The 71,757-nt window shown below is 38.8% G+C and overlaps 4 protein-coding genes and 1 long non-coding RNA gene across 9 annotated transcripts; 2 read left to right on the forward strand and 3 right to left on the reverse strand.

Moving 5' to 3' along the window:
• Positions 1-14,734: 14,734 nt before the first annotated feature.
• On the forward strand, positions 14,735-21,315 carry LOC109162950. Of its 3 annotated transcripts, none has more exons than XM_019311655.1 (6): positions 14,735-14,971; positions 15,898-16,068; positions 16,575-17,087; positions 18,062-19,348; positions 19,435-19,505; positions 20,281-21,315. In XM_019311655.1, the coding sequence occupies exons 2-6, from the start codon at positions 15,946-15,948 to the stop codon at positions 20,651-20,653; spliced, it is 2,367 nt and encodes a 788-aa protein (XP_019167200.1). In that variant the 5' UTR covers positions 14,735-14,971; positions 15,898-15,945; the 3' UTR covers positions 20,654-21,315. The 3 variants fall into 3 exon arrangements, with proteins under 3 accessions (XP_019167200.1, XP_019167201.1, XP_019167202.1); XM_019311656.1 differs by having other exon boundaries at positions 15,906-16,068; XM_019311657.1 differs by lacking the exon at positions 14,735-14,971 and having other exon boundaries at positions 16,025-16,094.
• A 3,659-nt stretch (positions 21,316-24,974) lies between these two features.
• LOC109162952 lies at positions 24,975-29,379 on the reverse strand. Its single transcript, XR_002051178.1, has 3 exons — positions 29,312-29,379; positions 25,038-25,040; positions 24,975-24,989 (listed from the first exon to the last, which is right to left on the reverse strand). It is a non-coding gene; the product is annotated as an uncharacterized LOC109162952 (long non-coding RNA).
• A 323-nt stretch (positions 29,380-29,702) lies between these two features.
• LOC109162944 (zinc finger BED domain-containing protein RICESLEEPER 2-like) lies at positions 29,703-31,988 on the reverse strand. The gene is made up of 3 exons (XM_019311650.1): positions 30,573-31,988; positions 29,786-30,478; positions 29,703-29,720 (listed from the first exon to the last, which is right to left on the reverse strand). Exons 1-3 carry the CDS (start codon positions 31,986-31,988, stop codon positions 29,703-29,705), a joined length of 2,127 nt encoding a protein of 708 aa, XP_019167195.1.
• A 16,869-nt stretch (positions 31,989-48,857) lies between these two features.
• LOC109162951 lies at positions 48,858-57,725 on the forward strand. Of its 3 annotated transcripts, XM_019311659.1 has the most exons (8): positions 48,860-49,671; positions 50,069-50,232; positions 50,605-50,819; positions 51,863-51,999; positions 52,087-52,234; positions 57,156-57,224; positions 57,307-57,435; positions 57,477-57,725. In XM_019311659.1, exons 1-7 carry the CDS (start codon positions 49,004-49,006, stop codon positions 57,400-57,402), a joined length of 1,497 nt encoding a protein of 498 aa, XP_019167204.1. In that variant the 5' UTR covers positions 48,860-49,003; the 3' UTR covers positions 57,403-57,435; positions 57,477-57,725. The 3 variants fall into 3 exon arrangements, with proteins under 3 accessions (XP_019167205.1, XP_019167204.1, XP_019167203.1); XM_019311658.1 differs by having other exon boundaries at positions 57,307-57,725; XM_019311660.1 differs by lacking the exons at positions 57,156-57,224; positions 57,307-57,435; positions 57,477-57,725 and adding an exon at positions 52,341-52,445 and having other exon boundaries at positions 48,858-49,671.
• An 8,950-nt stretch (positions 57,726-66,675) lies between these two features.
• Positions 66,676-68,682, reverse strand: LOC109162942 (homeobox-leucine zipper protein ATHB-54-like). Its single transcript, XM_019311648.1, has 3 exons — positions 68,299-68,682; positions 67,738-68,126; positions 66,676-67,248 (listed from the first exon to the last, which is right to left on the reverse strand). The coding sequence occupies exons 1-3, from the start codon at positions 68,405-68,407 to the stop codon at positions 66,862-66,864; spliced, it is 885 nt and encodes a 294-aa protein (XP_019167193.1). The 5' UTR covers positions 68,408-68,682; the 3' UTR covers positions 66,676-66,861.
• Positions 68,683-71,757: the final 3,075 nt, after the last annotated feature.

The following is a 71,757-nucleotide window of genomic DNA, read 5'->3' on the forward strand; positions in this document are numbered from 1 at the left end:
TTATTTTCCAAAGCTCATAAACATGTGTAGAGTCATTATCTTGTTGCATTGAGAATTTGTTGAGAAGTTACGTGCATAAGTAGAGGAGTTGCATGAGATATATATGCTATCTATATAAGTGAGGTTTTGGAGGACCCGTTGGGACTATGTCCTTTCGGAAAGGAAAGGAAAGTAACGGACATTGCGATCCGATGACATGTAACGCGGTGTATTCCCACGTTACGAGGTTGGAAACCTCCTGCCAGGCTTGGAATCCTGGTCAGGGGGTGTGCACGCTGATAGTTCGATACCTGATTCCAGTATTCCACAGAGTTTGAGAATAGAATCAAGAGAGTGGTTCTGTGGACGAGATGAGTATTAGGCCGGCAAGACGCCGTGCCCGGATAGGTCCGTTCACGCTACGGTGAAGTTCCTACCTCGTCCACGAGTAAAGAAAGCGAGTCATTGCGATTCTAAGAAAGTGAGTCATTGCGACTCTAAGAAAGCGAGTCGTAGCGACTCTAAGAAAGAAAGAGCAAGCGAGTCCTTGTGGCTCTAAGAACCTCCACATAAAAGTATTCTATTTACAAACGAGTGTATATGTACATCTATCTATACTTATCCTATAGCATCTTATTGCATTTGAGAATGTTTGCACTAGATTGCATATTGAGAATGATTACCCATGATTGTATATTGAGTATGATTGCCTTAGTTTGCATATTGATGTATGATAATTCTAGATTGCATGATGAGAACTTGAAAGCATGAGATTAATTTCTTATTAATTGATAGCACGAAATTGCTTGATAAGTTTATGTGTTAGCATGAGATTGTTATTGAGATGTTATATAGGATTGAGATTTGGTATGTTAAGTATGTGATAGTGTGAGCGTGTTGATAAGTTAGATATTGGTAAAGTTTGCCTATTTGATATTATAGGTTGTAAGCATATAGAAAGTTATGTGCTTGAGAATGCTTAATTTGGGAATGTGAATCAAATGTTTTTCCAAAGTATATACTTAGGGTTGAGTGGAGTTATACTTAGCTTCGTGCTAACGGGTGTTTTCTATTTGTCTATTTGCAAAACCCCTTTCATGTGGGCCCAGCTCTTGAGAGTGCTCGAGTTAGACTAGTATAGTTAGTTGCTATTTCGTCTAAACTCTTTTGATCTATTACTGTTGTTTTTAAGATTATGGATGTAGACATCTTTCGTTTTGTTGGTGATAGACACCGGGGTACTTTTCCCCAAGTTTACTTTAATGTAGTAAGTTATGAATGGTTAGTTCCTTTTGAGCCTGTGCAGTCACCGTATATGGTGATTGTGGCGGTGACACTCCTTATTCGATGATTAGTAAATTAATGTGAATGCTTAGTTGCTTTATTTAAGTTAAATATTTAATTATAAGGTTTTAGAAATTTGGGGTGTTACAAACAGCCTGTGCGTAAAATAGAATGCTCTGCTTCCAGGAGGCATTTTTCGCACGGCCCTACACGTGCGTGCATGTGTGATGCGTTCTCGAATGCTCTTTTTCCTTGTTAGGCGTCGATCGGGTTAGCTGAGTTCAGTCCTTGCTCGATTCGAGACGTGGCGTTGTGGCTTATCATAGAGGGATGGGGTTAAATGGTTAATGTCCACCTACTTATCACCATGGTTGCAAAAATCGCGCCTAGGTGCTAGGCGATGCCCGGTCGGGTCGAGGAACACCGAAATCAGCCTCATCCGCGGTCAAACGCCTAGGTGGTCAAACTTTTTTTTTTTGTTGCGAATAACCCCGTAAAAAATAAAAATAAAAAATAAAAAAAAATTGGGCGCCTAACGTCTTTTTCAACACTGCTTTATCACCAATTGGTTTTTAGTAGGATTTGGCATCTAGATAGCCAAAGAACTCTATGGTTAAGCGTGTTTGACTTACAACAGTCACATGATGGGTGACCCCATAGGAAGTAAGCATAATGTAGCACTGAGATCCAACAATTGGTATCAGAGCCGAGGTCACGGGTTCAAATTGATGGCGAGGTGAAAGTCGAGTCCATTCCTAGATGGGATGTGAGCGTAGGGTTGGCCAAGTTCAGCCTCTGCTCAATTCGAGACGTAGCGCTGTGGCTTATCATGGTTTTAAGTAAGATATGACAACCAGATAGACAAAAATGTTGTGGTTAAGCGTGTTTGACTTACAGCAATCAAATGATGAGTAACCTCCTATTCCTCAGTTTTATCCCTGCAAAATGCTTTCTTCAAAATTTGAAGATGGTTAACTTCCTCAAAGTGTATCTTTTTCAGAAAATAAGCACAACTCACACTGTAACACCCCGTGTTACGACCTCCGAATCCGGACTAATTATGGAATTAATTCCGTTAATGTATAACTAAAAGGAATTTAATTGGAATAGAATTCCCATTAATTAATTAGTGTGGTCCACAATGGATCATGGACCCTTATCCTTAATCAAGTCTTTAATCCATTAGGAATAGTGAAAGTGAGCCTTTACTATTCAGACTCTAGTTAGGACTCCTGAATCTATATATATGGGATTAGAAAGCATTTAGAAATCTTACCATAGTTAATTCTACCACGCGAGACATTCCCCCGAGGAAACCTAGCAAAGGAATTCCCCACCACTAAACCTAGGAAGATCAATTGGAGGAGGATATTAAAGAAGAACCTTAGTAGCCAAGGATATTGATTAGGGCTAAGAGGTAACCCATGTCTTACAAAACATATTTTCCTTGCTATATCTTGATTATTGGCTCCTTTGATAATTATGCGTGTGATTATGTGATTGAGTCTTGATAGAGCTTTGCCTAGGGTTTGTGTTGTGTTTATTTGATAATCCTGATGTTCTTGATGTTGTGATTGATTATATGTGTGATCTTGTATTTAATTATGTCTAGAGCCTGTCCCTAGGGTTTATATCGTGAATCTCGTGTTGTGATGTTCTTGGTGTTCTTGGGTGGGTTTATGCATGCTCGAGTGTTGATTCCAGTCTAGGACTTGTCTCTAGGGCATTTGATATAGATTTCTTGATGTTCTTGAGGTTCCGAATGCTCCTGAACCGTTATGTGACTGATATCGAGTCTTGGCATGTTTAGTAATCGTGTCAGAACGTAATTGGAATGATTCTTGGTTTAATCTTCGTTAATTGAATCTGTGATGTTGTTGTTACGTGTCAGAATGTGTTTGGACATGGTTTTGGGTTTCACGAACGAATCCCGAACCGGAAATCTACCTTCGTACTAGTGGGGGGTAGGTGGTGAGACGAGTCCCCGCCACCTACCCGCTGCCCGGGATGCCAGTTCCAGCGGGCAGCCGGCGGGCAGTGGTCTGCCCGTCGGGCACCCGCTGGAAACGGGGCTGCCCACCTGCGGGTGGTCCTCCACCCACCGCCCACCAGCTGGAAAATGGTGGTGTGGCGGGATGTTTTCCCCCTTTTGATGTTTCCCCGTGATCCGTTGCACCCCGTTGTACCCCGTTTGATGTTTATGAGTCTGTATGATGTTTTGGGTACCGTTCTAGGAATTTGTGTGTAGTGTGTGTCATTCGTTAATGTGCATTGATTATTATTGTTGATTAAATGTTGATCGATGGAATAATGATGAGTGTTGTGATCATTGCGCAATGATCAATGTTACTGATGAGAATGCGATTGTGATCGGTGGAAATGAATTGTTGGCGAAAAGCACAACGAGTGCTCGATTATCGTGCTAAAGGCACGGACCACCCCTTAGACTTGCTGTCTAAGGCTTGGGTCAGGATATAAGCGACGCGGTGTCATGTTAGAGCTATAAGTGCTGACCCCTTAGTAGTGGTGCTAGAGGCACAAACCATGCGAATGACACTTCGGTGCTACCATGTTAGTGGACTTGTTGGTGGTTACGAAGTGGGGCATGTAGTTGCTCCAGAGGAATAAGGGAGGCGATATAAGGGTGGCCTGGAGGTACATGTTGGAACTGATATAAGGATAGAGAGGAGTAAAAGTTAGAACTTGGTATAAGGTTGGAATATGGTTTGTGTGCTTTGATGTGTACTTGCTAATTGATTGTCATTGGATCCCATTGATTGCCTTTAATTGTTAATCATGTGCTTGCCTGTTTATTATGCCTTGTAATCGATCTTAGTAAGTGGGCATGCTTAGAAAGAAGGATTCTCCAAATCAATCCCACGTATGAAAACCCCCACCACACTGAATTATGAACTTTGCACCTCCAGGAAGGTCAAGGCAGAATTCCATTTACTATTTGTTTGCAGTTTTCCAAAGTCTCAAATTTAGGGCTTGGTTCCGGCCTTCTCGTAGGACGCATGTTAGTGGTATTCGTGATGTCGTTCCGTTATTATTGTAAACACAAAAATTAAACTTTGTATATATTTCACAAAATTTTGTGGTGTAGTCCTCTGATTCTTCACTAACGTTGTCTACTGAAGTGCCTCCGGGATTCAAATAGCGTAGCCTCCGGGATTCAAATGGCGCGTGCCTCCGGGATTCAAACGGCGTAGCTTCCGGGGTTCAAGTGGCGTGACTTCCAACAACGAGCGTCAAGAATTTAGAAATAATCGACCAAGCAATGGATTCAAATTGCCTCCAAAATCAACAAAAAATGCGTTCAAGTCTTCAAGCGTTCTTCAATGCCGTTATCTATTGAAGTGCCTCCAGGATTCAAATAGCGTAGCCTCCAGGATTCAAGTGGCGCGTGCCTCCGGGATTTAAACGGTGTAGCTTCCGGGATTCAAACGGCGTGATCTCCAACAACAAACGTCAAGCTCCGAAGCAATCAACTAAAAAGGCTTCAAGTTGCTTCAAGATCTTTAAAACCTGCAAAAAATGCCTTCAATGCCTTTAATTCTTCAAGATCTTCAAATGCCTTCAAAATAGCTCTCAAATCTTCAAGCCTTCAAGTTGTCAAGCGTTCTTCAATGCCTTCAAGCTCTCAAGTCTTCAAGTTGTTCTCAATGTATTTAAGGTGTGATTTGAAGAATGGAATTGAGGCTCTATTTATAGTGAAGTTTGTAACTAAAATCCCTCAACAAACTCCACTAATATTTATTTAATTAAATTAATTAGTTATCTACTAAAATGAACCTTGTCAAAATCAAGTCTAGGTTCATTATTCTATCATCTAATTCAAATTCAAATTAAATTATAATTATCTAATTCAAATATAATAAAATCATATTATATTTAAATTATAATTATAATTATAATTCAATTATGAAATGAGCTTGGACCAATTAATTAATTAATTCAATAGCCCAAATCAAATTTATTTGGACTAATTAAATTAATTTAATTATCATAGTCCAATTAATTAAATTGGACTAATAATCAACCTTGAAACTGGGATCGATAATGATTTAATCGGTCCACTTGTCGACTTCAAATTTTCTGTGTCTACAAATTGCCCCCTTGAGACTTTCTTGGACATGCTACTTGAGAGTATACACTGCTTGAAAGTATGTAGTGCATGGAAGTCTCGAAACTATAAGGTCATTTCAACTCGTGCCACGGAGCCTTATGGGATATGAGGCAATTTCGACTCGTGCCGGGGAGCCTTGAAGTAATATGAGGCAGTTTTGACTCGTGCCGGGGAGTCTTGAAGTAATATGAGGCCGTTTTTACTCGTGCCGGGGAGTCTTGAAGTAATATGAGCGTTTTCAATTCACATAGAGGAAGCTTGCAGAATATTTCCTCCATCACATATTGTGGTATAATGTGTTGAGGCACATTCTTCTCTAGCATATGTGTTGATTTGAGGAATTTTCATCTTCATTCCTTGGTTAGTTGGAGTAATAGGGAACCACTTCGGCACGTAATCCGCCAATGTGATTGGAACTCGTGCTTTCATATGGTGGCCGCAAGCCCTCCCATCAATAGAGCCCTTTAACATTCTCTTCTTGACCCACCTTTTCATAACTTGCTTAGATGGTCGTGTCGTAGCACAAACGTGATGTTGCTTATCATGCTTAATACCAAGTCGAGTGCCATACTCGGGTTTGGTATCATAAGACTTGATGTTAAGAGGGAATATATACTTGTGTCGTTTCCCTTTCATCTTCACATTGTTCTTCTCAATGAATAGCGAAGTAGATTTACCGCATGAGATGGAAACTTGATTAGCGCTTGTTGTGGCATTTGCAAGTTCAATTCTCCCGTCTCGAGCTAACTCCATTACTTTATCCTTAAAGACAAAGCAATTTTCAATTGGATGTCCGACAAGTCTGTGATACTTACAATAACTCGGATCATCCACCATTGATGCCTCGTGTGGTCGCCTCATTTCTGGCAAATCAACGAGACTGTGTTTCAATAGCTCATCAAACATATGTGGAACATCAGAATCCAAGAATGGATACTGCCTGTTTTGTCTTTCCCTGAAAGAAAGCCTTCTACTACCATGTAATGATCTAGAAGCATCCTTAGACTCACCAGTAACTTCAGAGAATATCCTAGCTGGTTGAATATTCACATGCATAGCGTCCATGCTTTCATATTTCTTAAAGGCCTTGCCGCCATTTTCAACTTCATCCTGACTCTTGCCCCCATTATAAAAGCTTTGAATAGGTATGTTCTGTCCACCATTAGCTGTTATGCTTAACTCCATATCGTGGGCGCGACTAGATAATTCCTCAAAAGTCTTAGGCTTGAGCCCTTGGAGGATGTAGGAGAGCTCGAAGTGCATGCCTTGGATGCACATTTCAATCGCGGAGCTCTGTGATATCTTTTCCTTGCAATTCAAGCATAACTCCCTCCATCTTTCAATGTAAGCTGTCGAGCTTTCACCATTCCTTTGGCGAGTGGTGGTGAGTTCTAAGAAGCTGACGGTTCTTCTTGTGATGTAGAAGCGGGTCAAGAACTCGCGCTCCATGTCATGCCAGCTATCAATGCAACTAGGCTCCAAGTCAGTGTACCAATTGAAGGCAGTGCCCTTCAAAGAGCGGACGAACTACTTAACAAGAAGATCTCCATACGTCCCAGCGTCGTTGCATGTTTCCACGAAGTGGACAATGTGTTGTCTTGGATTGCCTTTCCCATCGAATTGTTGAAATGCTGGAGGTTGATATCTAATGGGCATCTTCAAATCCTCTATCCTTTGGGTGTAAGGCTTGGTGTAAGTGTATGAAGGTTTTCCCCCCTCAATCTTTCCTTTGATAGCTCCCATGATGAACTCGTTAAGCCGATCTACTGGTATCATGCCCCCTGTGACTGGAATGCTCCTGTCCGAACTTGGTTTGTGCGAAGTTGATTCCTCGTGCACTGTAGTTCGCCCAATGAAAGTTGGTAAGTGCGAGGCATCTTCTCCTTGAACCTCAGGTTGTTTCCCAAGAGCCCGGCTAGTTTCACCATTCCTTGAGCTCTCGACCTTTTCAGCTAAGTCGTTGATTCTCTTTTCTTGGTTTTGAAGGAGGGTGGTGATCCCTTCAAGCGCCTTAGTGATGCTTGCAAGCTAGTCCTCTATAGTTGTCGCGCTTGTTGTCATAGCCGGCATGCCTGTATAGATGCGTGACCATTCTGGCACGACCTTCCACATGTTAGACGACGGCAATGTCGGTGACGAGCCTCCGGTGTTAGCGTTTCCTTTTGGGGATGTTGGACTCCTATTATCATCAGCTCCTTTCAAAGATGTTGGATTCCCGCTATCGGCTGCTTTTTTCGGAGATGTTGGACTCTCGCTACCATCTGCTCCTTTTGGGGTAGCCGACTTCTCGCTATTATCCGCTCTTTCTGAGGTAGATGACTTCTCGCTATCAACTACTCCTTCTGAAGAAGTCGGTGTCCCGCTGCGAGCTGCTCTTTTCGAAGATGGTGGACCTGCAACATAGATAGACTTCCACAGGACGGTAGGGGCCATTTCGAGTCTTTGAATCATACGTCGAACAATTGACTCAGGCTCCGGCGGTCGCATTCCTAAGCTCCTTGCACGGCTCCTGGTTAATGGTGTTTCGGTCTCTCGGCTAGCTTCAGAACCAGTTGTTATGAAGACTTGGAACTAGCGGCTTGGGCATAAGACTTCTTGAACATCGAGCTTCTTGACGCCATTCCGATTGCTAGTAGAGTTGCTTGTTGATGTAGATCGATAGTGAAGAGATGAGAGGCAGAGCGGTCCTTTAACCTGTCCCTATATATATTTTTATCCTTCGTGTCCCCATTGTGCCTTTTGTTTGTTTAAATAAGTGCTAAGCACTTATCTCCTCTTCGTGATTTTTCTTTGATTTACCCCATTATTATAACCCTTAGCCCTTGGCAAAATATTTCCCTTCCACCCTTGAGAGAATGAAACTCTTATCTTTATCTTTTCCGTAAGAAGAGTTTTATGGAGTTGTGCTACAAAAAAAAAAAAAAAAAAAAAAAAAAAAAAAAAAAAAGCAGCCAGTGTTACAAATGCTCAAGTGTGGAGGTCATGAAAGTTTGGATTAAAATTATCTTGCTATATCCCCGGCAACGGCGCCAATTTGATGCGTAGTATATTTGCAAACAAATAATTCTCGGAGTACGAGTTATCGATCCACAGGGAAGTGGTTGTATCAAGCACTAGTTACTAACTTATTCATTAGAGCTAATCCTAACAATTACTTAGATGATTGATTGGCATAAAATAAATAAAATAAAACAGAGGTTCAGGATTTTGAAAACAATTAGAGAGAAGTTGAGATTCATGGGATTCAAGTATTTAATCACCTAGTGCCAATTATCGTTTGCAATATTTAGTTTGGAATTAAGATTTGTGTGGGAATGCAAAGTGGAATCGAATTACTCCCGTAATCTCTATTCCTATTGAATTTCCACTCCCATGGCTTAAACACCCAATAAGATCAAAGATCAGCATTCAATTATTCCTAATTACTACCATCTCCCGATTGGCAACAATCTAGAATAAACTTCCCCTAATAAGTTCCCATTTCCCAAGGACCAACCATTAGGTGCAATCGTGTGTGCCCTAATTTATGCCCCAACTCCCATTGGTGACACAAACATGGCTATGAAGCTAGTAACTATGGCCATTAATTACAAGCATCAAACAATATTATCACGATTGCAACACAAGTATTAAACCCAAATAATAATATATTAAAGAAACTGAGAGCTCAGGCACATAGGTTCATAAACACTTTTACCCAAGAATCTCTAAAGAATTTAGCCAAGCATGACTAAATTATACATAGCAAATATAAATAAAGAATTACAAATCATCAAAAGAGTACAAGAATTAACCAGACGATTTTCCCAAATCTCCCAAGTCTTCTTCTTGCTTTCCAAGACAACTTGTGGCTCTTGATTTCTCTCCTTCTTGTCTCCAAGAATCTCTGAATTCTCCCCGGCAACGGCGCCAATTTGATGCGTAGTATATTTGCAAACAAATAATTCTCGGAGTACGAGTTATCGATCCACAGGGAAGTGGTTGTATCAAGCACTAGTTACTAACTTATTCATTAGAGCTAATCCTAACAATTACTTAGATGATTGATTGGCATAAAATAAATAAAATAAAACAGAGGTTCAGGATTTTGAAAACAATTAGAGAGAAGTTGAGATTCATGGGATTCAAGTATTTAATCACCTAGTGCCAATTATCGTTTGCAATATTTAGTTTGGAATTAAGATTTGTGTTGGAATGCAAAGTGGAATCGAATTACTCCCGTAATCTCTATTCCTAGTGAATTTCCACTCCCGTGGCTTAAACACCCAATAAGATCGAAGATCAGCATTCAATTATTCCTAATTACTACCATCTCCCGATTGGCAACAATCTAGAATAAACTTCCCCTAATAAGTTCCCCTTTCCCAAGGTCCAACCATTAGGTGCAATTGTGTGTACCCTAATATATGCCCCAACTCCCATTGGTGACACAAACATGGCTATGAAGCTAGTAACTATGGCCATTAATTACAAGCATCAAACAATATTATCACGATTGCAACACAAGTATTAAACCCAAATAGTAATATATTAAAGAAACTGAGAGCTCAGGCACATAGGTTCATAAACACTTTTACCCAAGAATCTCTAAAGAATTTAGCCAAGCATGACTAAATTATACATAGCAAATATAAATAAAGAATTACAAATCATCAAAAGAGTACAAGAATTAACCAGACGATTTTCCCAAATCTCCCTAGTCTTCTTCTTGCTTTCCAAGACAACTTGTGGCTCTTGATTTCTCTCCTTCTTGTCTCCAAGAATCTCTGAATTCTCTCCGTCTCCTCTATTAGGGTTGAGGAAGGAGGGATTTTATAGTGGGTACAAAGTTGAGATGAAATAGGAATCTTGTACCAAATTGGACTCAAATTCTAATTCCTATATTTAAATAAAGAAATTGTCGTCTTTAATGATATTTAGAATTTGGAAGATTCCTTGAATTGCTAACTTTTAATATGGAGATATGAGCCTTGAAATCCGCGCAATTGATATTAGGAAAAGAGATCTCGCGCTTGTATTGAATTTTGCCCAGCTGCGCCACTTTAAGCGTCTATTTTTATCCCAGAAAAAGACGCATATTCGACGCGTCGAGAATTTTCTCGACGCGTCGAGACTTCCTGTGCGCAAATTAGTTAGCTACTGGAAAATTTCGACGTGTCGAGCCCTTGGCTCGACGCGTCGAGTCCACTGGGCCCCGAACTCATCCAAAATTGCTCCAAACTCATCCTTGAACTCCCCTTGGTCATATCTTTGACCTAAAATGGTTCAAAAACACTAACAAACACCGTAAAATATTCAAAACAAGTGCGAACCATAATTAAATGATAATAGCAAGGAAAACATGTATTAAATAAGCAAAATTAAAGAGCTTAATTACTGTGATGATTCAAAATAACCATAAAAACAAGCACAGATGTGATAACATCAGCGGTCCCACCGGGCGTGCCAAAATCTGTAAACACAAAAAGTAAATTTTGTATATATTTCACAAAATTTTGTGTACAGCTTGTGTATAATTCAATGTGCAGGTACAAAATCTCTGTGTAGTCATCTGATTCTTCACTAACGTTGTCTACTGAAGTGCCTCCGGGATTCAAATAGCGTAGCCTCCGGGATTCAAATGGCGCGTGCCTCCGGGTTTCAAACGGCGTAGCTTCCGGGGTTCAAGTGGCGTGGCTTCCAACAACGAGCGTCAAGAATTTAGAAATAATCGACCATGCAATGGATTCAAATTGCCTGCAAAATCAACAAAAAATGCATTCAAGTCTTCAAGCGTTCTTCAATGCCGTTATCTATTGAAGTGCCTCCAGGATTCAAATAGCGTAGCCTCCGGGATTCAAGTGGCGCGTGCCTCCGGGATTTAAACGGCGTAGCTTCCGGGATTCAAACGGCGTGATCTCCAACAACAAACGTCAAGCTCCGAAGCAATCAACTAAAAAGGCTTCAAGTTGCTTCAAGATCTTTAAAACCTGCAAAAAATGCATTCAATGCCTTTAATTCTTCAAGATCTTCAAATGCCTTCAAAATAGCTCTCAAATCTTCAAGCCTTCAAGTTGTCAAGCGTTCTTCAATGCCTTCAAGCTCTCAAGTCTTCAAGTTGTTCTCAATGTATTTAAGGTGTGATTTGAAGAATGGAATTGAGGCCCTATTTATAGTGAAGTTTGTAACTAAAATCCTTCAACAAACTCCACTAATATTTATTTAATTAAATTAATTAGTTATCTACTAAAATGAACCTTGCCAAAATCAAGTCTAGGTTCATTATTCTATCATCTAATTCAAATTCAAATTAAATTATAATTATCTAATTCAAATATAATAAAATCATATTATATTTAAATTATAATTATAATTATAATTCAATTATGAAATGGGCTTGGACCAATTAATTATTTAATTAATTCAATAGCCCAAATCAAATTTATTTGGACTAATTAAATTAATTTAATTATCATAGCCCAATTAATTAAATTGGACTAATAATCAACCTTGAAATTGGGCTCGATAATGATTTAATCGGTCCACTTGTCGGCTTCAAATTTTCTGTGTCTACAATTATATTCTGAGTCTTGATCTTGATTTGAAAGCTAGTGTTGCTTAAGACTATATATGTATTCTAGTTTCAAAATGATTTCCTATATTTATATTTATTGTACTTAACGCGTGGGAGTGGATTACTCAGCATTATTCGCTGACGGTTGCTATACCATATATTTTACAGGTGATGAGCATTAGCTACGGAGTGCACTAGTCAGACCCGTGCACTTAGCTTAGTTAGTTCTAGCTTTAGTTGATGGCCTGCGTGCCGTGGATTATATTTAAATATTGACTTATGGATTACACATGTTTGGATAGTTTTGCCTGTGCACCTAGGTTCTCAAACCTAGGTGTGGCATAGCACCCCGACTCATATGGATAGTTTATGCTATGTTTGGATTATTATTATTAGCCTGCCTTTATTTTATAAGTCTTTAAATATTTTTAAAAAATTAGGGGTGTTACACACACTCTCTACCAAAGGCCTTGTGGTCAAGCGACATATCTTTAGCCCCTCAGATGAGAGGTCTCAGGTTCGCACTCTAGTGTGGGGCATTGACTCTTTGTGCTTCAGTAGGTTGAGAAAGTATGTATGAAGCTATGGATGATCACTCATTGAATCAAAACTTACACACTATAAAATGCAGAAAAATGTAAGATACCATGGGGTGCTTACAATGAAGCACTAGGTTTAATGTCGATACCTCGACTTTGAATCAAAACTAACACACCATAAAATGCAGAAAAATGTAAGATACCATGGGGTGCTTACAATGAAGCTCTAGGTTTAATGTCGATACCTCGACTTAACCTCAACAGGTGTCGAACTACCTCCTTCACTCTTTCCTACTCAATTTATCACGGGCATTCCTTCAAACAAGAGGATTTACCCCCATTTCACCAAACATGTTAAATTCAATTTTTTTCCTCAGGGAGATCCATAACTAATGCCCTTTTCTTGACATCAATTATGACTCCATTAGTGGTTAAGAATGGACTTCCTAGAATTATGGGGATCGAGGAACCTTCTTCAATATCCAAAACCACGAAATCACAAGGGTGGTATCAAATTTTAAAAAACAACCAACTAAACTACATATTAGAGTCGTAAAAACATACTTATCACAAGGTCTAGCCCACCCCGCCTCGCAAGAAGGGTGGGACGAGCTTTGATTCAAAACCCATATTATAGGCGCGCTTTTTAACACGCCCCGCCTAAAACTGTGGGCTAGGCAGGACACAGCTTTCCTCCTAGGCTCCCAATTCCCACTTCATTAAGTAGATTCTGCCCATTACCTAAACCTAGCTAATTGTCCAATTGCCTTATTGCCTTTACACTTAACCACTACAAATATCTAAAAAGAGGAAATTTCAATTTTGGTCATATGATTATAGGGTTTGTTAATTTCAGTCCTTGACTTTTAAAAGTGTCAATTTAGTACCTTAACTATGTAATTTTTGTTAATTTTGGTCACTCCGGCCAAATTGCCGGCTAATTTCGCTGAAAAATTTTAATAGTTAAAATAATGAGGGTATTTTGGTCATTTCACGTCTATTTTCTTCTTCTCCGGCGAATCCATCTTTTCCTGCAACCACCGGTGACAACACAGCTCCTTCCCTTCTCCCGTTGACGGTGGTGACCTTGGACAACGGAGGACTAGGTAGATCGACGGTGACTCTTCTCGACCTTCCTCCTCTTCGGCGAGGCTGGTCAACGAGAAGCGAAGCAGCAGCTCCTCTGGGCGTACTCCGGCGACCCCTCCCAGCTCAGTAGCAGATCTACACGGGTGTTCCTATGGCGGTGGACTGGTCCTTCTAGGTGAGGTAGCAGGATTGATGGTAGTGGTGGTTGACGGTGACTTCGACAGCTTCAACCCTGGTTCTCGCGGGTGTGCAGTGGATAGTGATGACAGATCTTGGCTGGATTCCGAAGGTGAGGGGTATTATTTTGAATAAGGAAGTTTGTTATTGATGAGCAGACAAGCACTCAAGTGTACACGAGCCCAATTATTTTTCGACGCTTGAAGCACGGGCGAAACGAATAAGGATAAGGATCGTTGGTAGAAGGAGTTATGAAGGTTGAATTTAGAAGGTGCTGGGGGCTAATTTAGTACAACTGAGTACTCAGAGTTCATTGCATTCGCCGAAAAATGGTGGAAAATATGGATTCACCGGAGAAGGAGAAAAGATGTGTGAAATGACTAAATACTCTCATTATTTTAACTATTAAAATTTTTCAGCGAAATTTGACCGGTGTGACCAAAATTGACAAAAATTGCATAGTTAAGGTACTAAATTGACACTTTTAAAAGTCAAGGACTGAAATTAACAAGACCCCTATAGTCATAGAACCAAAATTGAAATTTCCTCTATCTAAAAACTAATAAGTGTGAATGAAAGTTACACCCTTCATTTTTTTTTTTTTAAAGATTATGCTATAAGAGTTGTATTAGTACATTATTTTAGACAAATATGCCCTTACCGTTATAACTTCGTTGTCTTTTCCACTATTATTACCATCCACATGCATCTACCGTATTTCTTCTAATCTTTTTCAATAATAATAATAATAATAATAATAATAATAATATTGTACATTATTATTATTATTATTATTATTATTATTATTATTATTATTATTATTATATACAATAATATATAAATAAATGTAAGATCTTAATATAGAGTAGTAATATTTGGCACTTATTTTTAAGTCGTATAGAAAGTACTAGTAAAAATATAAGCCTAAATCAATGAATCCCTAAAACTAAAATCCCATTTCCCCTTTCTTCAAAAAGAAAAAAAAAAATCCCATTTCCCCTTGTCACTTCTCACTTTCTGCCATCACACACTCACAGCTTCTCTCTTTCTCTTCCCTTCTTCAACCTTCAGTAGTTCAGTCCTTCACTTCGTCGCAGCACCGCCAGCAGCCCAGCATGTCCATCGCAGGCTCACAGCTCGTCCGTCGCAGGCTCGAAGCTAGTCTGTCGCAGCCAAAAATCCGTCGCAGCCACTCTGTCGTAGTACTCTCCCATTCTTGAGGTACATATACTTATTTTCTTGATTTGTAATTTAATTAATTTTATTTAATTATTGACTTTGTTTCATTGTAAAATACTAAAATCTCAGTACTCCATTCTCAAATTTAAGTGATTAACTGCCTCTATTTGTATAATCTCAGTACTCAATTTTGTGTTGTCTTGTTGATGATATTGTATTAAGACTATTATTCATTTGTTCCTACTTATGGAGTTTGAATGTTTGATTTCATCAATTGAGTAATTACAATATGTAACTTGTAATGGACTTATGAAATTATGATTTGAGTGATTTTAGCATTTATATATTTTTCACAAATTATCAAAAAAAAAAAAAAAAAAAAAAAAAAAGAGTCAAGTTTGGCGGGCCCAGCTAAGCCCACTGGCCTATGGCAGGGAGGGGGCAGGCTGACCCTATCAAGCCCATATTTGTGGCGGACCAGCCCGTTTTTACAGCGCTAGTGATTGGGTGACTCACAATTTACTTTCTCCAACACCCTAGATCAACAGTTTTGGGAACTTAGAATTAATCAAGTACTCAAGTATAAACTGGAAAACTAATGTGTATAAAAAAAAAGTACAATTAAAGCTTGATTGAGCCAATTGCTATGTATTGTGATGACACCTGTGTTACCATTCCAAATGAGTGGTCACATGATCGAGCCCCCGTGGTGAGGGCTTGGATTCTTTGGGTTGAGAATGATTGAGAAAGTATAGAACATATACTATATTGTAAAGAATCATGAGTATTTTTTTTTTTTTTTAAAAACTTGATTGAAAAGACGGGTGCAGTTGTGTGAATGCTTATTAATTTCAAATTTTGACTGAACCTAAATTATTTTCGCGCCAAAAAACTGAGGCGGGATTGTGAATATGGTAAACAAAAACCCTAAAATTTTTCTAAATTCTATTTGCAAAATGATTTTGGAGGAACAAAGACTTGCTGTGTAGAAGCTAGTATCATCGCAAAATTGAGTAATGGCTTCAACAAGAAAACGGAAGATCCGCAAAGATTCTCGGAGACAAACCCTGAATTCTGCTTCGGATTCAAATTATTCTCGATCACTCCAGAGGCTGCTCTCCGCAATCAAAACTCTTGAGGTCCATTACTTACATATCTTTTTTATGTATGTATCCATTTGTTGTACAAGTAAAAATATAGTTTCCGTTTTAAATCTTATTTATATTTGGTGAAATTCAACGATGATGAAGTTGTTATTTTAGAAGTGAGTTTTTAGTTGAAAAACCACATTTCTTTGGATGTGTGGGTATAACGGTGAACCTAAAGGAGTCTGCAGCTTGTGGTTAACTCCAAAATTGACAAAAGCTCTGGGTCCAAGGAGTGTTTGCTTGTTAAAGTTTTATTCTTTTGTATCCCCTCAAGCTGCACTACAGTGAACCTAAAGGAGTCTGCAGCTTGAGGGGATACAAAACTCACGCACATGGAATGGGATGGCTGATGTATGCAGAAAGAAATGTAGTGCCAAGAGATAAAACTTTCTAAGTATTCAGACTTCAAATGATCTAAAACATGGAAATTGACATAATCGGAGACTTTTAGCTAAGTTGTAACTTGTAACATATTTTTCATTTATGTGCAACTGCAGGGCATAAAATCACCCATCTTGAAGAGTTTGTATTGTTTACTTGTCCATATGTCCACAGATTCCCTCAGCAAAGTTGATGTGAATGATCTACGAGTGATTTCTGACATTTTATTCAAAGAACTATCGTTGAGGTTTAACAGTATATTCTCTTCTCTATATGATGTTTGTACAAGCAAGGATCTTGGACAAGGTAGCATACATGTGAATTGTACAGTTGAAGTACTAGTCTTGCTGTTAAGGAGTAGTATGGCTATTCTGGAATTGCATATATATGATCATAACGTTGTTTTGGAAAAAGGCGGGATTCTTTTGAAGATACTTTGTAAGTTGTGTTCCCTAAACTTACCAAAGAGAAAAGACAGGAAAGATATTAGTTTGCAGAACTCAGTTTTTCATGCGTGCACATATGATGATGATGACTTCAGAACCACTTCAAGAGAGGAACTTGTTGCTTCGCTTCATTTGTATGAGCCACCTAATCTTCAAACTTCATTTGCAATTGCTATGTTGGAGGTATGTATGCTTGTGCAAAATTTTGTTGTTGAATTTTGAAAGGAAGAATAAAAGACTTTCATTTGTGATTGCTATGAATATAAAAAATCTCAGTCATGGTTTTATATTTATGGCAACATAGTCTCATGTGGCAGTAGAGTGCCTTGATTGCAAAGCATATTACAAATATGATGAGATATAACATAATATTCGACTCCTATTACTATTGAAAAAAAGATAATGCTTCAAGTTATTTGCCTGGGAAGAAGAGGCCAAGACCACATGCTTCATAGTGTTGTAGTATATGACAGTATATGGTTGCATATATTCACTCATAAGTGTGTGTGTGTGGATACAAGTCATACAACCATGGGTATGCATATTCTTTTACATATTTTCTTAATAGGAAATTGTATTACCTTAAGCATACTGTTTGAATTATACTCTTGAGTCTAGATAGTTTAAATTTGATTACATAAACATTGGGGGTACTGTATCCCCTCAAAATCTCCAAATTACATGTTTTTGTATAGTTTACTCTTATATTGCTTGCAAAAGCAACTGTGTATCATCATCCTTATTGAGGGTTCTGCTTTCAGTGTTCTGGAATCAAACTTATGTTTCTGTTGATTTGCAGATGAAAAGTTTGATTATTCATGTTGATCCTTATCATGATCTTGATAATCTACATTCATTATTGAACCAGTTATTCATGAATTTCACTTTTTGAGATCTTGTTGAATACATTTGGAAGTTCAGGATTAAGGCTTAGTTGAGTTCAGTCCATTAGGAACCTTGATTCTAGCTCTTCTCTAACATGACTCTGAGTTGTCTAGAAGTCTGAGCACATGCTGACATGCATTAGTTTCATACTTTCATGACACTCATTTTGCTGAATACTTTTATAAGAGAATATTTGCTATTTTTTTTTTTTTTCTTTCTTTCTTTCTTTCTTTCTTTCATGTTCCTAATTAACATGGACATTGTATACTCAGGTATTTCTTGATGAGCTTCTGGTGCATGGCAAATTACGTGCAATATTTAGGCTGATTGACTTATTTTCCTCTACTAGTGAAACCTTGTTTATACCTCAGTCCACTCAGAAAGATATTAGTTCAAAGAAACGTCAGAGTGATATTGGATTCCTTATGGAACTTGTTTCCACTTGCTTTCTCCTATCATTTTCTGGTGAAAATGCAATTGAAGAATTTCTTTATAGACTTTTCCGAGCACAGAGGAAGGGCTTCAAATTCTTTATAACTCCAGAAGTGAGTCTGACTGCGGCCATATCATTGCTTCTCAATCCAATTGTTTTTTCTGCCCCAAAAATTGTGCAAGCATACGTGGTTTCATCTGTATCTGAAGCCATGAGTGGTTTGATGGATGTTCAAAACCTGAAACCAAACTGTAAACTTCTTGACTGCTTTCTCTCAGTGTTTGAAAAATCAGTCAATATGTATATGAAACTTATATCCTTTGTACAGATCAATGGTGACTGTCCAAGTAAATGTACGTCTTTCGTCAACTCAAGCACATATAGAGGGAACTTTCCTCCACCTTTTGAATCTTATATATTGCCAAGCACACAGGAGAAGATAAACTCTCTGATTAAAAGGTTTGAGCGTTCATCAGATTCATTCTTAGGCAACCATTTCTTTGAACTGAAATCTGACATGACCAGTTCGTGTATTGCATATGTGAAGGATTGCCAATATCTTCTGGACCAATCATGCAAAGATGATGTATTCTCAATTATAAGTTGTCTGATTTTAAGAGCATCAGTGAGCTTTGATGAAACTGTAAAACCTGCAATCAAGGGTATGGACCTTCAGGCTATATGTCTCCTAGTTTCTGTATTGAAGTTAATGGGCACTTCTTTGCTGCGTGCTATATCATATCTCCGGAATGGTGAAAGTTATGGCTCTTTCAAAACCTTGAAAGACTACTCATTGTGTAAGGAGTACATGTCTATTTTGGGTTCAATTAGCTGTTTTAGTGAATCCAAAATACACTTTCCAGTCCAACAGTTCTTAAGTAACATAATGGAGACGAATTCCATCAAGCACAAGGATTTCATGGTGATGCTTCTGCATTTTTCAGGCATGCTTGCATTTAGTTTTTTAACGAGGATTGGTTGCTTAGCAAATGGGTGCTTGTTAACTATCACTGCTCTGGTGAATTTGTTTGTACTTGAAGAGGGTTATTTAGATGAGTTGAGGTCATTAATTGTTTGTGGCTCAGACTCCGATTCCTCTGCATTACCCCTGGTCAGAATCCAAGAGGTGAAAGTTTGTCTACTTTTTTCCTTATAAAAATATAAGTAATGCGAAATATGTTGCAGCTTTCTCAGCTACTATTTGTGATGCAGGCAGTAATGGACCAGAGGCCTAGCATAATGGTTGCATCAAAATTTCAAAATATACAGAATCTGTACTTGAGGTTCTGATCCATTCTATGTATTTTAAATGAGTTTGTTGTTGCAGTCTGTGTTTTACTTGATCATTTGCCTCTTTACTTTATTGTTTCCGCTGTAGTGCTTTATCTTCAAAATTTTGATTTAACTTCATTCGTTGTTAAGGCGTATTCCATATATCTTTAAGTGAACTATTTTCTTCCCTTCTTTTGCCTACTCTTTCACTACTTCCCTCGACGCCAAGTTCAATTCTTTATTTCAGTACTAAAAATGCATCGTATCTCTGTATTGGCTGGCGTTTATTGCATCAGAAAAAAAGGAAAACTGTAAAAGTAACACATTTGTTAGGGAAGGCCTAAATATTTACTATATTCAAGTCCAGTTTTAGTTCACTTTCTGCTCCGATGTTATGTCATGTTTGTTAAGAGTCAGTCCCACATTGAAAAAATAAGAGAGAACATTTGGGTTTTTAAGGTGATGGATTAGACAAGTTAATTGATTGGATTCTGTCTTTCAGTGTGGTTTGAGCCATGTGCATTATAGCCTAGTTGAGTGATCTTGCCCCATAACAATGTTGTCTTCTAAGATGACCATTAAGTCCGTGGTCATGGTTGATCTATACAAACTCGAACTCCTAACATTTGTTTTCATAGGAAGTGTTTTCCCCATTGGGACCTAATAGTTAAGTTTTGGTGGTGTCTATTATTTTGTTATTTGTAACGAATGATATGATTTTCTTGGTTTCATGTTGTCAATGCTTTTATATTTGCTTATTCCTTGCATGCTTCAACTTTTTGTCAGCAAGTCAAAGACTACGGTAAAGTATTGTGGCAATGTGGAAGATGGATGGGCAGAGAGTTCATCATCAAGTGCTTCTTGTTTATTTGACAAAGAAGAAGAAATGGTGAGTGTTGAAGAGGAAACGTTGAATGGTGAGATCTTTCTGAGGTGCGTGGAACCCAACGCAAAAAAAGACTCTGATTTTGGTGAGTTAGCTGATTTTATTGAGTGCAAACAAGGGAAGGACTATGCAGAGTGGCTACAGGATAGAGAAAAATATAGAAAATGGAAATCTAAAAGGACAGCAATGTTAAGATGGAAGAGAAAGAGAAAGACTTGGAAAGTTTGGAAAGGGAAAAGTAGTACTGGGTTAATGGTTTCTGAATTTCCATGAGAAAATTATTCATCCTTAAAGTGGTGCAATGCAGAGATGTTGGATATCAACACTCCAAATGCTCAGGGAATGGAAGGACATATGTATGGAGTGGGGTGGGGTTGATGCTACTTCAAGAGCACCACAGACAACTCACAAGAGAAGAGAGAACTTGGTTTATTGGGAAAATTTTCTTCTACATTTGGGTGGGTGTCTTCTTTTTCTTATTCCACTTTCAGGGAAAGGAAAAGGAAAAGTTGTTCTCACTCGGCTAGCTCAATTTGTTTGACTGATCACTTTAAAATTTTATTTTAGTAACAATGTCGGGGTTTGAATTCTTTGAAACTCTTAGAGTTATTGGGAGAACTTTATTGATCAGAGGTGATAAAAACTCTTTGTGCATAGAGTGTACCAGTACCGGATGGGAGCCGTTATCATTCTTGCTGAGTTGCTTCCTACTTGAGTTTTGACATACTTTTAATGAGATTATATCTTAGATATCTTAGACCTTGTAGTCTTTTCTCTCAAGTATTTTAAATGTTATCTTCAATGATTTTTCAAGAAAATTTTTTTCCAATGGGGGCATTGACTCTTTGTTCTTTAATAGGTTAAGAAAGTATGTATGGACCGATACTTCATTGTAACAGAGTTAGAAGTACCAATTTTATTTTATTTTTAGTTTTTCCCTTTCATTTTTACTCTTTGTTTTGTAATAAGAGGTAAATAAGTTTTGAAATTATTTTTAAAAAGTAATTAAACCATCAAAACAAATTGATTTCGTCCAGGATAAACACGGATTAAAAAAATATGTGGTGACATTTTGGTAATTTTGTGTATTGTGTGAAACTTAAGGTGTATATTTTTTGTGTTTAGGTGCGTTGTTTTAACACTTAGGGGGCGTTTGGTTCAGGTTATATAACATAACCAAGAGAATGTGACATTCCAAAGTTCACATTCCTATGTTTGGTTCATATTATCTTATTATCTTAGGGAATCTAACATTCATAAGGAATGACACATTCCCTCCACATAGAATTTTGAAGGAAATGTGATTCCCTTCAATTTCTTAGGTTATATAAGATAACCTTGGTTATGTTAGTTTATTATTATTATTATAATATATATATATATATATATATATATATATATATATAATTATTTTTGTAATTATATATTTTTTATTTATATTATGTTATGTTAGCATATAAAATAATTTTGTTTCTCAAGTTTAAGATTTTAGTTAATATTTTAAAATCATGTAATTATATATGATACCGTTATCTTATTTATTTATTTTAATTTTTAAATTTATTAAAAGATATGAAAATATGTTAAGGATATTATATTGTGTGTATAAAAGATAACCCTAAACCAAACATGATTATATTACATACTCCAATTTTAACCAAACACAGGAATCTAACATTCCCAGGAATCTAACATTTCCTAAGGTAATCTGATATTCAGTGAACCAAACGACCCCTTAAGGTGTTTCATTTTAATACTTAAGGTGCGTTAGTTTTACATTTTTACACTTGAGAACTTAAGGTGTGTCATTTTAACACTTAAACTGTGCAATTTTAACATATAAGGTGCGTCAGTTATACACTTATGCATAAGTTCTAAACTTAGGTGCATCATTTTAACACTTAAGGTGCGTGTTTTTTCAACTTAAGGTGCGTCTTTGTAACACTTAAGGTGTGCCATTTTTTAACGTTGAAGGTGCTCCATTTTAATACTTAAGGTGCGTCATTTTAACACTTAAGCTGCGTCATTTTAACACTTAAGATGAGCCATTTTTACACTTTGTTTCTGTTTTTTCAGGACACGCATTTTTTTTTTTTAAATATTGATTTGAGTCGTTGATCTAGATTTGATCAACGGTTCATCTCACTGCATGTTTCGCGTAGGACCTCCTTCGCACCAGATCTCATCCCTATATATATATATATATATATATATATATATATATATATATATATATATATATATATATATATATATATATATATATATATATATATATATATATATATATATATATATATATATATATATATATATATATATGTTTAGGATCATGTAATGACTCTCTAGGTAAAAAATGCGCACAAATCTCAGCCATTGAATTATCCAGATCTGTGACACCCCGAAAAATTATCATTTAAACGGAATTGATTGTCTAATTAATTCTAAACTTGCTTTATAAATTCTTTCCTAATTCCATTATATTATATAGTTGAAGGACCTAAATTGACTAGGTTCCTTAGCCAATTGAATGGACATTGTGTCTTATGCTTTATACTTAGCCTTTAAATTCTTCCTAGCCCTTAAATTGATTAAAAGGGGCCCACCTTATAAACTTTTCAGATTTTTTTGCCTAGAAACCCTACCCCAACCAAGAGAATCCCCAACTATTTCAACTTTTCCATCTCTCTCTACATTTCTCTCTACCTTCTCTTTAAAAGCTTAGCTAATTTCCCAAGCTAGACTAAAACTCACCATCAACCTTGCAAGAAACTCTCCAAGATCCTAACTTTCATCCACCAAAACCTCGGAAGGGTAAGTCCTAAGCTTGGCTAGTGTTATTTCTTAGTCTTTCCTTATCTCTATCTAAGTTTTGTGTTTTGTTGGGCTTTGGTTGTGTTTGGGAAGATCTTGAAGAAGAGGAATTTCAAGGGGAAGTTTAGGAGTTGGAAGGAGTATTCCCTAGGCTACAAGAGGTAACCCATGTTCTACAAAACCTATTTTATGCTCGATATGATGATTTATTGATATTCTTGATGTTCTTGAATGAAATTGTGCATAATCTTGTGTTTATGCATGTTAGAGCTTGTGATTTAGGGTTCATAAATGTTATCCTTTGAGCTATTTAATGTGTTCAAGTTCCTTTGTTGATGAGTGTGTGTGTTGAGGTGTTTTGGACTTGAACTTGTGCATTTTGGCAATTTTCCCCGAATAGAATTTTCTCCCTGTTGACGGTACCCGCGGGCAGAACGGCGGGCAGTGTGCCACCCGCTGAATACAAGTGGTGAAGGTGGCGGGGGAGGGGGGGGGGGGGTACACGCGTGGTTGCCCACCCATGGTACCACCCGCTGAGTACGTGGTGGGGAGGTGGTGGGTGGTTGACTACCCACCGTACCACCCACTAGTACGTTGTCTTTTGGCCTCCGTTTTGATAAATCGTTGTGCACTTGTGTGTCTTGATTGATGTTTCGTAAGTCTAGAACGATGTCCTTAAGTACCGAAATAGGACTTGCGGGTCTTGAATCGTGTTCATGATACAATCTTGTGATTCGTTGGATTGATATGAAGTAGATGTTTTTCGTACGAGCCTTATTGATGGTCTTGATTGAATTGCATGCTAGTTACATTGATTCGTTGGTACTAGTATGTGTTTACCTCATATTGATCTTGCCTATTATTGATGAGGATTGGTGACTTCTGTTACCAGTCGTTGTGAGCCTTTGAATTGGAAGCCTTTCGTTATTGTGGTATTCCTTGAAATGTTTCCTTCGTATTTTCTCTTGAGTTCTTCGATTGAATCTATCGTTGTGAATTGGTACATATGTTGTACATTGCCATGTTTATTCCTTGATTCGGGCTAATGATGCGCCTTGATTATCTTATGTCAGTGATTGTGTGACTATGTGTATAAAAGCTGGCGGATACGAGCTGCGTGCTCAAATGTTTGGCGGTAAACTATCACGTGATATGTTATATAATGAAAAGCAGGTGGAGGAGCTAAGTCTCCATATGGAGGGATAAGGTTGGACTGGTTGTATAGGATGGCCTGGAGGTACAGGTTGGAACTGTTATAAGGATGGAGAGGAGTAAAGGTTGGAACTTGGTATAAGGTTGGAATGTGAAAGTGATAATTGATTGTGTTTATTGAAGTTCATTGCTTATGAGCATCTCCTTATAAGTGACCTTGATGATGGTTTATTGAATACCTTACCATGTTTATTGTTGAATCCGTATCTTTGTCTTCTTGTGATTGATTCCATTATTTAATCGTTGATGGTCAGTTGATTGAGAGTGTTCTATAATGAGTTATACGTTATCTCTACTCCTTGTTTTAAAGCTAGCGTTGCTAAGTTATATCCATGTATTCCAAGTCTCAAATGATTTTCTTATATCTATGTTATATCGTACTCAACACGTAGTAGTGGGTTACTTAGCATTATTTGCTAACGGGTGCTACCCCTTATGTTTTACAGGTACAGAGTAGTTCTCGTTCGAGCGCGCTAGAAGAAGACGTAGTTTAGGGTAACTTTCTTGTATCTCTTAGTCCAGTTAATGTGGCTTGTGTGCCTAGACTTTAGACATGAGAATGTTATGACATTTTTGGATTAGACTTTTGCTAACCTGTGCATCTAAGTATGTTGCTTAGACGTGGCATAACACCCTATACGGTTTACTTAGCTTTCGCGTTTTATGATCTTTATGGTTAGATTGCTTTTACTATTTAAGTTTTAATTGTCTTAAATTATTGCCCAAAATCGGGGGTGTTACAAGATCTGATGCTCTTTTTTAAAAAAAAATCATTTCGAATTAATTACAATTGTGGACTTGAAAGTTCAAAACTATGCACTTGAAGATACAAAAATATGCACTTGAAGACAAAAATTCTGCACTCGAAGGTAAATAGATGTCTAATTGATGCAATTTATGGCACCAAAAATGGAAGTTATTCAACTTAAGTGTTATTAAAGAAATTACCCATACAAATCGTTTGTAAATCTCACAAATTTCATTAGAAATTTAGTTATAGGTTATTGAAAAGAATGCACAAGATATAACAAATAATGTCAAGAATTGTGCACTTGAAGGCAAACAAATATGCACTTGAAGGCAAAAAAATATGCACTTGAAGGCATAAAAATGTGTACTTGAAGGCTAAAATCATGCACTAGAATGAAAAAAGGGTTCACTTGAATGCTAAGTATTTTTTTGCTACACAATAGTAAGACACACATACACTTGTAGGCATTAAATTGAGCATTTGAAGCCATAAAGATGTTCACTAGAAGGCAAGGGAGAAACACTAAAATTGAAAATTTGAAGGAAATTAATTGTGCACTCTTAGAAAAGAAAACATGCACTTGAAGGCTACAAAACGTGCTGTAAGCATTGAAAATTTAAATAATGCTATTGGGCCGCGGTTGATATTTAATTCTTAAATTAATTACTTTAATTAAGTTAATTGGACTAATATTTATTTAATTGGATTAATTAAATGGCCCATTGAATAATTAATTGGTTTAATTACTTAATTAAATATAATCGAATGTTGGATTGTTCGGCCCAAGTTGGTGAAATATTTAATTAAGTTGGACCAGGCTGCTTGGATTAATTGGGTTGCCTAATTAGCAGGTTTGACTTGGTCTTGGCCCATCAAAATTATATGTGGATTACATAATTTTGAGGAAATTGAATTATTTGATATTATTTGAAATTTAATGAAATGATGAACCTGGACACAATGGTGTCCCGATACATTATCTAATTTAATTAAGATAATTAAATTAAATTAAGGGATAGAGTTGGTTAGAGATTTCTTCTCTACACCCACCACTATAAATAGTGGTTTCATTTTCAAGAATGAGAGCTCTGGAAATCTGCATACTGAAGCTCTGCCGAAATCTCGCCAAGAATTGAGGAGTTGAAAATACTCGCCAAGAATGAGAGCTCTGGAAATCTGCATACCGTCCAGCCTTCATATTCCTATGCTAAGCCCTACACACAAAGAATTGAGGAGTTGAAAATGCCCTACGATTATCAATCTCCTAAGTTTCAGCAATTTGATGGCAAAGGAAATCCCCGACAGCACATTACCCACTTTGTGGAGACATGCAATGATGCCGGGACTTATGGTGATTTGTTGGTAAAGCAGTTTGTCCATTTATTAAAGGGAACTGCGTTTGATTGGTACACCGACCTCGCGCCCGGCTGCATCTATAGTTGGCATGATATGGAACGTGAGTTCTTAACCTGCTTCTATAGTACAAGGAGAACGGTCAGCTTCTTGGAACTCACTACTACTCGCCAATGGAAGGGCGAACATGCTGGTGCCTACATCAAAAGATGGAGGGAATTATGCTTGAATTGCAAAGAAAAATATCCCAAAGTTCTGCAATTGAGATGTGCATCCAAGGCATGCACTTCGAACTCTCCTACATCCTGCAAGGGATTAAGCCAAAGACCTTTGAGGAGTTGTCCAGTCGCGCTCACGATATGGAGTTGAGCATCGAAGCTAGTGGAGGGCTCAACATATTGAACCTGCCTAGCTCCTCCAAGGCTCCTGGAAAGCAAGAAGTCAACAAAGTAAATAAACCATTTCCAAAGCAAGAAAAGAAGGAAGTGATGAATGTGAAGGCTACACCAATGACAGTCTTCACTAAGGCAACTGAAAGGCCTAGGCCAAGATCATTCTATAGCCCTGGCCCGTCAAGGGGTGGTAGGAGGCCAACAATTGAAGAAAGGCTGGAGAAGATTTATCCTTTCATGGATTCCGATGTATCTCCCATGTTTGACGAGCTACTCAAACTTAGATTCATTGAGTTGCCAGAAATGAAAGGTTCTATTTATAGCTGTAGGATATAAGAGTTTTGATAAGCTTAAACTCTTTTGATATTATCTAATTAACAAATTAGATAATATCAATATTATTCAAAATATATCAAATATATTCAAATATACTAATATTGATAAATAATCATATTTATCAAAATTTCAATGTCAACAAATGCCCCCTCGGGACTTGCTTGTATGTCACTTGAGAGCGTATACAACTCTAAAGTATGTAGTGCAAGGAAGTTTCGACACTACAACTTTAAGATATAAGGCCGTTTCAACTCGTTCCAAGGAGTATCTTGAAGGATATGATATGAGGTATTTTCAACTCGTACTAAGGAGCCTTGAATGATATGAGGTCATTTTAACTCGTGCCAAGGAGTATCATTTAGCTTCCCTCATTTCAAATTTCATATGGGGTTTGCCCCCATACCGGTTGAATGGTATGTGCCTATGAAGAGATGAGAGGCAGAGTTGTCCCATTGGGCGTGCCAATTTGTGAACAAAGAAAATTGAATAATATATATTAGGAATAAAGGTCAAATAGGCCACTGAACTGCACACGAGAATGCAATTAGGCCACTGAACTGCACACGAGAATGCAATTAGGCCACTGAACCTAAAAATCTACAATTAAGTCCCTAAACTAACCAATTTCATTCAATTTGTCAGGTTTCTCAAGTTGCTAATAGGTTACCCCTCCACCTAGGATGCATATGTGGCATTTCAAAAATAATAATTTATTTTTAAATTAATTTTTTTTAATGTTTAATAAATAAAGACTAAAATAATTTATTTTTAAATTAGTTTTTTAATGTTTAATAAATAAAAACTAAAATAATTTTTTTTTTTGAAAATAAAATCCAAGCCTTGTATGACGTCTTAACAAATTATTTTATTTAAAAAAAAAAACAAATTATTTTAGTTTTTATTTATTAAACATAAAAAAACTAATTTAAAAATAAATTATTTAATTTTTATTTATTAAACATTAAAAAAAGAATTTAAAAATAAATTATTTTTTTAAAAAAAAATGCCACGTATGCATCTTAGGTGCAGGGGTAACCTGTTAGGAACTTGAGAAACCTAAAAAATAGACAAATTGAATGAAATTGGTTAGTTTAGGGATCCAATTGTAGGGTTTTTAGGTTCAGTGGCCTAATTGCATTCTCGTGTGTAGTTCAGTGGCATATTTAACCCTTATTCCTATATATTAATATTCAAAATTTAGTTACATGTCAAGTATCAATCCGGTGTGGGTACAAGTCTCTGGATGGTCCTCTGATTCTTCAATTGGATGCCATGAACACTCCACCATTGAAGGGCCTCCGGAATTCAAGTGGCTTGATCTTCAAAGAAGGGCTGGTATATATAGCTTGTTCTTCATTGAAGGGTCTCCGGGTTCAAATGACTTGATCTTCAATGGAGGATCAACGGGCATGATTGGATTTCGGCCTGTGCACGGATCGGGTTCGGACGGTTCGGTTCCCGGACTAGTCCACCCGATCGGATTTCGGTTTTCTAAATCAAGATCCTATCCGACTTTTTTTTGTACTATACTCCATTCGGGTTTAGTTAATTCGAATTTCGGACGGTTCGGATTTAAGTTCGGGTTAGTTCGGATTTCATATTCAATAATTTTTTTTTAAAAAAAAAAAAACTAAGTAAAATTCCATATCATTTATGTCAAACTGTCAAAGTACTTAGTTACAACTACTTAGTACTTACAAATGACAAAAATACAAAATGCTTTACAAAGTCATTGAATCATGATAAACTGATAAATGTTAATGACAAAAAATTCAAACATCAGCAATTAAGCATTCAGCAAACTGCACCAATCAACATCTTCCTGTGAACAAAAATACCATAATCATAATGTATTGTCTATTCAGCCTTCAGCAGTTCAGCTTTCATGATCTTCCTGTACAAGTGTGTGTAAAGACAAAACACAAGTTAAATATAACATATTAAATACTTTGGGGATTGGGGCTGTTGGGCAGAAAAATTTAACTATGGAAGGCTCAGATTGCTATGTTTTCATGTTAAAGTAAGATTGGGGGCAAATTGCTACTTTTAGTATTGGAATGCAATTATGCAAACCAAAACTAATGAGCAACATACCAACCCAAAACCATTTCAGACAATGGTGGAAGCATCATCATAGCCAAATCAGTAAAGACTAAAGAGAAATAACATACTGAGCACTTGAGAATAAGGGACTAAGGTAGAGTGACTGTTATTACCATATGAGATGACATTCATATAGGCAGTCGGCTGATACTGCTGGGGTCATACACTCTACAGTCATACTTATCATAGGCAGCAAGAAATCCAACAATTGAATTGTTAGTCAGTTACCAAGCCATTAATCCATAGGCAGCAACAAATCCAACAATTGAAAATAAAATCAAAATTAAGTGTAAATAAAACATTACAGGAATGGTAGGAAGGGGAAAACCAGCAGCACCAGATACTGTGGTTCCAAATCGACTTACTCCAGTAGCCAAGTCTGCAAAGTGCAAAGTTAGAATTTGAATTTGAAATGCAAAGTTAAAAAGGTAAAAACGGAATTACCTTGTTCAAGCTTTTCAACATCATCAATATTTTCCTCAACCTTAATGGTTGATTTGGTAACCTCATCCAGTCTTGTGCACATACTAAGGCCTCGACAATTTTAGGAGTTAAAGAACTCCTAAATGCATCTAATACCCTCCCACTAGTACTAAATGTACTTTCTGAGGTAACAGTGGAAATAGGAACTGCTAGGATATCCCTTGCCATTTTGGAGAGAGTAGGAAACCTCTCACTATTTAGCTTCCACCACCTAAGGATATCAAAGTCAGGAGTGTCCTCCACAATTTTTTCACTTAAATAGACTTGAAGTTCTGTTTCTTTATAGCTTCCACTAGCCCCTATTTTTTGCCTTTTTAGTTTGTTCTTTAACATATTTTGAGGTCTACCAATTGTGGCATGAGACTGGACAGGAGGCACATCTGGTTGGCTACCAGAAGATGAATCAGAAGATGATTGTTGCACATTGACAGAGTAGGTTGCTGCATAGTCACCAAACAATTCTACCATGGCAGCTTGGACATTCTCTAAACACTTCTTTCCATTATCTTTATCGTACAGTTCCTCAAACTGGTATGGCATATATTCCAACTTATCTCTTGGGTCCAAGATATTTGCAAAGAAGATCAAGGAATTCATTTTTTCAGGATCTCCCCAATACTTTTCAAATTTACTTTTCATTTGGGATCCCATAACCTAAGAAAACAATGAATTAAATACAAATAGCCATACACAAATTCATAAATAATCAGATTAACCACTGAAAATGATAAAAATATAAAATCATTACCTCTGTAGCACTACCAGCAACAATCATGCTACTCAACATGCAACTCAAATCAGATATCTCACTGAAGAAACTGTTAGAGGTGACATATAGAGAACCAGAGATTCTAATTGTCATCTCATAAAACCCTTTCAACAGAACTACCAAGCATTCAACAGAAGTCCAGTCCAGAAAAGAAGGGACAGAATCACCCAGATCAGCAACAAATGAGGGCTCATTCAATGAATATGCATCAAACACAGCCTTGTATTGTATGGCAGTGCTAAGCATCATGTAGGTGTTGTTCCATCTTGTTGGAACATCTAGTTGTAAAGAACTTTTGGCTTCCACCCCAAGCAGTTCTGCAAGATCTCCGAATTTTTTGAGTCTTGCAGGTGAGTTCCTCATCCATCTAACAGAATCCCTCACCTTCTTAACAGAACTATCTGCAAACCTTAACCCATCTTGGACCACCAAGTTTAAAATGTGGGCTATGCACCTCATGTGAATGTACTTACTCCTAACAGTGGTTGCACCCCATGACAACAATTTGGACTTAAAAAAACTCATAGCAGTATCATTGGAAGAAGCATTATCTACAGTGACAGAAAAAACATCCATAATCCCCCAGTCAATCAAACAACTTTCTAATGCCTTGGCTATATGCTCACCCTTGTGAGAAGAAATAGGGACAAAGGATATGATTTTCTTATTCAGCTTCCACTGATCATCTATGAAATGGGCTGTAATGCACATATAATTGATCCTCTGCACAGAGGTCCAGGTATCAGTAGTCAAACTGACCCTTTGAGTGTTAAGTCTAAACAGCTTCTTAAGGTTTAATCTTTCATCAAGGTAAATTTGGTAAATGTCCCTTGAAATTGTCCACCTAGAAGGTATACAAAATCTAGGGCAAGTAATCAAAATAAACCTTTTAAACCCTTGCCCCTCCACAAACCTAAATGGAAGCTCATCAATAATTATCATCTCACATAATGCCCTCCTAATGGCTTCCTGATTGAAAACCCAAGTCCCTAACTCCCCAACAACCCCTTCAGAACCCCCTTGAGTATCAAATGTTGTCACAGCAGTGAAAGTAAGAAGTGACTGCCTAGTCTCCTTAGAATGTGGATTTTTTAGACAGGTCAACATATGATTTCTTAAAGAGGTAGTACCATGCTTTTTACTCTCACAGTGATAGACTTTAGCACAGTATATACATTTCCTCTTTATTACTTTGTTTTCAGAATTAAAGATCTTTTCAAAATGTTCCCAGACCTTAGATCTAGACTCCACATTCTTCCTCTTCTGTGCAGGAACAGCAGGATTAACCTCAGGCTGCTGAGGGGCATTTGTCTCAGTGCCTTGGGTTACTCCTCCAGGCCCCTCCTCAGTTGAGGGTGGAAGTCCAGATTGACTCATTTGAGTGGCACTTTCCATCTACAAAGATGGGTACCAGTTTTCATTTTTCAGTTTGTGTGAGTGTGACATAACACATTAACACTAAAAATACCACATAATAAACAATTAAACATACAAAGATATCCAGAATCAGACACAATCACATAGTAGTTTGTGTCATCATTTTTCCAGATTTAACAATTAGCAATTAAGGGTCATACATCCATAAACTAATAGACATAATAACATATACAATTATACAAACAAATCCAGATTCAGGAACTCAGTCCAGATCATCATTATCTGGATTTGAGTTAATTGTAAAGGGCTTCCACCAATAAATGGAAATTCCCACACTGGAGATTTCACATTTAAGCCTTTAACTCGGATTGGTAGATTACAAATTTACAAGGCATAAAATCCAGATTTCACAAAATCAACAGTTAGAAATCAGTTTGTAAAAGGCTTCTACCAATAAATGGCATAATATATGAATATATCACCAAATATTCATCACAGACTCATAGTAGAAGAGACAGAACACAATACATCTCAGTATCTCACATAAATGAAGATATATAAAACTAGGGTTTTCGATTTCACAATGCTTTCTCAAAATATTCACCACATATCATCATAATAATATAATATAACACAAAATCACAAACATTTTCTTAATATAAACTAGGGTTTACGATTTACTTGATTTCTCCCAAATAATCCCCGGAGAACAAGGGTTTCTAATCACCAGTTCACCACGGTCCATGGCTTCCACCACTTAGACTCTCAGAGACAGAGAGTAAGAGATTAGAGATTGCAACGCTTCGATTTTGAGAACCCTGAGATTAGACAATAGAGTTTAAGAGATTAGAGATTACAGATTAGAGAGTAAGAGATTAGAGATTAGAGATTAGAGAAATAGAGACTAAGATATTAGAGATTAAAAACTTAGTAGCTTACGGATTTACAGAATCGGAGATGAGTTTTGAGAGAATTGAGACTCTGAGAGAGTGAGAGTCTGAGAGAGTTGAGAGTGAGAGTCGAGAGATGAGATCTCAAACCCTAGGTCAGCTGCGCAGATGAGAGAATGAAGACCAAGTGGTGGAAGGCATGTATATATACCTTGATGGAACGACGCTGTTTAATACAAAGCCTTAGTGAACCCTAGGATAGTTCGAATATTCGGACGGGTCGGTTGGCAAAATAGCATACCCCACCCGAACCATCTAAACCGACGATGTTTTGCATAGCGGATCGGGTATGGGGAGTCGGGTTCGGGTAATGCCGGGTTGGTCTCTCTCGGTCGTCGGGTCGGTCGGTTTGATCGGGTGGGTCGGGTTGTGCACAGGCCTAATTGGATTGGAGGATGAGCTTTTACTTTTCAGGGTTACATTTTTATTGTGATCCTTGAATAAGTTTTAAAGCTTAGGATGTTTCTATGAATTTTTCCTATGATTACATAAAAATGAAAGGTCTTATTTATAGCGGTAGGATATAAGAGTTTTGATAAGCTCAAACTCTTTTGATATTATCTAATTAACAAATTAGATTATATCAATATTATTCAAAATATATCAAATATATTCAAATATACTAATATTGATAAATAATCATATTTATCAAAATTTCAATGTCAACACGTGCGCTTGAAGGTTAAAAACATGCACTAGAATGAAAAAAAAAAAAGATTCAATGAAATGTTAAGTAATTTTTTTTGTTTTGTTTTGTTTTTAATACAATAGTAAGACACACATGTATTTGTAGGCATGAAATTGAGCACTTGAAGGCATAAAGAGGATTACTAGAAGACAAAGAAAAAAAAAACACTAAAAGGGATTCGAAGAAAAATTAATTGTGCACTCTTAGAAAGAAAAACATGCACTTGAAGGCTACAAAATGTGCACTTGAAGGCCAAATTTTTGCACTCAAAGGCACAAAGATGTGCACTCAAAGGAGAAACTATGTACTGAAACAAAATTAAAACAGATGCACTCGAAGAAGAGAACTATGCACTTGAAGAAGGAAACATGTGCACTCGAAGAAGAAAAAATATGCACTCGAATACAAAGACAATCTGACTTACTTACTCAAAATTACAATAAAACCACCACGTGTTTTTTAATTAGTCTTCAATCTAGGTTGTTGATTTGGACTAGATCTAAGGTTGAAATTTAACTCTATTTTTTACCTAAAGTATTTCTTCACATTTGATCCTTAACTCTCATGCGAATGGTCGTCCAGGAGAGAACTGAGAATCATTCAGCACGCGTCATGTGTCATTTGGTGCATGTAAATGTGTTATATGTGCAAGTAGTTGGTACACCTTTGCAAGTAAAAAGTGCAGGTAAAATCACTTACAAGTGCACCTACTTCCACCTACAAATGCATGTAATTTTGCCTTGTTAGCATTCATTGATCTGAGTTCGTTCTGTTTGGAATCGCTTTTGTTCTTACGGAGGAGTTCAGCGGGTAGTTAGTACCCGTGAAAGCCACCTGCAAACATTCATGCACCTAGGTGCACCTACTTATAACTATAGGTGCACCTAGTTATAACTATAAGTGCACCTATATTTGGACATGTGGCGTGCACTGAATGGTACTCGGTTCTCTCTTGAGTGGGCAATTTGTATCTGAACGCGATCTTATATATATATATATATATATACATACTAGTTTTTCTACGCGCTTTGCGCGAATAGGATAATGCCCAATACTTATTTTTAAATAAATATTTCAAAGTATATCAATGTAATATTATATAGAAGATGTTCATGCATAGGTAAATAAATGTTGAATTTGTTTATTTAAATCAGTAATTTAAAGTATATAAATGCAAGATAATATATGAGAGATTGATTATATATAACTATCACAAAAATAAATGTTTGCAACTTTGTAATAACGTTAATCTAAGTACTGAGTCTAAAAGCAATAGTTTAAATAAATACTATTTTTGGTTTAAATTTTTTTAATTCTCTTTTAGGTAGCATTGTGATACTGCTAATTCTACGTAAGCAATATAAAATAAACCCGAGACCAATTAAAGCAAGTAAATATCTTTATTGATCACGGTAGAGGCCCTAAGTACAATCTACTTGGTTGCTCTGAGTGCCGACTGACTGCGGTCGGGATTCTCTAGTAACAACCTATCGATCGTCCAAAAGTCCTCTACACTGTAGCTACTGTGGGTATTTATAGCCGCTGTGCCGGGGACAAGAATCCGGTCGTTCGGCATGTTCTCCACGTAGCCACCACGTGTCATCCTCCCGGGTGCCCTGTCTGTCGTCGTAAAGAGCTGCCACGTGTCCTTTGTCAGCTCTCTCGCCAAAGGGCTACCGCTCGGTGGTCGACACTACTGCTCGGGCAACTCCCGGTCGGACCCCGACCGGGTTCTTCACATGAAGCCCGACCTGTTACCTGCAAAACAAAGAGAGAAAAACAAAGGCAAGTCGGTCGGGGTAAAGCTTATGTCGGTCGGGATATTCCCTACCAAAAGCCCCCCAGCCCGGGCCTTTTTGACCGTTCGGGAAAAAACGGGACGGGATGAAGAAGCCCAAACGTCGGCCATCAAACCGACCGACCAGCTGTCATTCCTTCCCTCGCCATGTGTCGGCCACTGCCGGCCTCTGCGACTGCAACGGTCGCCTCGGAATCAGCGCTGGTCGTGTCACGCAAGTGGATTGGTTTCCCGCCTAAATGTTCTCCTATAAATAGGCCCTTGAGGCCTTCAAATGAACTTTCCTCAATCTTCTGATCCAATCGGCACCCTCTAAGAGTCCCGAGCGAGCTACTCAGCAGATCAACCGAGCAACTTATCTACCAACTTCAGCCAAGTTTCTCCAATCGGTAAACTCTCTATTCTTTAGCTTTTACTTTGCTTTTAGCTTTGTGTAGGAGTAGGATAGAACTAACTTCGAACTAACTTCCCGAACCCTGTACTAACCCCGACCGACCTTTAGGTAGAAAACATGTCGGATTCGGATAGCCAGAACGCCTCGATCGCAGACTACGACAACACGATCGAGCACAGCAGCGAAGAGGTGGACATCATGTCCTATTCTCCAGAGGTCGAGCAACGAACACAACACATACCCGACCGAGCCCCCGAGCCAAAAGGGTCATCGAGCTCGTCGGGGACATCGGGGTCGAGCTCCAGCAGGTCGGGGAGCGACGAAACGTCCACGAGCGGACGAAACTCCCCGGATGAAGGCGTTAGGGAAACGCCTACAAGGGTAATAGGGGATTACCCTCAGGTCGAGCCCGAGGAAGGACATCGGGCGAACGAAGCCGAAGCGGACGAGGAAGACCCGGCCGGGCCGGCATCGCCGAGCGGGGACGGGTTTGAGTTCCTCAATAGCGAGAGCGTCGAAGGCCAGACGAGCTTGCTGACAAAAGGAGAAGCAAGCAGAATCGCGGCAACTCTCGCTGGTCGGGTCGAGTTCGACACCAGCAGGCAGCTCGGAAATATCATCGAGCGGCATCAGGGGAAGTGGATCGGGATGCATTACGATTCGTTAATGGCACCGATCACGTTCCCCTTCTCCAGCCTCCTCACCGCATTCCTGGGCTATTACCAGGTTATGCCCGGGCAGATTTGCCCGAACGCGCACCGTATGATCGCGTGTTTCCCCCAGATCTGCAGTCGGCACAACTTAGCCTGCACCATGGAACTCTTCAACTTCGTCTACCAAGTGAAGGTGCTGGCGGCCGCGTACGGGGGTGGATTTTTGATGACCCAGTCCCGAGCGGATAAATGCTCGATTGAGGGGCTACCCGGGAACAACCGGGGGTGGAAGAACCGGATCTTTTCTGTAAAGTACGATCCGTGGATCCTCCCGGTCGAGAGGGTCTGGAGTCAACGCTTTCGAAAGCAAGTCACCCCAATCGAGACCCAGGCCCTCATAGATGCTGTGACCAAGATCTCGAGCGAGATTTATGAATATCACATCTTCAAATCGCCCGAGTGCTACGAAGCGGCCCGGCTGCCCGAGCCGGTCTACGATCTGACCGAGAAATACAAACCCGAGCCGGCGGGTGTAACAATTGCACGGATGCCCGCTCGGGGCAAAAGGAAGGGTAAGGGTTTGAGGCCAAGCCTATTCCGGACCCTTAACATCCCGATCACTCTTAACTCGACCTAACCCACTTTGTTTTTGTTTGCAGAGATGGCCGGTTTCGGAGACGAGGACGTTCCTCTACGCCCGGTGACCAAGATTTCCCTTGGCAAGAAGAAGGCCCAGGACAAGCCGGCCGGGGAAAAAGAGATTCCTATTGCCCGACCCATAGGGGCATCGACCGTCACCACGACTGAAGGCTACGTGGTGGACGCCTCGGAGGTCCTGGTCGCCCGAGTGGCGGTCGGGAAGGGAAAAGAGAAGATGACGGAGAAGACCGCCTCAGAGACCGGGGCCCTAAAACGGCGCCACGAGCAGCACAGCCCGACGCCCTCAGGCGGCGGCAGCAAAGGTGGTTCTTCGATCCTCACCCGGATCGGGAATGCCGGGTCGGCTAAGGAGGACATCTCTAAGCTGACCCCGAGCCAGGTAGCCAAGAAAATCGGTCAAGACTTGGCTGAGGTAAGCATATTTTCTTCTTTCAAGTTTTCTCTTAAGTCAATCCACTCGGCTAACTTGATCGTTTGTGCACCGTAGATCTCCCGAGCGGCCCAGTTTCTTCAACAGCGGGCGTTACAGGCCAACGAAGCTGAGGCCTTGAAGAAAGTCGCCAACCGGCGATTACAGGAGATCCGGGACCTGGAGGCCGAGCTCAAAAAGACTAAGGCCGAGCGGGATCTCTCAGAGCAGGTCGCCCAGCAGGCGATCGGGGAAGCAGCCGAATTAAGGGCTCGTCAGAATGACCCGGACAAGCTCGCCCAACATCTCTTCCAGGACACCGAATCGGGCGCTCGTTTTCTCCAGTCCGTTCGGGGTACAGAGGTCGGGGAGAAACTGGTGTGGACGTTTGGCCGGTGGGCGTACAAAGCCGGTCAACGAAAAATGCGCGACCAGACAAAGAAGATCATGGAGCAAGCCCTTGAAGGGGATGATCTCCAGTTGGTCTTAACTACCCTCCCCGACAACGTAGCCGACCCAGGGCCAGCACCTTTTGATCCGAAGGATCGGACCAAGGCGAGCGGAGCTGGGGCCGCCCCGAGCGGAGAGGGACTGCCGAAGAAGGGCGATGCTGAGACCACGAAGAAGTAGGATAGGTTTAAATTCTGCTTCCTTGTGTAAGTGATGCTAATCGGGAGCCCGGTCCCGAGTTGTACCGGGCACGTTTTTTGATTAATAAATCTCTTTTGTGTTCAACTTGTGCCGTTCGTTTTTTACTTTATTTCAACGTGCGTACACCGATCGTAGATGCTCGACCTTACAGCCTTTTAGCCCGGTCGTGCACTATTCCACTCACTCGATATCCGACCTTGTGGCCTTATGGCCCAGTCGTGCATCCAAAATTTCGACGTCTCATTGGCCTACCCGACCGAGTTTATCCAATCCTAAGGCCTTGTCGAAATTTTGAGAATAGGTAGGCCTCCACGTTCGGGATATCCCCGAACGACAGACCTATGTCGACGTCATACTGGCCAACCTGATCAGGTTTACCCGATCTCCTGGCCTCGACGAAATTTTGAAAATGGGTAAGACCCCACGGTCGAGTTTTTCCCAAGCGACGGGCCTACAGACGGGTAAGCCCCCACAGTCGGGTTTTTCCCGAGCGATGGGCCTACAGACACTTCCTTATCCCAGCCCCCACACTATTGTGCCCTCGAGGCACGAGCGAGTGCGATAGTGGAAGGAAAATGAATGGATCGGGGAATTATGCTGAGCGCTCCTGGCTTCCCCGATCAACGGCGTGACCCAAATGTCCGCCGAAGAGAAGCGTATTTGACCGGTCGATAAACTCGCTCGGTCGATGTAACTTGATCTGTATGTATTAAAAGTATAGAAAATAACCGACTGGGCCGCCGTATGCAAACGGTCGAGCAATCACCGATCGTATATACATTAAACCCTTTCGCACGCAGGCGGTTTGAACAAATATTTACAACAGTAGATTTAATTACAAATGACGACCGGGACTAACTCGCAGGTTGAGCCCCCACTTCGTCCAAAGATTACAAAAAATAGGCTAGTGCCTAAACATAACGAGGTGCTCGGAATTCCAAGTCCCCTCGATTATCCGACCGGTTGTCGTCTCCAGTCGGTATGTACCCGGCCGTATGATAGCGCTGATGATGTACGGCCCTTCCCAGTTTTGAGCTAGCTTTCCGCCTTCCAAAGGTTGACTGGCCTCCCTTCGTCGTAGAACGTAATCTCCCACCTGGAAATAACGAGGGTTGACCCGAACGTCCTTTGAACTCTTGACTCGTTTCTGATACTCGGCCATACGCTGAGCGGCTAGCTCTCTTTTTTCCTCGACCCCGTCGAGATCCACGACCATCGCATGTTCGTCCTCCTCCGCATTGTAGGTTCTTTCTCGATCGGTCGGGATCCAAGCCTCGATCGGGAATCGGGCCTCTGCTCCATAAACCAGGGCGAAAGGGGTCTCCAAAGTAGCTTCCCTCGGGGTCGTCCGATAAGTCCACAACACATATGGCAACTCATCGGCCCAACTACGACCAGCCGAGTGTAGCTTCTTTTTTAGACCTTCCAAAATCGTCCGGTTAACGTTCTCCACTTGTCCGTTTCCCTGCGGGTAAGCCACCGACGACCGGACGTGGGTCGTCCCGATCGTGGCCAAGAAATTTTAAAAATATTGGCTTACAAATTGGCGGCCGTTGTCGCTGATGAGATGCACGGGCACACCAAAGCGGGAAATCACATTGCGCCAAAGGAACCGAGCACACTGCTGAGATGTGATCGTGGCTAAGGGCTCGGCTTCTATCCACTTGGAAAAGTAATCGATGGCGACAATCACGAACTTTCTCCGACCGGAGAGCTGAGGGAAAGTGCCCAAGATGTCTACCCCCCACCTAGCGAAGGGAATTGCTGTCGTGACCGGCTGATAGAAGGTTGTCGGTCGTCCAGGCATCCGGGCAAACAGTTGGCACGTCTCACATTCCCGAGCTAATTTTTCACAGTCTAGCTGGAGGGACGGCCAATAGTACCCGATCAGCATGATATGACGGGCTAACGATCGGCCTCCTTGATGTGAAGAACAAATTCCCGAATGCAATTCCTTCATGACCAGATCGGCCTCAAATGCGGTCAAGCAACGCATAAGAAGTCCTCCGTACGATCGCCTGTAGAGACGACCGTCCAAGACTTGGAACCTTGGGGCTCTAAGCTTGGCCTTCCGAGCACGCTGGGGGTCGTCTGGGAGTCGACCGTGCTCGAGGAACTCCTTTAGATCGGTGATCCAATTGTCTTCTACCGGTTGGATCGGATTGACCGGTAGGCGATGGATGCTATGTCTCGGGATCACCAAAATTCGTGCTATCTTCGACATATGTTCCGGGGCGTCTTGAGCCAACTTTGACAAGATGTCCGCGTCGGCATTATCCAATCGGGGTATGTGCCGGACGGTATACCCCCGGAACTGAGCAAGCTTCTCCATGGCTAGGTCTCGGTACAACTGCAGACGCTCTCCATTGACTTCATAATCTCCGAGAACCTGCCCGACCACGAGCGCGGAATCTGTTTGAGCTCGAATGTAGTCAGCCCCCAAGTCTCGAGCGCACTGCAAGCCGTTAACAAAGGCTTCGTACTCGGCTTCATTATTGGTCGGATGGAACTGATACATGAGAGCAAAATAGACTTTGAATCTTTCCGGGCTCGTGACTACCACTCCTCCTCCTGCTCCTTTCTTGCTACTCGACCCGTCAGTAGCTAACGACCACCACTCAGCCTCGGGATCCGCGACCTCGGGGGTCGGGTATCCCGGGCGGTGCACTCGACCAAGAAATCAGCGAGGGCCTGACCTTTGATAGCTGGTCTCGGTCGGTATTCGATCGCGTACTGGGTCAACATCAACGCCCACTTGACTAGGCGACCAGACGATGAAGCAGTTCGGAGGACTGGCCCGATCGGCTGAACGGTCAACACGCGAATTGCTCGACCTTGGAAGTAGGGAGCCAACTTCTTCGCGGCAATGTATAAGGCGTAGACGACCTTCTCTAACCGGGAGTACCGGAGCTCGGGACCATGTAGCGCGTGGCTTACGTAGTACACCGGTCGCTGGACCCCTTCCGGATCGGTTCGGCACAATACTGCGCTTACTGCACGATCGGAGACGGCGAAGTACACGTCTAGCTCTTCTCCGAGTTCGGGCTTTGAGAGCACGATTGGTGACATGAGATACTCCTTCAGCTCATCAAAAGCCGCTCGGCATTCTTCGTCCCAGACGAATCCGTTAACCTTTCGCAATACCTTGAAGAAAGGTAAAGCGCGCTCGGCCAACTTAGAGAGGAACCGGCTGAGGGCTGCCAACCGACCGGTCAATTGCTGGACTTCTCGAACGGTAGAAGGTGGTTGCATGTCCAGAATCGCTTTCACTTTGGCCGGGTTAGGCTCAATTCCTCTCTTGGTCATCATGTAGCCGAGGAACTTGCCGGTCTGAACCGCAAATGTACACTTAGTCGGGTTCAGCCGCAACTGGTACTTCCTCATGATCTGGAAGCACTCCCGGAGATCCCGAGTGTGGTCGGATCGGTCCCGACTCTTGACCAGCATGTCATCAATATAAGCTTCCATCGTTCGGCCCAGCAAATCGGCAAAGAGCATATTGACCATTCTCTGGTAGGTCGCTCCTGCGTTACGGAGGCCGAACGGCATCACTCGGTAGCAATACAGCCCGTCCGGGGTCACGAAGGCTGTCTTGCTCTCATCTTCATGGTGCATCATGATTTGATGATAACCCTTGAATGCATCCATGAAACTCATTAACTCGGCCCCGGCCGTCTCGTCAACCATCTGGTAGATACTCGGTAGAGGATACGGGTCGAGCGGACAGGCCTTGTTGAGGTCGGTAAAATCAATGCACATCCTCCAAGCTGGGGGCTTAGGAACAAGGACAATATTGGCCACCCACTCGGGATAGATCACCGGTCGGATGTGCTCGATCGCCGCCATCTTCTTGACTTCTTCTCTAACAAACTCGCGGCGATCGGAAGAAAGGTGCCGGGTTTTTTGCACGACAGGCTTTGCTGCGGGATCGACGGCTAACTTGTGGCAGATTACCGATCGGTCGATCCCGGGCATGTCTTCGGGCCCCCACGCAAAAATGTCGGCATACTCCCGGAGTATGGCCAAAATTTCCGCTCGGAGCTCGGGGGTGAGGGCCCGACCAATCTTAATCTTCCTATCCGGTCGGTCCTCGGATAGGGGAACTTCTTCTATTTCCTCGGAAGGCTCAGGCTGTTCCTTCCGATCTTTAGCATCCTCTTTGGCTATGGTGTTCACCCAGGAAGACGAACCGGAGTCACGTCTGTTGACCGCTCGGGTGTAACACTTCCGGGCGGATTGGACGTCGCCGCGGAGTACACCGACCCCATTGGGGGTGGGGAATTTCATGCACAGGTGGGGCATTGAAATTATCCCACCGATCTTCATAATGGCGGGTCGGCCCAAGATAATGTTGTGGACGCAATGGAGGTTGACCACAACGAATTCTAGCTCCGTCTTGATCGACTTCGGGGCTGCGCCGATCTCGACCGGGAGCGTTATCTTTCCCTCGGGGTAAATAAGAGCCCCGGTAAAACCCGACAGTGGTACACCGACCGGAGTCAGCTCCTTCCTGTCAAGGCCAAGTTTCTCAAACACGTCCAAATAAAGGACGTTCACACTGCTGCCAGTGTCGACCATAACCCTCTGGACATCCGTCCCTTTGACGTCAATCGTGACCACGAGCGCCTCCATGCCGTGGTCGCCGCTGCTGGGTTGATCTTCCAGGGTGAAGGTTATGGGCTCCATCTTCTGCCTCTTCCCAGTCTCCCGGGAATCCACTATGGCGACCGGGCAATTACTCCGCGGTCGGGAAACGTCTTCCAATCCACCGAAAATAACGTGGATGGTCGGCTTTCCTGCTGGTCGGCTGCTAAACGGAGGGTCAGGGTCCCGTCGGTCATCACGACGATCATCTCTTCGATCGTCTCTTCGGTCCTGACCTGACCGATCGGAGCGTCCTTCACGATCGGAACGGTGATAGGAGCGCCGGTGATCTCTCCGATCGGTATTCCTTTTGGGGTCTTCTCTCCTCCCCACACACTTGTCCAACTTCCCAAGATTGAGCAAATCCTCCAACAGTTGGCGCAAGTGGGTACACTCTTCAGTGTCATGCCCAGCACATCGATGGTAAGCGCAATGCTTACTCTTGTCAGGACCATCTCGATCGGGATGGGGGAGCTTGATGAGATTGCAAGACTGGGCATATTGCATGGCCTCCGCTGCGGATCGGTTCAAGGCCGTAAACTCACCAGGCCTGGTGCGGGATCGGGGATGGTCATCACCCGATCGGTGTTCCGCCCGGCCGGCCGGTTTACGGGACGAAGACCCGACCTCCTGCGAGCGTTTTACGGCGTTCGCCTCGCCAGCGTTGGCATAATCTGTGAACCTTCGAAGGGCCTCCCCATAAGTGGCCGGGGGATGTAAAATGAAATCTTGATATAAATACCCCGCCCGGAGAGAGATGTGTAGCATGTGGGTGGCGGTCGCATCATCCATGGGCTCAACCTCCCCGACCGCCGCCTTCCACTTGATGAGGAAGTCGGTCAAGCTATCGCCTTCAAGTTGCTTGGCCTTCTCCAGATACATATAGGGCTTCCTCACCACTTTTGAAGTGATGAACTTCCTCACAAACTTGATCGCCAAGGTGTCAAACTTGTCGATCGAGCCCGGCTGCAAAGTTCGGAACCATTCCGCCGCCCGACCGGTAAGCGTGGAATAAAAAGCCCTGTTCATTACGGCGTCTGACACACCCTTCAGCATCATATTGCTGTAGAAGTCGTTAACATGAGCCTCGGGGTCTGTCCGGCCATCATAACTTTTCTCTCCAGAGACCTTTAAATCAAGCGGGTAAGGCTGAGCCATCACCGCCGCTGTGAAAGGCGTCTGGTGTAGGGTCGATTGGTCGACCGGGGGTGTTGCAGGGTGCGCGTTTCTGAATTGCGCAAACTCCGCCTGGAGGTTATAGAGCAATCCTCGGGTCTCGTTGAGCTCAGCGGCTTGGGCAGCTTGGGCTGTATCCCGAGCGCGTCGCCGTCGGTGAGATCTCGACCCACTATACCCGGATGAAGCCTCCTGGCTGGCTTCCTGCATCTGCACGTCTTCCGGCTGACGATTCGGGTCTTGGGGTCCCAAACGCTGCCGCATCTCCGGTCGAAGACGATCAAAAGCTGCCGCTCGGGCAACTTCTTCGGGGTCCTCCGCTTGGGCGGGAACCTCGGCCGCTTGCTGGGCCTGCCATGGTGCCTCCATCGCATCAGCACCCCCCGACCCCAACCGCGAACGAGCCGAGCGTCGAGCCCGGGAAGCGAACTGACGCTGCGGCTCTACCTGTGGGGTCGGGTAAACTGAAGGGGTAGCGGCTGGAGCCGTGTAAGCAGGCGTATATGGTGGATACCCAACCGGGGGAGTGTAGTACATCGGTTGGCCAGGCCAATACCCGTACGGCGGAGGTGGGACCGGGTACGGGTACTGACCGGGATACATCACCGACTGTTGTTGATACGGCTGACCGGGTGTTGGATATCCCGGTTGAATGTAGTTCACCGGCTGTTGGGCAGCCGGGTATGTGTTAGATGGATGCGGTGGTGAGAGATTAAGATTCAAGTCCACCGTCTGACCTTGCTGTTGGGTAGCGTGGTGATTGGATGAACTCGCTGCATCCACCTGATCGTCGACGAAATTGTTGTATGCCCACGGATACATTGTTGCAAAGGAACTGAGTGCTCGTCAAGACGTTGCTTTCTTGCACGGGTCCCCATGGACGGCGCCAAAATGATACTGCTAATTCTACGTAAGCAATATAAAATAAACCCGAGACCAATTAAAGCAAGTAAATATCTTTATTGATCACGGTAGAGGCCCTAAGTACAATCTACTTGGTTGCTCTGAGTGCCGACTGACTGCGGTCGGGATTCTCTAGTAACAACCTATCGATCGTCCAAAAGTCCTCTACACTGTAGCTACTGTGGGTATTTATAGCCGCTGTGCCGGGGACAAGAATCCGGTCGTTCGGCATGTTCTCCACGTAGCCACCACGTGTCATCCTCTCGGGTGCCTTGTCTGTCGTCGTAAAGAGCTGCCACGTGTCCTTTGTCAGCTCTCTCGCCAAAGGGCTACCGCTCGGTGGTCGACACTACTGCTCGGGCAACTCCCGGTCGGACCCCGACCGGGTTCTTCACATGAAGCCCGACCTGTTACCTGTAAAACAAAGAGAGAAAAACAAAGGCAAGTCGGTCGGGGTAAAGCTTATGTCGGTCGGGATATTCCCTACCACATTGTTATTGTTTTCATCTTCAGTACATGTCTTTTTTTTTTTTTTTGTGTTATTGGTAGTGTGTCATGTGCAATTGGTTTATTGGTAGTATCATAAAGGGATTCATCATGCAATGAGATTATGATGTATGAAGTTTTAGATTTGTCTTGTTATGTATATGACTGAGATCTTAGTTGTGCTATGAACTCTTTATCTTACAAGCACATGTTGATATTTGGAAGTGGTAGTTTTCCCCTACATGTTTCATGTGTTGTGAGACATCTAATTCTAAATTAATTAAATACATATATATTATTTTTTGTTGTAGCTACTAATTTATTTTTTAATTTAAGTAATAACAGCAATAAAGTTGGAAAATTATGATGTGGAACCGTGTCCACCTTGCAAGGTGGACAAAGGTGGACCCGGTTCCAAAATTGTTCATAATTATGAATATATAGTTCAGAAATTATGAACATAGAGTTGTGAACATAATTATGAACATATAGTTCTGTAATTATGAATATAGAGATTCAATAATTGTGAATATGAAGTTAAAAATTATGAATATATAGCTTTATAATTATAAACATATAGTTCAGTAATTATGAACATAGAGTTCTGTAATTGTGAATATAGAGTTCAATAATTATGAATATGAAGTTCAAAAATTATGAACATATAGCTTTATAATTATAAACATATAGTTCAGTAATTATGAACATAGAACTGTGTCCACATTGGAAGGTGGACACAGTTCCACAACATAACGATTGAATAAAGTGGCGTACATATTTTTCATCCACAATAATGAAATCATTGATTTTTTTTTTAAATTTCCATTCGTTGTTGAGACAAATTGTTTTGAGAGTTTGTCAATAACAATTGCTATCAATAGATGATGATAATAAATAATTCAAAATATAAGGTTACAATAGATATTATTATAATAATAATAATAATATATTAAAATTATCTTACAAATTTCTTTAGAAGTTTTCATGCATTGATAAAAGCATAATTGAAATATTAAGTTTTGTTCTCAATAATCAAAAGAATATTAATTAAACGAAAAAAAAAAAAACTGAAGTTAAATTTATTTTTTTTAATGAAAAAAAATCAAATGATTATCAAAGTTCATGATTTATAATCATTGAATACTATGTATTTAGTCGGGCTAATTATTTGACCAAAGTTTATGTTAAATTTTATATTTTATTTTTTTAATACATTTTAACATATTCGTATTATATGCTTAACAATTATGCTAACTCTAATTGGAATGAGGTTCGAACCTAAGACCTTTCTTATAGAAATTAATAAGTAAGTTAAGAATAAGAGTTAATTCCAGCAATGGTCCTCCGACTATATTGATTTTCCAAAATTAGTCCTTGACTTTTAATTTGTACACTTTAGGTCCCTTGACTTTCAATTTCTTTCCAATTGAGGTCCTTTCGTCAGAATACGGTTAATTGAATTTTAAATGAAGGGGTAAACTCATCATTTCACTTGCCTATGTATTATTCTTAGTATTTCTCCATTGTATACGCGATATATATGAAGATAATCTTAGTCGAAACCCTAAAATGTTCCTCGTCGTTCTCCATTTGCTGACTACTCGTGTGTGCGTTCCTCTATTATTGAGATGTTTACAAGGTATAACAGCGAAATACGAAGAATAATACATGGGCAGGTGAAAGGACGAGTTTACCCCTTCATTTAAAGTCTAATGAACCATATTCTAACGAAAGGACCTCAATTGGAAAGAAATTGAAAGTCAAGGGACCTAAAGTGTCCAAATTAAAAGTCGGGGACTAATTTTGGAAAATCACTATAGTCGGAGGACCATTGCTGGAATTAACTCTTAAGAATAATAAATAGTTAACGGAATATTCCGTTAATAAAGTTTATACTAACGGAATTTAAGATTATTTAAGGAAAGAAAATAATATAATAAAGGGTAAATAAGAAAAATCATTAAAAATACTAAAATCAAAATACTATGAACCATTCATTTTAAGAAACAAGTAGTACCGACATTTTTTTTGTTTCAGTTAAGAGCCAAGCCTAACATTATTGGCTCTTATTAGAATTGTAGAAATTGTAGATGTAGATAAATATATATATATATATATATATATATATATATATATATATATATATATATATATATATAAAAGGAAATTAAGATTGATTATATTATACATACATTGCTAAACTAACTTGTAGACATTAGACAATGACATCAACTGATGGGTACATAAGACATGGTGACAAAACTAACTTATTACATATGAATAGTAGCCATACAGTGATCACGTGTCCATGACAATTGTGAAGTGGCAACATCTGTGAACTGTTTCAAAAAGGATCCTTGAAGGAATATCATATTATCATAGATAGGACAAGAAAACAAACACACTACACTCAAAACCTGACTTTGTATAATGATAGTTTTTACTATGATTTGTATCTTTATTTAGCATTATATTTTGAGTTTTTAGTGAGTAGACTATTATTTGAATTAACAACAAAATCTGCAATCATTATTTGAGATTATGTATGACTTTATAATAAAGGAGATTAGTATATGGTACTCCAGCTTTAATATAGCAATCATTATTGTGTGAACCATATTTTGTATACTGTAAAATAATGTACATTCAGTATAAAAATAATATACATTCAGTTCAAAAATAATGTACATTGTATTTAGGAAATATACATTATTTTTATACTGAGTGTACATTATATTGTATAATATACATTCAGTACAAAAATAATGTACATTTAATATATTAAAATGTACTTTTTGTTATGGTCCACATAACTCTGTGTGGACCATGGTTCACACAATAATTTGCCTTAATATAGTCTCACTTTGTCCCTTAATTGAGCCGGCTCGATGCAAATGGAAATTAGTCTGAATATGATATGTAATTAAAAGTGTCTCTTATAATTAGAGTCTATTTAAGATACTTCGTGGTAAGAATAACAACTAGGTAGGGCGGGGGCGGGCCTCGTCTCCATCCCTAACGGAAAATTGAAAATAGTCTCCATTCCTATCTTCGCCGAAAATTAGACGGAGACAGGGATTTCCCGTTTCCGGTCAACTCTTAATCAAAATCTCCTAAGTCTTAATTTAATATATATATATATATATATATATATATATATATATATATATATATATATATATATATATATATAAAATTTTTAATTATAATAATTATTCAAAGACGGGGCAGGGAGAGGTATTTCTGTCCTTGTCCCCTACAGAAAATTACATACATTCTCCATCTCCGTTGTCGTTCCTTAAAAATTTTTTCCATCTTCATTTCCGTCGGGACGGGAAAATCCTCGTCAAGAACGGGACAAATTACCATCCATACTTCGTGGTCTAATAAAAAATAGCACTATTACATAAAATTTTTGAATTGATTCAAAAATTATATTTGTATCCTTAATAAGATAATGTTAAATATTTAATTTATGCCCTCCACAGTCCACGCTATTCGGTGCTGCATTGCTGGTTCAGTCGTTTTTTCACCGGTCACTTCTTTCCTGTGGTGCACGCACTCTATTACAGATTTACAGGCACGAGTCGTCCTCCAGCTGTTCGACGAAATGCCTGAGAAATGGTCTCACACATTGCGGCCTTGAACCTTTTCATTCCGTCCTCACAGTTGAATGCTCCATTCGTGCCCTCACTTGTTTTTGTGTTGAGGCCCGTGTTAATGGTTCATTGCCTCCCAAAATTTAAAACTTTTACCCCCGAGGCGGCGAAAGGGATGGGTGTGTACGGGATTCTTGAGCTGAGGAGGACTGGGCGGAGCAGGAGGAGGAGGAGAAGTGAGGGCTGTGATTGGTGTTGTTGTGCTGGAGGGTTGGCGAGCGAAGGCGACGCTGAGCTGGAGGCAAGGATTTTGGAGTTCATGGAGAAATCCGAAAAGCCCGCGACGTTTCCGTCTAGGAAAGAGTTGGAGAAAGCGGGGAGGTTCGATTTGGTTGATGCTATTAGCGAGAGAGGAGGGTGGTTTACGCTTGGTTGGAATTCAGGGGATGAGGAGCAGGTAGATAAAGAAGCCGAGGCATTGGACATTGATTTTGAAATTGAGAAGCTTCGAAGGAGACTGGCGAGTTGTCAAGAGACTACAACTATTGAGAACAATGAAGTAGTGCCTTCTCAAGAGACTGCATTTGATGAAGAGGCTCTAGCGTTTGAAAACAATGAAGTGGAGTCAAGTGGTTTTGATGATTCTTCTGAGACTGCATCTCAGCCAGCTTCTTCATCCGGTAGATTATTGTGAGGTTCCTATTTGGGATTTCTTCCCTGATAAATGCTTCTCTTTTGACATCACCATGCATATATCTAGGTTTTTGCTAACTATACACAATATGTAAATAATAACATTCTTCTGTTACTGGAATAATGTGTCTTATTTGATTGCTTTATCGTTTAAGTTGATGAAGTTATTGTAGAAGTGCTCAGTAATTCCTCTTTCTATTTTTGGAACACTTAGACATTTAACTCTTGATATTATAGTGGTGGAAGAAGTCAATGAAATTGGTAAGGAAAAAGAATTCTTGCAAGGGTTTATCTTATGTTTCTATGGATTTATGTTTTTTTTTTTAGATAGCTGAGATTTGAGTTATATAGTTTTCACTGAGTTATTTTGATCTTTTCTTTGTTTTTGACTCAGAGAAACTGAAGCTGAGGAAGGTGGTGGGATTGAGGGGATACTAAGTCGCTTAGAGAAAGAGAGAAATTCGTTCCTTGGTATCAATATTGGAAATTATAGAAATGGAAACCATGGTTCGAGCAGGGATGGCCAGAATGATAGGAACCCTGTATCCACTGGTTCTGGTAAGTGTTGTTTCATTATCAAGCCGTTATTCTCTCTTGGTGTTAATGCTTTTTAGCTGTGGTTACATAATCTTCATAAATGAAGACTTCTTTTATAACATGCATTTGGATGTAAATCTCGGTTTTGGCATTTGTAGAACTGTTACCATTAACATGGTAGTTAATTTTGAGTTTATTTGTAGAACTGTTACCATTAACATGGTAGTTAATTTTGAGTTTATTCAATAATTCTGACGCTTTTGCTGTGAACTGGTTGAACTGTTAAAGGTGACATGGCGTAGTTGTCTGATTTATGTTCATTCTGATGTAGGCTCATCCATACAATCATTTTCTAAACCATAAAAATGCGATTTTATTTCATTGTTTAAAAAGACAGGATTGACCTTGGAATGATCAATAGAGAAGGTGAAAGAAATGCTTCAATGGATGACATAGATCTTCTGGCAGAAAGTGTTACTGATGATTTAAATAGGCAAAATGGTAATAATCACAACAACATAAGAACTCGCCTAATGCACCTAGAAGTTGAGCTTGCTTCAGCTCTTCAGTTGCTGAGGTCCAAAAGTGAAGAGTACATTTCAAGAGAGGTGGGACATCTCATTCTTCTATTTTGTGATTTGGCCAATTACTTCTAACAGAGTATTAGGGATTGCCATTTTCTTCTCATACATTCATCTTAATTTACTGTTGTTCTTTTTATAGAATACCTAACTAAATGAATTCATTGTTACATGTTAACAACCTGTCACAAGTTCAATCATTTGTTTCTGCTATGAGAACCAAATTAGTCATAGCTGGTTAGACCATTGGATAGAGATCTGGTATTTGTTTTGAGTTTTAAACAGGAAATTCGTTTCATGATTGTTTCACAAATATAAGTCCATATACCAAACTCCAACTATCATTCAAAAAATAGTTGGTGTTGCATTCAAGTCAAATTATTATTCAGTTATACCCATATAATTGTTGTCAGAAGTTCAATTTTTCGTTGGCATTTTTTTGTTTCCATTGAATTAACATATTTGAAATTTTCTTGATTTCTACTTGGAAAATTGCTGTCCTGGTTCATCAGAATAAAATCTACTCCGTAGTTCATACTGCATTTTGTAATAGTTAAAATTTCATCTAAGATTTCTGGTCCATATTTTTATGGATGTTAGGTCAAACAGCTCTGGGTTGAAATCTAAAAGTTTTGCTTTCTTTCTTCCTTTCTTCTTCTTTTTAATTATTTTCTTGTTTCCACACTTCAGAATGTAAAATCACAATTATCTGTATTTGGTGCCTTTGTTTCTAAGATATCTTTATTTTGACAACTGAGAATAATAGAGAGAAATTGCATACTTAGTTACAATTATAGACTATAGAGACTACAATAGGCACAGTATTTGTACTAAAACATGGAACATAGGGGAACTAGAAATCCTAAGATGTATGTTTACTATGCAATAAGCAAACTAAACTAATAAAGTAACTAACTGATACCTTTAAGATTTTTAAACTTATCAAACTATGGCAAACTAAACTATTAATAAAAAATTTCTTTCAAAAATATCTTTTTCAAATTGCAAAAGTCATATGCAAGGTAGTCATCCAGGTGCTCTAGATAATGGTTTCCTTTAATTTTCCCCAGGTTACTACAAGTGGTCTGGAAAAGCTTTCTGATGCATGGGAATTCCAGGAGAATGAGTTCATTAATGCTCACGAGAGATTGCGGTCAATACGTGCAAAGCTAGCTGTAACTGAGGGCAAAATGACATTAGCAACAATGTATGTATGACTCCATTCTATTTAATCATGTACTTTGGAATTATGGATACACATCTTCAATTAGTAAACAAATGCCATACTTTTCAGTGATGCACAAAAGATGCTGGAAGAAAAGCAGAAAAGGATTGATGGTGCTCATAAAGCTTTGCAACTTCTTCATAATGCCCATATTGTTTGGCCTAACTCTGCTTCAGAAGTTCTCCTAGTAGGTTCCTTTGATGGTTGGGCAACACAGGTTTGATTTTATTTCACATGAATTAGTAGAAAGAAGCTTGCTGTAGTTTGCCTTAATTAAAGCACAATATTTTCCTCATAGAATTGCCCAAACTTACTTACTGTAGGACACTTGAGCAATGTTCCAAGTGGCACAATTTATGAATGTTTGCTAGAGTGACTGTAGAGAGCAACATCTAGCAGGTGGATGGGGGCAAAAACTAGATTACTAGATGTTGTTGCTAGAAAAAGAGGATATCAACCAATGTGTTTGTTCTATTTTATGTGTCTTCTTCACTGCTACAACTTAGATATATATACTACAACAATGGACAGTTTTATAGACTCCACTTCCAAGTCTATTTATTTCTATGCCTTTCCATCTTCTATAACTGTTTATTTCTAACACTCCCCCTCGAGCTGGAGCATATATATTAATCATGCCCAACTTGTTACAAATATACTCAACCCTGTCCCTGCTAAGCCCTTTGGTGAACACATCAGCTAGTTGATCGCCGCTACGAACATGAGCCATGGAAATGAGGCCTTGTTGAATCTTTTCACGCACAAAATGACAATCTACCTCAATATGCTTGGTATGCTCATGGAACACTGGATTGTTTGAAATGTGTATAGCTGCTTGATTATCACACCATAAACGTATGGGCTTCATCACTTCCACACCAACCTCCTTCAACATATTGTGCACCCAAGTTATTTCACATGTAACATGAGCCATCGCCCTGTACTCAGATTCTGCACTAGACTGAGCCACAACAGTCTGTTTCTTGCTTTTCCAAGAAACCAAATTACCTCCTACAAACACACAATGCCCTGTTGTAGACTTCCTGTCACTGAACGAACCTGCCCAATCAGCATCTGAAAATGCCTCAACTCTCGCATGACCATGATCAGCATATAGAATGCCTTTACCTGGTGCATTCTTGAGATACTTTACAATTCGAACTGCTGCCTCCCAATGAGTTCGCATGGGTGCTTGCATGAACTGACTTACCACACTAACTGGAAAAGCAATATCAGGACACGTAATGGTGAGATAATTCAACTTTCCCACCAACTTCCTATATCTTTCTGGAGAATCAAAGGCCTCCCCCTCACCAGCCACAAGTCTCACACCCTACTCCATAGGGGTCTCACATGGTTTTGATCCCAACAACCCAGTATCATCAATCAGATCTAGCACATATTTCCTTTGGGAGAGAAATATTCCTTTTCGAGAGCGAGCAACTTCAATTCCTAAAAAATACTTCAACACTCCCAAATCTTTCGTGTGAAACTTTTCTTTGAGGAAAGATTTAAGAGCTTCAATACCTACTGCATCATTACTTGTGATTACTATATCATCAACATAAACAATCAAGAGAATGCACCCATCATTAGTATGCTTGAAAAAGACAGTATGATCACACTGACTCCTTTGCATACCAAACTCCATAATCACACTACTAAACCTCCCAAACCAAGCTCGTGGAGATTGCTTCAGGCCATATAGAGACTTTTTCAATTTACACACTCTTCCAGACTCCCCCTGAGCAACAAACCCAGGAGGTTGCTCCATGTAGACTTCCTCAACCAAATCACCATGCAAAAAGGCAATTTTGACATCTAGCTGATACAGAGGCCAGTGGTTAGACGCAGCTAAGGAAATAAAGATACAAACTGAAGCTATCTTAGCTATCGGGGAGAAAGATTCTGTATAATCAACACCATAAGTTTGTGTATATCCCTTTGCTACTAGATGAGCTTTATGTCTAGCCACAGACCCATCAGGGTTCATTTTCACAACATAAACCCAGTTGCAACCATATGCAGTCTTACCGACCGGGAGGGGTACCAAATCCCAAGTATGGTTGTCCTCAAGAGCAGCCATCTCCTCCTCCATTGTCTGTCTCCACCCATCATGTGCTAAAGCCCGACTCAAAGCGTTTGGAACTGACATAGAATCTAAACATGATACAAAGGTGCGAGATGACAATGGCAAATGATTATAAGACACAAAAGAGGAAATAGGGTTTTGACAACGGCGTTTACCTTTACGAAGGGCAATGGGAAGATCCAGATCATTTGACGAAGATTCTGGTAAGGAAGAAGTATTCACTTGTGGTTCGGGTGGTGCCACTTCATCTCTCAGCCGCCGAGTATAAACCTGTGTAATGGGGGGTCTAGAAACAGACTCGACAGGTATGGTAATAGTATATGTAAGAAAGTCATTGTCTTGAGTAGACCCATACCCAGATGACCCAACACTCCCAGTGAACACCATGTTTTCAAAGAAAGTAACATCGGCTGACACTAAATACCGCCCCAAGTCAGGTGAATAGCATCTATAACCCTTCTGAGTATGCGAGTATCCCAGGAATATACACTTAAGAGATTTTGGATTAAGTTTTCGGCGTTGAGGACGAACATCCTGGACAAAACAAGTACATCCAATATTTTGGGTGGGAGATGAAAAAGAGAGTCAATCGGATACACTAAAGAATAAGGAATTTGACCTTGAAGGACAGACGATGGCATCCGATTGATCAAGAAACATGCTGTATGAACAGCATCAGACCAAAAGACTTTAGACGCTTTCATGGGTGGTTTAGGACATTGATTTTTGAAATGGCCCGGTTCTCCACAATTGAAACATACCCTTGGTCCCCCACGACCTCCTCCACAGCCTCTTCCACCACGTCCTTGATGGCGACCACCTCCACCTCGACTATTATACCCTTCATTAGTATAATTTCCTTGAGATACAAACACACTTCCATCACTATTGCTCCCTTGTGATATAAAAACACTCTTCTCAACCGGTTCATTATTGTCAGTACTTACTGCTGCATTTTGTATCTGAGCGAACACTTGGTCCAACGACCCTAATTCCTTGTTTCCCAATAATTGTGACCTAAGAATCTCATATTCTTTGTCAAGTCCGGAAATCCAACTAAAAGCAATTAACTGATCACATTGTGTTTTTATTGTTTTCACATCAGTTGTAATAGGCATTGCAGTGCATAAAGCTTCACTTAAGCTTTTAAAATCATAATAGTAATCTCTCAGATCTCGACCTTTTTGATTAGGTCTATAGACATCCTGAGACAACTGATATAATTTCCTTAAATTGCTTGTCCCTCTGAACCATTCAGACACTAACTCCCACACTGCTTTAACTGTGGTACAATGTTGCATTGATAAAATTACCTTCCTATCAATACAATTAATTACTCGTGATAATAAAGCTCATCTGCTTCCCATTCTTTATTATCTGCAGGGCAATCTTAATCTAAATGGTCCCCTTTACCCATTCCATCTAAATTAATTTTAAACAAGAATTTCCATTCAGCAAAATTAGACCCATCAGCAGTCAATACTACATCAATTAATTTAGATGGAGTAGATACAACAGTAATATTCCTATTACTTCCTTCTGCCATGACTGCCTATTCAAGTTGAACCTAGGACGGTAAACCCAAAATCTTAAGGAGAAGCAACAATAAACTGTTCCCTATTCACGTTCAACCCAGGACTGCAAACCCTAAGTGCAAACATCCACAAACCAGAACTCCACAAAACATACCTGGCCAGAACCTACTCCACACAGCGAGTCCCCCCAGAGCAATTGCCGTCGACGAAGGTGGCCGGAGAACGCCTCACGCGCCGGCGCGTGGCGTCGGAGCATCTGGACGGCGGCGGCGCGTGGAAGCTCCGATGGCGGTGCGGCTCGAGCTCCGGCGTCGCCTCCTCTTTCCAAGCACGGCCCACTACTTCACTCTCGCCGGCTCTGATACCATGTTGCTAGAAAGAGAGGATATCAACCAATGTGTTTGTTCTATTTTCTATGTCTTCTTCACTGCTACAACTTAGATATATATACTACAACAATGGACAGTTTTATAGACTCTCCACTTCCTAGTCTATTTATTTCTTTGCCTTTCCATCTTCTATAACTGTTTATTTCTAACAGATGCTATTCTAATTTTGAGGGTTACATCAATCTTTTGGTGATAGGGAAACTTCATTTTGTTGGTTTCTTTCTTCCTGAAAAATTGATCATCAGAAAATGATTTGCTTTTTCATGCTTAATCAGTCTGCAATTTATTGCCTAATTTTATTTTTTCATTTAATAGATTTAAGTTAACATGGTGATGTGTCCAAACCAGTGGTTCACATATCCAGTGCTTTCCATTCTTGTGAGTTAAGGTTAGTTATTATGTAGATTCAGTTTGGAAGCAGATACAGTTGAAACTCAAAATGGGGATAATGGTTTGGAACTGCTTCATAGATCTCTTGACTCTTGGTATTGCTGATGTTTGAAGCATAACATAGCCCTTCCTTAAATGCAGGAACTCGTTTTGCTGCATTAAAACAACTAAATTTGATATTTATAGGAGTTTCCACTTTGCACACAAGATATGCTAATTTGATTGCACTTAACCTACAAGTGGAAAAAAAAAAAGATGAAAAGATGTGCAAATATGATTTTGCGAGGTTTTGTGATTTAAAGCAAAGTTGTTCTATTCTTCTCCGTCATTGCAACCCTGATTCCTTGTATAGCAAAACATCTACCCCACTACAAATCTACAATCTAATAATGGAGTTTCCCATAAGGCAATTGGATAGAAAAAGTTATATGATCTATAATTTCTTGATGTTCATTCAAGGGTCTGTAACTACAAAAAAAACAATAGGAATTAGTTACTTTTAAAAGTTAGATCTACATCGTCATTTGTATCGATGAAAGTGATGGATAACAGACATCAAAAGCTATGTAAAGTCTTTGTACTCTGATAGATTAATGGGCACTTGCAGTTTTGAGTCTGTAAATCATTTCACATCCCCATTACTTGGGAAAGAAAACAGCATATTATGATATTAATCATCTTCACTATGTTTTATCCTTGATTGGTAGCATAATATGCAATATTTGATTGCAGAGGAAGATGGAGAAATTGAGTACAGGTATTTTTTCTTTGCGCTTGAAGCTGTATCCGGGCAGATACGAGGTTCGTTGTTATCTCTACTCAGTGACTTCAATATTATGTACTCCGATCCTTTGGAATAGTGAGTATTTCATTCCCTCTGCAGATCAAGTTCATTGTTGACGGTGAATGGAGGATTGATCCTCTACGCCCCATTGTTCAGAATAACGGGTACGAAAACAATCTACTTATCATCACATGAAAATAAAACCCGGCATTGCTAGACTCTCGCAAGACCCCAGCCTTTCCAGGAGCTGCAAACTTGCGCAACTAATATTTCATCGTCTTAACCAGAACTCGACCTTTGTAGGTAGTTAAATTCTTTTCTTTTCTGATGATGTTTTCATTGAAATATATAGCTTCCTTTCTAAAATTTTGTAGCACCCATTTACCAGAGTAATATTTGTTCCCCAGTGACATAAAACCAAACATTTTATGATTCAATTAATCATTTGTTTTTTCCCATGAAATCTTGGGCAGTCATCTCCAATTGAGCTACCAAATTAAAGTAGTGATTGATTTTCAGTGCTCATAATGTACATGCATGTCTGTATTCCCAAGAATCTGTTTGCCACTTACACTATTTTATATTCATTGTTAAACTTTTTTGAATAAATTAATAACATAAAATAAAATAAATTTGTTTTACATGGGTCCGGGTCCAGCATCAGATAATCATTTCAAAATGAAAGGTAACCAATAAGAAAGAGACAGCGTAAGAAGTAAAATTGAGGTAAAGGCGGAAGAGGAGTTGATAGAGCGAGTCAGAAATTGGGTGGGTCCCCACTGGCGTCTCAGATTCTTATCTCATCTCTGATAGTCGTCTGATCTGGAAAGCTAAGGAGAAGATCGGGTACCGGGGCCGGGGCGGTTCTCATCTGTTGTGCGATTCTTCCACGTTGGTCTGCTATCTTCATGATGGGGCCGCCGGCCAGGTTTCCTAGCAATGGCATTGGTATGCATGCATGCATGCAAGATGGCAACACGGACAAGGGGAAAAAGACAGAAATGTGAAGGTGAAACATGCAATTTTTTAAAATACGAACAAAAAAAAAAAAAGTTGGACGAAAATATGAAAACACATTTGAAAAATACGTTTTATCATATTTCCGGTCAAACTTAAAACACTTGCGTTTCTCAAGACACGTAAATTTCACTTGTGTTTCTCGAGAAATGCAAATTTATTATTATTATTATTATTATTATTATTATTATTATTTTAAAATTTTGGCTTCTCTGGCGAAGAACTGGTTGCCTTCTCCTTCGCCGGAGAAACCAGCGACCAGTTTTGGTCGGCGAAGGAGTGGCCTTCTCCTTTGCTGGTGAAATCAACGACCAAAAATGGGGTCGCTGGCTTCTTCGGCGAAGGAGAAGGCAACCAGTGGCCTTCTCCTTCGCCGGAGAAACCAAAATTTAAAAAAAAAAAAATACGTTTCTCAAAAAACACAAGTCTCATTTGCGTTTTAAGTTTAACTGGAAATATGATAAAACACATTTCTCAAATGTGTTTTTCATATTTTCGTCTAACTTTTTTTTTGGTTATATTTTGAGAAATTGCATGTTTCACCTTCACATTTCTGTCTTTTCCCACGGACAAGTACATGTCCGACGTGAACCTTCCCGATCAATTCAACTTGATTATTACCATCCCGATCAACCTTCCTTTGTCCGTAGTATTTGTTGGCCTAGCGGGGTTGATAAAGGGTTAAATCTATTAATTGGTGGTTAGAGGAATTGTTGAGCGGAGGTAGGGTCAAGTTTAATATTATGCCTCTCAAAAATGTGATAGCAGTTTATAATGAAATAAAGTTGCGCCTTCACTACGAGCTATAACTTTTGGCGTATTGGTAAATGTTTAATCGTCAATATTCATCTCATTTCTAATATTTCTTTTCTTTGTTTTCCGACTTCCAAGTCATCACCAAATTTGTTATTAATATATATATATATATATATATATATATATATATATATATATATATAAAAGTTCTCGTGCAATTAAGTGTTTCTCGTGCGGTTGTGCGGTGAGTAATTTGCACGAGTTTTGTACTTAAGATGCGTGAGTCTTGTACTTAAGGTGCGTGAGTCTTGTGCTTAAGGTGCGCGCGCGAGTTTTGTGCTTAATGTGAGTAGTTGTTGAAACTTAAAAGGTGCGTGTGTTTTGTACTTAAGTGCGTGAGGTTTGTGCTTAAGGTGCGTGAGTTTTGTGTTTAAGGTGCGTGGGTTTGTGTTCTTAAGGTGTTTTGTTTGTGTGCTTAATGTGCATACATGTGTTGTGTACTTAAAGTGCGTCAGTTTAATGTTTAATGTGCGTCTAACCGCACGAGAAGCCCTCCCCGCACGTAATCCCTTCCGGCCTTCCCTATATATATGTGTGTGTGTGTGTTTATTTTTAGTATATTTTAAGTTTATTTTTAGTGTACTATAAATTTATTTTAATTTGCATGCAATGCATTAAAAATGAACTTCCAATATAGTAAAATTGATGTTATATCAAAATATAATAAACATATTATATTAAAAATGAACTAATGATATACTAAAAATAACCTCAAAGTTTACCTGGCAATTAAGGTGGAGTTGGAGTGTATAATATAATTTGCCTAGAAGGCATCTTTGGGAAGTTTTTATGTCTTCCATTTGTATCATTGCAATTAAGAGAAAAGAAATACTCCGTACAATATAGATGAATGACATGTAAAATTTCGAAGGGATTAAAAAATTACATATTAAAGAAATCAATCATATTACTGTGTAAAATGATGCATCGCAAAGTAGACCACCTGATACGGTACTCAAGCCAAGACTCTAACTTCACTACAAAAGTTAGCTCATGAGTGGAGGTTTGGCCCCAACTTAAGTACCACTCCACAATCTCTTGTGGAACCGATGTGAGATCGTATCATTGCCCACCCCTTGAGAAGCCGACGTCCGCGCCGACTTACTCTAGACGGCTCACACTCCAGACTCTTCTCGGCACCAGGCCGGTAGCCCTTTTCCCCTTTGCATGGCTTCACTCCGGACCTTATCAAGCACCAGGTAGCCCTTTTCTAGGTCGCCCCCTCCGCTAGGCCAGCACCGGATGAGTGGACGGCTTCACTCTGGATAGCTTTCACTTCGGACTCTTCTCGGTTCGCTTTGAACCTTATCAAGCACCGTGTAGCCCTCTTCCAGGTAGCCCTTTACCACCACACTCCGGCCTCTCAGCAAGAACACTAAATGATACGGTACTCAAGCCAAGATCCTAACTCCACCACAAAAGCTAGCTCATGAGTGGAGGTTTGGCCCCAACTTAAGTACCACTCCACAATCTCTTGCATGTGGAACCGATGTGGGATCGTATCACCACCAATATATATGTTCTTTTTTAGTATATTGTATTTCTGTGACGAATTCGACTGAAAGTGTTTTTGACAAGAATCAAATAATGAAAGTATTTGTTTACAAGTTATTATTCTCTCAATCATTATTATTCTTTCAAAAGGCTGAACCCCAACACTAAGGGCCTCTCAATCATTATTATTGAATATATGGAATGGATGCTTGGGAAGACAATGTAATGCTTGGGTTGATTGAGTATATTGTCACATATCCAACCATAACCCTCCCTTTCGGTTATGGAAAAAGTTGTTAGAAAGAAAAAGATAGATTGTTCCTTAAAAGTAATTTCATCTCTTTCCATTCTTTCTAACATATAAATATGTGTACTTGTATAAATATGACAATATTTTAAAAGTCGTGAGATTAAATGTAAAAAAATTAATAGTCGATAATTAAATGTGAATATGATTCAATAATCATAGAATTAAAAGTAAAAAAAAAACTTCCGACTATCAAGAAAGATATTCAGGAAATTTAGACAATTGAACTGACTAAGACAACCAGCGATTTTTTAGTAATTTTGAGAATTAGAAAAGCAAAAAAAGTTCGAACAACCTTGGCATCCTCCTTCAAAAGTAGTAAGAATTTTCAACCATTCAAATTAAAAAACTATTGTATTAATATTGGCTGGACAACTCTAATTAAGTTGGTCGAACAGTTAACTTGGTAATCACAAGATTTCAAATTTGACTTTTCATGTGAGCGTATATTGATAACTTAACCTTTTTTATTTAAGCTGAACAATTCTAAACAACAAGAAAAATTTCACCCAGTGTGTATCTTTGTGTAATGGTTTGTTTACCTCCTTATAATCTACAATTCGCTGCATTTATTATTATAAAAATTTCGCAATCACACGCAGTTGGTTGTTGAAGTTCTTCAAATCCACAACTTGCATATATGTTTCTCTTTATTTCAAGAATATATAGCAAAACCCCCTTGAATTGATGCAGAGATGTTGAAATATATCGCAGTTGTCGTCTCAACGACTCTTTGAATTGAAACACAAACGTTGTACAAGATTATGACTTCTCACATGAATGCAACTACTCTTGTCTTTTAAAACTTCCATAGTTGGGGTTATATGTACCGTTGGTTAGACTTTTATGTAAATTATATTATTAGAAAGTATGCTAAAACGTAAATTTAAGGTTGTATTTGTTCAAAAAAATATATTAGAAAAATGTTTAAATACACCATTAAATTATATATAGGAATACAATTAGACCACTTAAAAAAATAAAAAATAAAGTTGACTTCCTAAGCAAGTAAAGATAGTGTAATTATACTGAAATGATTGATTATCCGAGTTAATTACATATCATCTTGCCTATATGGCATTTTTTTTTAAAAAACCACACACACACACACACACACACACACACATATATATATAGGACCAGATGTGACAGCCTCCCCAGGTGCGAATATGTGAACAGATCTAGATCATCAGATGAGCTCAGATCATCAGATGAGCTTAGATCAACAGTTGAATATCATTGAAAATGAGAAAAATACGATGGTATTTTTGTGATGTACTAATTAAGTACTAGTCTGTGGTGCACTACGTGTTGGTATGTGGTGCACCACCAAATGCTGGTCCATGGTGCACTTAAGTGTTGGTCTTTGGTGCATACGGGAATACTTGATGGTGCATTGGACTCAAAACACCATCAACGATATCTAAATGCACCACCAATTAAGCATATCTAAATGCACCTGTATATAATTGAAATTACTAAAATGCCATTTCATTTTTTTCCCCTTTTATTGATTTCTAGCCGTTATCTGAGCTTATCCAATGGTCCATATCTGTATGCACGTTTACAAATGTGATTCTACAAATTAGTTAGTTTGATTTTATTAATGTATAAATTTAAGTTCTTCAAACTCAATAATACCACTAAAGAAAGCTGCTTCAATTAATTATGAAATAACATAAACCTACCATCGAATTTGGACACAAAATTTAACATAGTATCTAAATATAGATCTGATAACAAAACCCCTAGGATATATGGTTAGAGGGTAGTGTTTGGTAAGGTTCCAATAAACATTATATTCTTATTTTATACAAAATTCCTTGGAACAACTGTCGATGTTTACAAAACTTAATGAGAGCAAAATTTGTTCCTTCAAAGCTACGTGTTTAATGTGTCGCTGCCCATATTTCAAAATATTCATAAAAGATTCACCAATATCTTATTATAGTAATTAAATTATGTTTATAACTAACACGTGTAATTAAACTACATCAGCAACCATTATCATATATCAAAATTATTTGATTCCGTTACCAAAAATAAAACTAAAAACAAACAAAAACAAAAACTTTGTGACGACATTCTAAACGTCCAAATTGTTTTAAGAAATGTTTTTAGTGACAAAATGTCAACATCTATTAGCCAAAAAAGTCCTTGGCTAGTGATTTACACTTTTTGAAATTAATTTTCAAAATTTTTGACTTTAGAGGCTCCTGCATGCCATTCTTTCAGGCCCTCCCAGTTCCCATGTCTGGATTCCACAATTTTGTTCGCTTGGACAACTCAGTTGGTCACATGAATAAAGTTTGAGAACAATGACCCAAGATCGAGTTTCACCAGCGGCAGTATAAGAACAGAGCAACCTTTCAAAATGAGGAGACTCCTTGTGCGCAGTAAACAAATATTTAACCTTTGTATTCAGCTGAGTTATCATGATTTACATACTTCCAGATGCTCTGTCGGGCCAGGACGTATGAGCCCTTGAAGTTAGGGATGTTATCGTGATTTACATACTTCCAGATGCTTTGTCGGGCCAGGACATATGAGCCCTTGAAGTTAGGGATTTACATACTTCCAGATGCTCTGTCGGGCCAGGACGTATGAGCCCTTGAAGTTAGGGATTCAACCTCCACAATTTTTTAATTAATTACTCGTTAATGCCCTTGAAGTTAGGGATTCAACCTCCACAATTTTTTAGTTAATTACTTGTTAATTATTGATCACAATGAATTCCAGATGCTCTGTCGGGTTCAACCTCCACAATTTTTTGAGCCCTTGAAGTTAGGGATTCAACCTCCACAATTTTTTAATTAATTACTCGTTAATGCCCTTGAAGTTAGGGATTCAACCTCCACAATTTTTTAGTTAATTACTTGTTAATTATTGATCACAATGAATTCCAGATGCCCTCGGGTTCAACCTCCACAATTTTTTAGTTAATTACTCGTTAATTATTGATCACAATGAATTTATTTAGCGAAATTATTTTGAACATTAAAATTTGATTTTTAAGTTTAATTTTTTCTAATTTATTGGAAGGGGAATATCTTATTACATCAAATGTCTCTGCTGAGACTCAAACCTATCACCTCTCACATAAGGGAGCAACATGGTACCATTGGAGTACAAGTTCTTTGGTTTTTAAGTTTAAAATTTGATACAATTGTTATAGTCTGCTTAATTCGTAGAAAAGAATTGAATTTAAATTGTATAAAAAGAAATTACTTTGAATATTAAATTTATTGTTTAGTTGGTGTGAAATAAATTGTTAGAAATAATTAATACAAAGATTTATATGCTCCTACATAATAAAGATATATGAGGCTAATATAGGAATTCATATGGTATCTTTTCTTTCAAAAACCTGTGACAAATAAAATACCAGATCAAGAAATTCATTTTTCTCAAATTTGAGAATTTATTTTTCATTGAAATAAATTTTTCATCACTTCAAATATGTTTTCCCTCAAATTTGATGAATAAATTCTCTTGCGAACTTATTTTTCGCAAACCAAATGGGTCACTAGTATTGTAGAAGGAAAATGATTATTTCCCAGCATTTTCCACCCCAACATCCATCCTTGGTGTTACTGAGTTAGAAGCGCTCACTAAATTAAACTGGTTAAATAGTCAAAGCATTTTTACAGGTAAAAAGTATTTCCAAGTTAGGCGGTAAAAAACACAAACAATGAAAAATAGAAATGAGTCTAGCATGATAATTCATCTTACATATAATAAAGCTATATAGTTGGGAAATAATTAATGTTATAATTAATTACCAACATTATTATTATTACTAGCTATAAATATAAAATAGCCACAACATCTTTTACTATTAAAAAAAAAAAAAGCACAACATTTGAAAAATAAAATAGTTATTTTTTTTTTCTCGCCCATAACAAAGGATTACATTTATTGAATTAATGGAGTTATTAAATGTTATGATATTAGGATTAAGGATTCCCATTCCCGATTAATAGAAAATATGAAACGATGCAATATTAGTTAAATCTCTGGCTTTACCATGAAAGTTTATTTGATATGCTTTTGTTATTTATGGTGGTTCTTGTGATTACAATATTAATTAAATTTTCGATGAAAGCCTGTTCAATATCTGAAACAGTGCAATTAATGCAAGCCTCTACATATAATTTTTCTCCATCTCAAATGCTTCAAAGAAATGGCAGAAGCGAGAAGGGATGAAGAAAGCAAATGTTGCGGGTCGTGGGTCAATTATTGGACTTCATAATTAAAAAAAATCATTTAAGCCATAAATAAAAATTTAAATATATATAAATGTATATATCGTATGGGTCTTTAATGTTTTTATGGATGTCTAAACTTAGGATTTTTAAAAGAAAAAAAATACATTTGAATTATCTCCACAAAAAGTGGTCTTAAAAATACATTTGAATTATCTCCACAAAAAGTGGTCTTGGACTTATAAAATGACATTTGAGTTTATGGAATGCCATGTGCATAAAGAATATATTATATAATCATATAAAAAATGTGTTCAATTAGAGTTTAAATTTACTCATACAAAATTTGAAATTTGCTTTCTAAATGTAATTATCTTAGTTATTATTCGTATTGTGAAAATTATAATATAGATAAAATACAATTAAGAATAAATCAATGTAATTATGTAAATTCTCTCTATAAGCTTATTTGAATATGTACATAATTAGAGATTATATTAACCATACAAAATTTTAATTATAATTTTGTATTCTATAAAAATAATAAATACTTGACCAATGAAAGCTCAAAAATATTATTATATTAAACAATTTAAAATATTTTTATTTTTCCTATTTTTATTTATATTTATAATAACATAAATTTTTTCCCGTACATCGCGCGGGTGAATTACTAGTTATAGAATAATACAAAAAGGTTATTTACTCTAGTAAAAGAGATCAGAGTGTAACACCAAGAGTCTACAAATAATGGACATTCATAATGATAAAAGAGATATTTCACATTCACATCATCACCTAATATTTATCTCTTCCACATCATCACCCAATAGTTTTGTGGTCTAATGACATAAAGTGACTCTCTCAAATAGAAAATCTTCAGTAAGTTGAGAAAATATCTATGAAGAGATTTGATTTGGTGATTTGACAAGACAAATCTATCCCATTGGGAGCCTAAGTGAAGGCCACAAGCCCACAAATACCCACAAAAATAGATATTGATCATGCACAATAATGAATGGGTTTGTGACATTTGGCTAGCTTCCAGACACTATAAATTAGTATTATTTTAATGCAATAATCATATTCCTGTGGATTTGCATAAAAGTTGCAAACTCAAACAGCTTGCAGAAAGCACACAGAATGGTGACAAAGTAGGTGTAAAAATATGCACATGCTTTTAATCTGGTCTTTGTATCAACATCCCAGAAAGTGACTCATGGTGACTCATCAGATCATCATCTTTAACAAACAAGCCAAAGAATCCCCACTTACTAATAGGTTAATTATATTATGCATGTAATTAACCAGTTTTGTTGGTGTGAGTATCCTCTCTCATCCTTTAAGAGAGGTCGAAATTTTAAACCCCTCTCGTATAAAAAAACTAATCTGGCCAGCACTTTGTCTCTTAATTGGGTCGAGGACAGGGATTAATTTGAGTATGGTACGAACTTAAAGGTGCCTCTTACAGTTAGGGCTTGTTCAGGACACCTCGTGGTCTGATAAAAAAAATTAAGCATGTAATTTGTACCATAAACACCACCTGATTATTGATTAGTGATGAGGATTCACAGTCAACTTAATTGTGCAAATATACATCATCATATCATGGTCAACTGAACAAAAAGATTCTTGAACCAACCAAAATATTCATTCACTAATCATAGTTTAACCTTATTTACAACATGTATGTTATTGCATGAGAAAGCTAGCAGTACTAGGTACCAGAAGCTGTAGTGGCAACAGTACAGTGGTAAAATATAATGAAACAAAAATACTAAAAAGAGGTTATATTATATATTTATATTATGTTGTCTAGTCAACAAGCCCAGAAGTCCAGAACCAAGGAGAGTGATCAGAAATGGAAAATCCCAAGTTGCAAGAATTTATTGCATAATGATGATCTTCAAGCTTTGGGAAGCTGAGTGTGTGGAAAAGATTTGGGGGAAGGCTATCATCTTCATCCTGGGAAAAATCTGATGATTCCAAATCTTTGCAATGTGGGCTGTCTGAATCAAGAACATCACTTTTGGCTGAACTTATTGCATCTTCTTGCTTGCAAACTGTGATTGATAATAAAGCTTTTCCATCTGCCAAAATTGTACCACCAATGGGTTGCTGCTTCTGAGGTTCTGCCTCAAATGAATTCATTTGATCATCCTCTCTTTCTTTGCTCTTCAGTTTCTCTGTCAGCAATTGAACCTATTGCAGAACATTAATAAAACAGTGAGCCCAATCTGAATTTGAATCCAGGAAATTAAATGATGCAGAATTGTTTGGCAGAGGCCAGTAAAGGCCAAGTTTAGCACTGGCTGGCTAGAGATTGTTAGGCAGAGGCCGGTAAAAGCCAAATTTAGCACCCAATGGTTGGAGGATTGTTGGGCGGTGGTCAGTAAAGGCCAAGTCTAGCATCCGGTGGCTGGGAGATTGTTGGGCGAAGGCCGATAAAGACCAAGTCCAATATGATTTTTAGTCCAGGCAATGATGCAGAATTGTTGGGCTGAGGTTGGTAAAGGCCAAGTCTAGCACTCGGTGGCTAGGAAATTGTTGAGCTGAAGTCAGTAAAGACTAAGTCTAGCACATGGTGGTTGGGGAATTGTTAGGCGGGAGGCCGAAAAAAGCCAAGCCCAACACCCAACTGTCTCGAAAATGTGATGACGGTCTGTAAGAAAATTATGTTATGATTTTTACCTGATGCCTCAAATTCTGATTTTCTTTGGAGATGGCATCAAAATCAGATGTGAGTTTGTCATAGCTAGCTTTCAAGGAATCAAACTCCTTCTCAATCTGTTTGGTTCTGTTGCGGGCTCGCCGGTTTTGGAACCAAATGGCAACCTGTCTAGGGTGAAGCCCAAGTTTTTGAGCCAAATGGAGTTTCCTCTCAGGCTCAAGCTTGTTCTCCACCTCAAAGCTCTTCTCAAGAAACTGCACTTGATCCGGCAAAAGTCGCCTTTTCTTCTCAGGTTGATGACCCAAGTATCCTCCTTGGTAATCATCCTCATTATTGCTTCTGCTCTCCTCTTTCTCTAATCCCCTTGCTTCTTGCAAACCATCAAAATTCACCATTGATGCAGCAGGGCCTGAAGAAACAGAATGAATTATGAGTTGTTGAACTTTAACTGAGAAATTAACAGAGGGAAAATCACAGAAATCCTAAAGATTTCAACAACTATTAAAAGGAAACAAAGCTTTCTTAAATCCTTAAACAGTACAGAAAATCATCAAAGTAACAAAATCCTAAAAGAAAACTACCATGGAAAGAGGGCTTAGAGTCGGGAATCCAAAGAGAATCAAGAACATCAGAAGAGGGAGGAAATTTGTCAGTTTGAAGAATACTAGTTCTCAGGTCTCCAACCTCCATAGCTGGTTTTTACTTGAAAGTTTGGGTTTTTGAAGTCTTGGGAAATGAAGGAGAAGCTTAAAGAAGAGGCAAAAATGGGATTCAGAATCTAGAGGTTCTAACAAAACTAAGCTGTAACGTGATAAGTGTTTTTGAGTAGAGGGGGCTCACACCCACCACTCAACAGAGGAAAAAGAAACAGAAAACACAGCAGAGATCAGTTGTTAAGAAAACTGGGCAATGAAAGAGAGAGAGAGAGAGAGAGAGAGAGAATTGTGAGTTGTGAAAGAGAGGTTGATGAAGCTTATAAGCAAGCAGGTTAGCTTCAATATATACGCACTAGCAGCCAAGCACAGGGGAAAGCTTTCTTCTTCCTCAGGAACATCAATTGCTGTGAATTTCCTATTCGGCCCCTACGTATCAATGGCAATTTATATCCTACACCACGGCGCGCCTTGCACTATGCGCCCAGATGCAAAACGACGTCGTTTAAATTTTTTTCTTTTTTTTAAAATTTCCCGCCCCAGTGAATGACAGTAGTTTTTTCTTTAAAAACAAACCCGCTGTTCAAGAATGTACATAATGTTATACTAGAACACACATAATTGTATACATGAATGTACATAATTATATAACAAAATATACATACTCTTTTTAAAAGATAATACACATAATCTAACATAATACATAATAAACATAAACTTTTAACATAATACACATCAACTATTAACATAATACACACAAATTTTCTGATTCGGATGTACATAATTGTATAAAAAGAATGTACATAATTGTATAAAAAATGTACATAACTGTATGAACCAATACACATAACTGTATGAACAAATACACATAACTGTGTGAACAAATACACATAATCCCAGCAACTTCCTACCGCGCCTCCCAAAATGACCCCAAAAAGACGTCGTTTTGGGAGGCGCGCGGCGCACAGTGCTATGTGCGCCGTGGTGTAGGGTATAACGATTGTACGTTTGCCTAATTGGCCAATGACCATTATCATCTATGAATTGGAAGGTAGTGTCAGGCCCGGATTTTGGGCTGTGCAAGCTGGGCTAACGCACAGGGTCCCAAATTTTAGAAGTTCAATATTTTATTTTTACCTAGTTAGTATAGTAATAAAATTAAAAGTTTTTAATTAAACCTAAAAGGCTTTATAAAAAAAATGGTAGGAACATGTATTTATTGTATTTTAACTTTGAGGTCTAAGGTTCAAAACTTGTGCACACTATTATTATTATTCCATAATATGTCTATTTTTACTTGTGCGTTGCACGGAAAAGATTTGTTATAATCTTTAAATTATAACAACGAATATTATATAGTGCAATTGATGAAATGTGTTGTATCGATTATGTTTTTTTTTTTTTATGTTATCCTTGCTTGAATTCGAGCAAATAATTGCCCAATTATCCGTGCAATGTGCGTGCAGTGTGCGTGCGATGCACGGATAAATTTTTTGTGTTATATATTTTGATAATAAAATTACGATATTTGTTTTAAACATTTTAATTTTGGTAGGGCCTTATTTATTTACTCAAACAGGGCCACAAAAATTTAAAAATCGGCCCTGGAGAAGACGACCGGCCTATCGTCTTCCCCGGTGGAGAAGGAGACCCGAACCTCTGGTCGTCCTCTCCAATGGAGAAGATGACCAGATGTATTCCTCTCCAATGGAGAAGGCGACCAGATCTGGTCGCATTCTCCATTGGAGAGGACGACCTCTGGTCGCCTTCTCCATTGGACCCCAGGAGAAGATGACCGGACAGTCTACTCCAATGGAGAAGGTGACCGGAAATTGCTTCGGCGATTTTTTTTTCTTTGGTTTTTAGCGGCGGTCAACCGCTATAATTTACCGGTAACCTGTTGGTTACCAATAAATAGGGCTTATTTGCTTTAAAATGACAATTTTGAGTGTTTAATTGTTCTTTTGTAAAGTTTAGGGCCTAATTATCTTTTGAGTAGTGTTTAAGGGTCTATTTAACTCTTTTCTATTTTTTTATTATCTAAAATTTGAAAAGTTTTTTTTTTCCCGGTGAGAAGATTAATTTTCTGAATGTTTATTTTGACTACTTTTAATTTGATAGCTCATTATTTCTGTATATTTTATGTATAAAATTACAAAATAACATGAACTTATATTAATGTTTTAAATTTTTATATTAAGTGTGCAGTTACTATATTGTTTTGATGTTAAATGTTTTAAATATTTTTATACTATATTTGTGAAATATTTCATTCTGTTTAAATGGTTATTGTATTTAAAATAATTGTTTAATGTTTAAATATTTACCACAAACAACTTTCAAATATTTACTGTATTAAAAGTATATTTTATTTCCAAAAAAAAGTATATTTTATTTTATGTGTACAGTTAGACATTTTATATAGTTACTCATACAGATTTGCTCAACTAATCAGTTATGCTTAGCAATTATTATTTTTTGATGAGTTTCTTTTTTAAAAAAAAAAAAAAACTAATTTTGAAATGTTCTCCAGCATTGAGGAAGGAAAAATGGACTCTGCTGCTTCCGCCAGGGTAAGATTTACCTTTTTTTTTTTTTTTTTTTTTTTTTTTAAGAATAAACTATTACATAATATGCTATATTAATTGGGGAAAGGTCTTTTTCGACACCAAAAAAAATCAAAAAAAAAAAAAAAAAAAAAAAAAAAAAACAGAATGTCTAGGTAGAAACTTTTTGATTTTTTTTGTTCTTATATTTCAGGAGAAATATCGTGTTAGTTGTACGTGCTCGTCGGCGTTTTATACTTTTCTTGCTTGTTTGGAATGTTTATTCTAGTCATGCCTTGTTTTCGATGTATAAAAGCTTAAGGATGAGCCAGTCATAGTAAAGGTCCTTTTTCTTGGTCTTGCGGTTGTCCTAAACATTGTTGTAGATGTTTTGGGGATAGTTATGCTGTGCATCCGTATGCACCATGCATGGTGCATACAGATGCCAAAACGACGTCGTTTTATTAAAAAACGTGCGTCTTCCCTTTAAAAAAAATTCAGGTTCGATTCCCAGCAACAACATTATATTCTTCATTCATTCTGGAATTTTAGTTCATAGATTATGGAATTATAGTTCATTGATTATGGAATTATAGTTCATCGATTATGGAATTGTAGTTCATCGATTCTGAAATTTTAGTTTATAGATTATGAAATTTTAGTTCATTCATTCTGAAATTTTTAGTTCATAGATTAGATTATGGAATTATAGTTCATCGATTATGGAATTATAGTTCATCGATTATGGAATTTTAGTTCATATGTTGTTGCTGGGAATCGAACCTGATTTTTTTTTAAGGGGAGACACGCGTTTTATTAAAACGACGTCGTTTTTGCATCC

Source organism: Ipomoea nil, unplaced genomic scaffold (assembly GCF_001879475.1).
Source record: "Ipomoea nil cultivar Tokyo-kokei standard unplaced genomic scaffold, Asagao_1.1 scaffold2971, whole genome shotgun sequence".
NCBI classification, from domain to species: Eukaryota; Viridiplantae; Streptophyta; class Magnoliopsida; order Solanales; family Convolvulaceae; genus Ipomoea; species Ipomoea nil.

Excerpts from the sequence above, each read along its gene's own strand:
- LOC109162950 (XM_019311655.1), top strand. The coding sequence starts at position 15,946 with ATGGCTTCAACAAGAAAACGGAAGATCCGCAAAGATTCTCGGAGACAA. Across the intron at positions 17,088-18,061 it reads TTGCAATTGCTATGTTGGAG|GTATTTCTTGATGAGCTTCT; the intron begins GTATGTATGCTT and ends TTGTATACTCAG. Across the intron at positions 19,349-19,434 it reads CCCTGGTCAGAATCCAAGAG|GCAGTAATGGACCAGAGGCC; the intron begins GTGAAAGTTTGT and ends TTTGTGATGCAG.
- LOC109162944 (XM_019311650.1), bottom strand. The coding sequence starts at position 31,988 with ATGGAAAGTGCCACTCAAATGAGTCAATCTGGACTTCCACCCTCAACT. Across the intron at positions 30,479-30,572 it reads TTGCTGGTAGTGCTACAGAG|GTTATGGGATCCCAAATGAA; the intron begins GTAATGATTTTA and ends TTGTTTTCTTAG.
- LOC109162951 (XM_019311658.1), top strand. The coding sequence starts at position 49,004 with ATGGTCTCACACATTGCGGCCTTGAACCTTTTCATTCCGTCCTCACAG. Across the intron at positions 49,672-50,068 it reads TCTTCATCCGGTAGATTATT|AGAAACTGAAGCTGAGGAAG; the intron begins GTGAGGTTCCTA and ends TTTTTGACTCAG. Across the intron at positions 57,225-57,306 it reads TGTATCCGGGCAGATACGAG|ATCAAGTTCATTGTTGACGG; the intron begins GTTCGTTGTTAT and ends TTCCCTCTGCAG.
- LOC109162942 (XM_019311648.1), bottom strand. The coding sequence starts at position 68,407 with ATGGAGGTTGGAGACCTGAGAACTAGTATTCTTCAAACTGACAAATTT. Across the intron at positions 68,127-68,298 it reads CTCTAAGCCCTCTTTCCATG|GCCCTGCTGCATCAATGGTG; the intron begins GTAGTTTTCTTT and ends CTGTTTCTTCAG. Across the intron at positions 67,249-67,737 it reads ATCAGAATTTGAGGCATCAG|GTTCAATTGCTGACAGAGAA; the intron begins GTAAAAATCATA and ends GTTCTGCAATAG.